The following is a 72,089-nucleotide window of genomic DNA, read 5'->3' on the forward strand; positions in this document are numbered from 1 at the left end:
AGTCGTCCACACTATCAAAGTCCTTGTGGTACTCTTTTAGTTGAACTCTGCTAATGGCATGTATAGGACTACCCTTTTGTTGTTAGTCAAGTACTTTGGTGTTGTATATATTTGGATAGCCATGCGAAAATGGCTTATATATGTTTGAGTATAATGTTATAATCATTTGGTATGGATATGGTTATTGAGAGGTGTGGATATGCTTGACAAGGATTGGCCATGGGAATGGTTAATCACTATCATAAATTGTGCTATTTATGCAAAAAGGGCTAGTTGAATCATGGAAACCATGAAATAGGTAAAGTCTACCTTAAAGGCAGATGCTGACAGCAGCAGTGATGTAGATTTGGAAAATCACTAAAAATAGTAGGAATGGAATTAAATAGTTAATAAATTATGTAAATGAACCTTGATGAATCTATTTTCATAGGAAAGTAACGAAACAATCATACGGACAGTATGTTAAGAGATATTCAGGTTCTCGTGAGACAGGGTCAGAACGGTTTCTGGATTTCCTGTTCCGACTTTGGAAATTCATTATAAATTAACCAGAGACAATTAGGAGTCAAGCCATATATTTATAGATTCCTCCCTGAGTCTAGTTTCTATAGAAACAAACGGCATCAGTATTGAAGCCCTGTACAGGGAAATATCTAAGTTGTAATGCGCAAAGGTCAGTGTAGTCGATCCCTGTAACATGGGAGACTTTGACTAATAAACTGTACTATTTGGCTCAAACAAAAATTCTAGAAAAGAATATGTAGATGGGCATATGAGTCTAGTTTCAGAGAAAATTTACGGAACTGGATTCCGAGTTTCTGAACTCAAGATATGATTTTTAAAACGACTAGTACGCAGATTGGCAGTGTCTGGGAAATTTTTTTATAAGTGGTTTAAAGTCTGTTAACACCTCGTGTTCGACTCCGGTGACGGTCTCGGGTTCGGGGTGTTACATTATAGACATAATCTATTATTTTACAATGCACAAAATAAGCTAATTTAAATAGTCAAAGTACTTCCAGCAATTACATAGCATTCAAATACCTAAATCATAATCAAACATAATTCATCTCATATACCGAGCATACATTAAGACATCCTTTAGTACAATTTCATGCCTTTAACTGGATATTAAACATACCATTTTCATTTTCTAAGCACAAAATCAAACTTTACATATTCACACCTAATTCATGTGCAATTTACCATAATTTCATTAACCATTTTTAGACGCAAAATACAATTTATATTATATCCAAATCGTATGCTCAATAACCAATCCAAGCTACCTATACCAAGCCATTTAACTTCATCTATTCGATCAACAATACGACCTCCAAAAAAATCAAACCAATTTCACAACTCAAATCAAAGCTAATTATACCATTTCATAGCCTAACACAAACATCAAAATGTCACTTTATAAGTATCCATATAAATGACTAAACATACCTAAAGATTTACCAGATAAAATCGTACCTATATAACTGATGCTCAATCAATATATATATGTATTCATCATTTACCTCATTACTCAAACCAAAACATATAACCATGAAACATACTTCCCAAAATGAACTTTTACCATAATCGAATATATACAAACATTAGCATCAATATCAAGCCATTTTCGCTTGGCTACAAGTATATAGATCAAAATGAACCATATTGAAACTAGCTTATACATGCCATAAGTCAAAAGTATAAACTTTTAAAGTACCGAAATAGCGATCGATAGTGTGACGATGTTCCTGGATGATCCCCGAACTTGAGCTAGCTTTGAAAATCTAAAAAATAATGAAAATACACACAAAGTAAGCTTTGAAAGCTTAATAAGTCATAAGTAAATAAACTTATAACACATGAAGTAAATATAACCAACTCATCAATGAAAAATCATGGCTAATCACATGTATAAATATCAGATTCTTCATCTAACTAACTTGTTAATGATTTATAAACATCACTTACCTTAACCTTTCAATTTTCACATGACGTCATACATACTTGAATTTATTACTCATTCTCATATTCATCGACTTCTCAACATTGCCTGTAGAACCGTTTGGAATTGATAAGGATACTCAGATAGTACATAAAGCTCGTACAATGCCATATCCTAGATATGGTCTTACATGTTATAATATATCGATGCCACTACACGAAATCATATACGATGGTCCCAGACATGGTCTTACACGAAATCACACCTTAGAATCCTAATGTATCCTATACTATTCCTATGGTTCGTAAGGGGCTTTCGGACGTCGTAATTCTGTTGATCTTTCACGTATTCAAATATTCAGCAACCAGAGAAATTCAATAACAAATAAACATTTATAAATCAATTTAAAGGTATTTATTTGCATATGAACTTACCTCGTATATACGATGAACAGATCAGATCGACTAGTCGTCAACTTTCGATTTCCCCCGATCTAAATCTGATTTCTTTCTTTCTTGATCTATATGAATTCAAATTTAACTCATTTAATCACTATTCATTCAATTTCTTTCAAAAATACCTATTTGGACATTTTTTCACTTTATCCCCTAAAGTTTCACATTTATTCAATTTAGTCCCTATTTCACAAAATCACAAATTTCACAAATTTTCAGTACACCCATGCTTAGCCAAATTTATTAGAGGTCCCTAGCAGCCTAAAACTTTCATTTATTTAACATTTCAAGCACACAATTTACACATTTCTCAATTTAATCCTTAATAAGCATTTTTGTCAAAAATCACTTTATTAAATATGAAATGTAACATCAAATATTCCTATTTCACCATTAAACAACAAAGAAACATAAGCTAATCAATGGCAACTATCAAAATGTTTAACAATTTTGAAATCGAAGACACAAGCTAGCTAGTACTAGTTGCAACGATCACAAAAACATAGAAATCATTAAAAATCGAACTGAAAGCATACCTTAATCAAGAACAAAAATGGTCGAACCCTAAATGAGCAACAATGGCCTTTCTTCTTTTGATATTCAGTGAGAATGATGAGAAAATAAGCTTACAAATTATTATTTTTTATTTATTATCCATTAATACATAGTTTACCATTTTACCCTTGGTTTTTAAACCATTTAATCATCAAGTATAAGGCCATTAATGTCCATTAATCTTATCAGTGGCATAATAACATCATAAGGACCTTTGGTTTAATAAACCATAGTAAATGGACACTCTTAACTTATAGCATGCTACTTTTGCATTTTATGCGATTTAGTCCTTTTCTCAAATTAAGCATCCAAACAATAAAATTATTTCACGACACTTTCACACATATATAATCACATGCTGTAAACAAAAAAAATAATATTAAAATAATTTTGTAACCTCATACTTGTGGTTCCGAAACCACTGTTCTGATTTAGCTAAAATCGGGCTGTTACCCTAAAAGTTGGCATGTTACAAATATCTTTTTTATAATGTCCTCATGTGGCTTTTGCAAGTAAAGAAAAATAGAAGCAAATATTAACTCATTTGTTTTCTAATGTTTAACAAATACTAAGCGGTATTACGTGGTTGGATCGTAATACAAAAAGATAACTTATATTAGTAGAGAAACCTAAACATGTCATCAGTCTAATCAGAAATGAGCAAACCGATTGAAAGAATAATATGACGTCTATCAAGTCCATTTGGGGAGATGCTTTATCTTGGAGATTGGAACGAATAACTCTCTGAAGATAGAGACATAAATGTGACTGACTGGACTGACTGTACATCGGACGAGCATTGATCGAGTACCTTTCGTAATAGTTTTTCATTAGAGAGAGCTTAGTTACGATACTATAGTGGAATGCATTCATGACTAAATGAGTTTGTAATTAATAAGAGAAAATTTGGAACTTAATTATAAATCATTTGAGCTCTAATCACATATGTCCAATCGATCCCTCCGCTGGATCGTTGAAACCATAAATGAATTGCATGTTGAATCAAATGAACAAAAATGGATAGAAATGATATAGTTAGAGAAATGGGTAACATTCAGAAACAAATTTGATTTTCTCACTAAGTATGGAAATGACCAGGGAATTAATTTATTGGTTTTTCAAATTAATAATTAATTAATTAATTAAATTTCAAAAATGAAATTAAATTAATTGGTCCTTGTGAATCCGTTTAATGTAAAGGAATTAAATATGTTTTCTCATAGATTATTTTATGGTAAAGTTTCTATGATTTTAAAAGAATTAGAATCGAGTTGAGAAAATTATTTAATTGAAAAATTAATTAATTAAAATTAATTTATAATGTTTATTTTGGAAAATATAAAAATATGTATTAGGGTGGATTGAATTACAAAGTGTTGGGTTAAAAGTCCAGGAAGCACTTCTAATTCGACCTAAGCCTATTTTATTGAATACAAGGGGACGAAAAAACCTAGTATTTAAAATGAGGCTGCCGCCCCTTTCTCCTAATTCAACTAAGGGATTGTTTTTCTATTAAATAAACATTAAATGCATTCTACTAATTCAATTAGGTTTTAACTTCCTCTCCCTATAAATTGATGGCATCTATAGGGCGAAAAAGACAAGTTATATACACCTTTGAGATATTATTGTTCTACTCGAAAGTAGCGAGCACTTATTTTTAAGAATAACAATTCTATCGGTTTCTATAAGATAGAAAGTTTTAGAAGTAAATGAAATATTTTTTGGTTTTGTGTTTGATTCGAAAGTGTTTGAGCTCACACTCGAAGCAGTTTGTGGTACGAGAATAATATAGAAGGCCTATAACACCCAACGCTCGACCTGATTGTCAAATCTAGATATGGAGCGTCACAAGTCAAAACCATTGAACTAACGAAACCATTTGAAAACCAATCATATTAAATCAGCGGATACTCCGCGTACTGAAGCTATGTCCTAAATTTTCAAAACAGGAAATAAGTTAAAAATAATTTAAAATAGTGTTACACAACTTACAGTTAGGGCGAGAGTAAACATCATTTGACGGAAGCTTTATAAACTTTCAGAAGTTCAACTAAAATTGCAAATGATTTATCACTCAAGCAGTAGCTTGAAATTCATTTTCAAAATTTTGGTGTCACATTAAATAATTTGGTATAAAGCCTAGCAAGGCTGTACATAAAATTCTAGAGATACAAAATAAATTTTTAAATACAAGCCATTAAGTTCCAACTGACGGCATCTAACAACATCCTAATACCCCAATGATTTAATGTTTCATCAGTACAAGAGATGGCTAACAAATAGGCTGCAAATTTGGCTGAATCCTGCTTGATACATCCCACCTAATAGCCTTCATAAGAACTTAGTGAGTTCCAAGGAAAACACAGCATCACGATAGGGTTAAACAAACATAGTTAGACTAGGACTTAGACTGACAAAGTGGTATGCCACTTCTAGCAGATAGAATTCTCCTTGTTTCTGAAGTACCCGTTGGTGGAGAGTTCTGCAAATAGACACAACCACATAGATGACATTATTCGCTAATGGTTACTTGCATATAATAGACCCAAAGCACAACTCTACCACGTCTGCGGACTACCCTTTTTTAACCATTTTACGTAAGGAAATCCATGATGGAGTATGTGGAGCACTTAGTAACAGACATATATGGCAAGGTACATCATGAGGGCTGGATATTTCTGGTTGACGTTGGAATGAGATTGTTTAAATTGTGTTCAGAAATGTCATAAATGCCAGATTTATGTAGACAATATTAACACCCCTCTTACCAGTCTTCATGTCTTAGTGCATCCTTCGTTGTTCTCAATGTGGGACATGGATGTCATTGGCCCTATCACACCGAAAGCATTAGATGTGCATCGTTTCATCTTCGTAGTGATTGATTATTTCACCAAGTAGGTCGAAGCCACTTCATATGCCAATGTAACTCAATCAGTGATCTGCAAATTTCTGAAAAAAAGAGGTTATTTTTCGGTACTGTTTACTAGAAAGAATCATCTCACACAATGCTAAGAACTTGAACAATGCCTTGATAGAAGAGGTTTGCACACAATTTAAGATCAAGCATCACAATTCTGCGCCATATCATCCAAAACCAAATGGGATAGTCGAGGCCACAAACAAGAATATTAAGAAGATCATTTCCAAGATAACAAAAACATATAGGGATTGGCATGAGAAACTCCTTTTTGCTCTCCACGCACTGTACATCAGTGAGGACTTCGATTGGAGCTACTCCATTTTCATTAGTGTATGGCATGAAGGTTGTTTTACCTATCGAGGTGCAAATCCCATCTCTACGAGTGTTAAAGGAGGTGCGACTGGAGGAGGCTGAATGCGTGCGAGAGAGATATGAGTAGTTGAATTTAATTGAGGAAAAGAGATTAGCAGCTTTATGCTATGACCAGTTGTATCAACACAGAATGATGAAGGCATATAACAAGAAGGTGTGACCAAGGTAGTTCAGAGAAGGGGATTTGGTACTAAAGAAGATTCTGCCATATGTTCATGATCATCGGGGAAAATGGATGCCAAAATGAGAGGGACCGTATATGGTGAAGAAAGCTTTCTCTGGTGGAGCATTGGTTTTCGCTAAAATGGATGGCGACAAGATGTTGAACCCTGTAAATTCTGATGCAGTGAAAAATACTTTGCTTAAAAGCTATGCTTAATTGTTCTTAAAGAGTTATTCATATTAAGTAATATTGGCTTTTTCTATTTTGGTTTTCTTTGTGCATCACGTTTGAGGTTACGTTTTGTTTTGGAACCTTGCATTCTCCTTAAGGTTAATTACTTAATAAGTTGGCTATGTTCAAAGTGACGAATGGCATTTTTGAAATATCCTTCGCTTGAAGAAATTTTCATCCTCTATTAACCACTTTGGGCAATCTTGTTTGTTCAAAATTGACCCTTGTCAAAGGATCACCTTCCACGTTGGAGGACAATTTGTGAGGTTTTAGGTATGGATTGATGATTTTGCAACATTGTGAGGCAAACATGAGATTATGCGCAATTCAAATTGAAAAGATGGGCGAATTCCCAAGAATGAATTTTTTGATGAGATTAACCATATTTTGAAATGATAAATGGCATCCTTTTGTTCTCCCCATCACTTGGAGAAAATTATATCCCTGGCTACCCCATTTTGAGCCTGATGTATTTTTTTTGAGCCCTAATTAAAGTCATCCATCGAACATCATGGATTGACAAGAAAGATCATGAAGAATGAAAGAAAAACTCTAAATTCTTGATCGCATTCCAAAAATAGAAAAAAGAAGAAATAGGGAAAGCGAATAAGAAATAAAAAAAGAAAGGATATAGGAATGAGTAAGAATGAAGACAAGTGATAGGGAGATGGAAGAAGTAGCAATCAAAAATTCAAAATAACTCCTTATGGTTTTTATACTCTTTCACATGATATATATTAGCCTAGAAAACCTTTCTCTGATTGAACCTTAACCCTTAAACCATGTTACAACCCTTAAAAGACCATGTTTGTTCAAATCAAGAAGTTAATCCTTGAGAAATTGTGACGTCTTCAAGAGCATAAAAGAGGGAGATGAACTCTAGGGTGAAAACTCAAAAATGAGTAGTCTAGAGAGATTTCTAAAAAAAAGATGTGAGATGCCTTGGAGGATAATGAAGATTTTCAGAAGAAACTGATCCCTTGGTACAAGCCTTGAAGTCATCTATTTGAGCCTATTTTAGCCCTTACTTTGGCAACCAAACTCAAGCTGACACTAAAACATTTGAACAAGTCCATCTCTGATTACTCATGGCCGGTTTAAATTAGGGAATTAATCTACTTGGCGAATGTAACAGTCTATAGAAAGAACATTTTGCCTAAAAAAGAAGAATAAAAAACAACGAAACCAAAAAAAAGAAACCAAAAAAAGGAAAAAAATAGAGAGAGAGAGAGAGCAAGAGAAAATAACTATATTGAAGAATATCTATTTTAAGACACAATTTTGCAAAAGAGCATGGTACAGGGTTCACAGTCGAAACAGTCCAAAGTCAAGAAAAGGAAATTCGACTTCACGAGAATTAACGAGTTGACTCTTGATGTAAGAAATTTATGTTTCAAGGGTGGATTTATGAAATTCGTAGTACCAAGTTTGTTAAGTGAATTATCATTTGAGAAATTAATTTACGAGTCATAAAATCATTTAAAAATTTGTTAAGGTGATATCTTATGGAATTTGATTTTCATGATCTGTTGTGTGTGGATAAGGATTTGATCTTTTTCAACCTAAAAACATGATTCTCAAAATGATGACCTTTTATGAAAAATTCAAGAAAGGACAAAAGGAAAGCATTCATTGCATTTAGAGGCCTAGGTGTGGCGGTCCATTTACATTTCATTGCATTTAGAGGCCCAGATGTGGAGGTCCATTTACCTTTCATTGCATTTAGAGGCCCAGGTGGAGAGGTCCATTTACTTTTCATTGCATTGTATATGAAGGCACAAGTGTGAGGTCTATTTAAATTTCTTCTGTATTCTTATTTCAAAGATTTGGTTGTGATATCTAAATGTATCTTGTTTCACTCTACATGTTTTGATGGTTTGGTATCTACTTTTCTAGTTTTAGATAACCTAACATGTTTTTATCTGTTTCGGTTTTGGTAATTGCAAAATCTGTTATTCCTTTTACTGCGATGTTGAGTAAGATTTGATAGTGGTTAGGTCTCTACGTCTTTGTACGTTCCTTGTTATGAAAGCCACGAACAAAGAGGGGTAGCTGTAGACACCCTTTTTTGTCCGAGTCCAATTGGAGGTCCATTTGTTCCTTTTAAGTTTTTGTTCTCTCTTGGGCCCATTCGAAGCCCACTCGATTTTGTTCAATTGGAGGCTTTTGTTTTTCTTTTCTTTGACAGGGCCCAAATTATTATTATCATTACTACTACTACTACTACTACTACTACTACTACTACTACTACTACTACTACTACTACTACTACTACTACTACTACTAAATATTATTATTATCTTTTTTTACAAATAAACAAGACTGAAAAACAATATATATACATGAAATGAAATGAAAGAAAGAACAGGAGGCTTTTCATATTTTGTTCCTTAAAAAAAAGAGTAAACAACAACAACAACAACAACAAGCATTCTATTTCTTTTTTTCCTTTTTTTTGCCATATACATATCTTGAGGGATCGGGTTTGAGCTCCGATGAAGGGTACGTCATTGGAACGTTGGTCCTTCGCCCCTAAAAGCCCTAAAAATCCCGTTTTTTCCCTTCCCTTTACTAAAATAAAGGCTTTTTTAAAAAAAGGCTTGATCTTGGGAAAAGTTTTGATTTTTTAAAAAAAGAGAAAGTTTAGATTTTTAAAATAAAATTATGTTTTTTAGTCATTTTAAAGGAAAATTTTATATTTTTTTAAAAAAGAGAAAGTTTAGATTTTTAAAATAAAATTATGTTTTTTAGTCATTTTAAAGGAAAATTTTATATTTTTTAAAACAAAGTTTTGACCTTTTTCAACTATTTCGAAATAAAGCTTTGATTTTTTAAAAGAATAGTGATTTTTTTTAAAAAAAAAGAAAGTTTACATTTTTAAAAAAGAAAAAATTAGTCATTTTAAAGGAAAATTTAAATTTTTAAAACAAAGTTTTGATCTTTTTCAACTATTTCGAAATAAAGATTTGATTTTTAAGAAAAATAGTGATTTTTTAAAAGAAAATTTTGATTTTTCAAAACAAAATATTTTTAGCCACCATATGCGGCAGCTCCACCACCAGAGGCTGGAAAACCGTTGGGCTCTCCGATGGTGGAGCCATGACCAACATAGAAGGAGGAAGAGAAAGAAGAAGAGTTTTTTTTAAATGAGATTAAAATGAAAGAATGAATAGATTTCTCCTATTTATAGGTACCAAAATGGATAATTTATTCACACCCCCTTACTTTTTAAATTTACAAAAAGTAACCCATTTCTTGCAGCGCCGCCCTCGCTCTCTGGCGTACTTACACCCATTTCTTGTAGCGCCGCCCTCACTCTCTGGCGTACTTACACCCGTAACCCTTTTGTTTATTCAAACCTTCGGTTTAATCTGAAATTTCAAAATTAAAAGTAAATTAATTGCTACATCAATCCTCTGTCTTCCACATTTTTAATCTTTTAGTCCTAAAATCAAGCTATGTCATTTTGTTTCCATCATTAATAAATTATTTACACTTATATCTTCCCTTTCATTTGCATTTATACCTTATATATTTAATTTCAATTATGCACTTTATTTTAATGTTTTATATTTATTCACACTTGTATAATTTTTATTTATTCTTATTTCGTCTTTATTTATTTTCATGTCCATTTATATTTGTGTTTTTTTACACATTCCCGTTGCATACGTTTTAATATTATTTGTTTATGTTACTTTGATTCTTTTATTGTATTATGAATAAGGTGTATTATTGTTATTATTTTCATCATCATGTCAATGTCTTATTTATTTCATTTACTTAAGTTTTCTTTTTATTATTTCCCTTTTTGAAAGAGTTTTAACTTTTCATTAACTTTAGCCAATTTAATTAATTTCCTATTTTATTACTATTCATTTTAAAAAAGGGAACTTTAGGTCATTTTTCCATCCTATAATTGCTGACATGAAGTTAGTTAAGTATGTGATACATTTTAATGAAACCATAAGGTTTTTACATTTGGATTTAGGTTAGTCTTTAAGATCTTATCTACCATTTACCCTAGAAAAATTATAAATAATATGTAGGATATTTTTTTAGGGTTTTAAACTAATTTTAAATATCATATAGGATTCCTCTTTAGAATATTAAATTAATATGTAATTATTCTTTAGGACGTTATTCTAGATTAAAACTAAAGATTTTTGTAGGTGAATTGTAAATCATGAGCAAGTCTTTCTAAGTATTTTATTTTAGAAACTTTTTAAGAAAGCTAATAAATATTATTTAAGATATATTATTTTAGTATTTTGACAAATTTAAACCTTAGATCAAGAATTTTAAAGTAAGATAAATCATAAACCCGACATAGGATACTTTCGTAAGATCTTGATAGGGTCCATGTTATTAATTAAATCTTTTAAATGATAATAAAAGATTGAATAAGTTGTAGATGTATTTTAATATTTCTCTTAATTCATTGGTAATTTTTAGGTTTTTTTTAGAATTCTAAAATAGAATTAATTTTAGGAATTGAAGGTATTTTACTAGAATTATTTAGATATCCTTTAGGGTTCCTGTTAAAAGTAAAAACCTCTAATTTAAGTTCCAAATTAGATAAGTTTGGTGAACACATCTTAATCGAGTTACAAGTATACAGGAGGCATTTTCTTTAGAGTTTTTATTTAAGATTTCCATAGATTTTAGCCTAGATTAAGACATTAATATTGTAACAAGCCATTTTCAGTGAAATCAGAATAGTGTTTTCGGGACCACAAATCGCGTAAAGTGAAAAAGTTGAGTTCTAATAGCTAAAGGTATTAAATAGCTATAGAACTTCAAAGTGGAAGTCCTTATATGGTAATTAGACCATTAGAGTTGATAGTTGATTTTAATGGCTTGGCAATTGTGTAATTAGTTATGATTTAAAGTTTAATTAAGTAATTAGTAAATAATGTTAATATTAAATAAAAAAAGTTAAAGTTATCATCTTTAGCCTTTGTTCAACCGAAACTTTAAAAGAGAAAAAGAACCATGGAAGCTTAACATTCGGTCATCCTTGTTTGCTCAATTAGGTATGCATTTTTGTTCCATTTTTGATGATTTCTATGTTTTCAGGATTGTTGTAGCTTAATCTAGCTAGCCGAGGACTAATTTGTGAAAATGTTCAACTATTAGGGATTTTCAATTGATGCATGTACATGAGTTTTGAAGTTTGATGATAGAAAATGGATGGTTGTTGTTAGATAAACAACTTTTGTAAAGGGGTTTTTGGTGCAATTGTCAAATAGGGACTAAATTAAAAAATAGAAAATTATACATGGTGAAATTGTGAAATAAATGAAATATAGGGCATGATAGGGACCTAGTTGATATTTGGCCATAGTGGGTTGTGGTGAAATTGCATAAATTTCCATTTTTATGAGCAATGGGATAAATTTCAAGGAATTAAAATTATAAGGGCAAAATAGTAATTTTTCCAAAATATAATTTTGGGCTAAATTGAATGAGTTATATATTAAATTAAGTTAAATTTATCCGTATAGATCAAGTCAAACCTTGTACAGAGTTAGATCGAGGCAAAGAGAAAGTCTCAGATTAATCGCCTCAGTATCTACGTATACTCGTCGGGGTAAGTTTGTGTGATTAAATTGTGATTATATGTTTTATTTTGAAATATGCATGAATTTTAAATTTGCTACATGTATACACGGTTGCATATCCAACTACATACGACTACTGAGCCCAGTTTTAACATTAGGAATTCGTAGGATACGAATGACATGTCACTAGGGTTTACATGATTCGGGTATTAGAGTTGAACATCCTACTGATGGTTGAGGTCCTGCATGTGTTGCGAATACTACACAGCTCGTGTGACCAGTATCGTGTAACTATATTTCGACCCATAGCTCGTGAAAGCATACCGATCAACATCTCGAGTGAGCATACCAATTTACAATTCGTATGAGCATACATGTACAGGATTTGACAGATTACAGTTATATGAGTTAGCACACTATGTGTGAGCTATCCCAAGTATCCAACGGTATGCTAAATGGTTAAATGGGAAATATTATGATACGAATTGGTAAGAGTTTGATACAAACTATTACAACCATACATATGAATTACATGGAAATGTTGTTACATGTTATATGGAAAATGGAATTTTATGATACATGTATGTAAAATTAATCATTTGATGTGGTCATCCATGATTATTGGTTTATATATGTATTTACATGGCTAACATGGTTGATGTATATGTGCTTAGGCATTTGGCCAAGTTATGTTGGGATATGATATGCTTACTTACCTATTATGTGTCTAAATGGTAAGTTTTATTCTATATTATACAGACTTAGTAAGCTTAAATGCTTACTCTGTGTTACTTTCCGTGTTTTATAGTGAATCAAAAGCTCGTTCGTGTTGGAAGCTTGTCGGAGCTGTATCACACTATCCATCGGCTCTTTTGGTACATTCAGTTGTTTAATTTTGGTTATAATGGCATGTATAGGTATTTTAGCTAATGTTGGACATGTGTTTTGTTGTGAATATGACCATTTGATTTGACTTGTGTTTTGACATATTTTGGTATGTATATAAGTAGCATTGACATGGTTGATATGTGGCTTGTTTTGTGTTTGAATAGTGAAAGGTAAAATGATAGTTAAATGTGTTTTGTGATATAATGCAATTATGGTGAATTGGTATTTTAGTATGTATAACTTATATGGTGATTTGGTGCTAGTAGTTGAACGACATGTTTAGTACCATTTGGTATGTTTTGGGTAAGTAAATTCAATGGTATGTTTTAATATAAACTTGGTTAGAAGTTAATGGATCACTTTGGCCAAACTGAATACATGGTTAGGCATGTTTATACATTGGCATTTGAGGTGCCTAAGGGAATATTGGTTGTATGTGATTATACCATATGAATGAAGCTAGAATATGCATGATTTTGGTGTTTTCTTATGGCTTGAATATATGTACATTTGTGGTTGTAGGTATATGCCTTGATGGGTGAGAAAAATGGCTTGTAAAATGGCCTATTTTCGTCCACATGAGCAGAGACACGGGTGTGTGTCTCAGCCGTGTGTGACACACGGGCATGTGTCCCCTGTAGCTTTCAAAAGGTTGCAAGTCGGGTTGTTACATGGCCTGGCACACGGGCGCGTGACGTTATTTCGAAGGGTACACAGCCTGGTACACGGGCGTGTGGGTTGGCAGTGTGACCCAAGTCAGTGAGTTACACTAGCACGGACACGGGCTTGGACATGACCGTGTGTCCCTACTTTGAATGCCCACACGGCTGTGTGACCCTTGTAGTGTTGAAAATTTTTATTATTTTGTGAAAAATTCTCTGAGTTTTCAATTTAGTCTCGACTTGTTTCTAATGCATATTTACGGCCTTGAGGGCTCGTATAAGGGACAATATGTATGATTTGACTTGGTTTTAATATGTTCATTGATATGGTATGAAATGTTTGAAATTTCTGTCTATTTGATTTGTAAACTCCAATAATGCTCTGTAACCCTGTTTCGATGATGAATACGAGTTAGGGGTGTTACATTTATTGGTATCAGAGCAACGATTTAGTTGATTCTCAGACTGAACATAGTGTGTACAAGTCTAGCTATGCATGCCATTATATAACTTGTGTTAGTGTGATATCTCCTAACCGTTTTAAAACATGTTTTCATATAGCAATAACATCCAACCGAGCTGACTCCGATAAAGTAGAGAGTAATGCTCAGGCCTCCGTTCACGGAGTAGCATCGACCAGTACAAGGCCCGTATCTAAGGGCCGGGGAGAAGAGGCTAAGGAAGCCTTCTTCCAGATTATGAATGAATGGTTTACCGAGTTTGTACGGATGAACCTGACTGCTTAACAACCTCCACCCCCTCCTGCTCCCCAATTGGTTCCCATTATTCCTCAAGGTTTGGAACCTATACGAGTTAGTAAGCCTTATGTTGATAAGATTTGAAAGTGTGGGGCTGAAGAATTCAGAGCTATTATTGAAGATGATACTGAGAGAGAGTAGAATTCTGGTTAGAGAACACCATCAGGGTTTTTGATAAACTATCCTTTTCACCAGTTGAATGTGTTAAGTGTGCATTTTTTTGTTGAAAGATTCAGCTTATCAGTGGTGGAATACGTTGATTTCTGTTGTACCGAGAGAACGGATTACTTAGGAATTCTTCCAAACTGAGTTGCGAAAGAAATACATTAGTCAGAGATTTTTGGATCAGAAATGTAAAGAATTTCTCAAGCTCAAACAGGGCCGTATGTCTGTAACAGAGTACGAGCAAAAATTTGTCAAACTGAGTAAATATGTCTGGGAATGTATACCGACTGAGATTGCTATGTGTAAAAGATTTGAAGAAGGGTTAAATAAAGACATAAAACTATTAGTTGGAATTCTTGAATATAAAGAATTTGTTGTATTGGTCGGCCGAGCACATAAAGCCGAGGAGCTGAGTAAAGAGAAAAGACAGGATGATTTTTAAGCTAGAGACTTGAAAAAGTGATCGAATGGGAAGCCATATCAGTCGGCATTAAAGAGATCAAAAGAATATCACAATCGTTTTATAGCTTCAGTGGGGTACGGTTGTAGAGATAGAGGCAACCGGCGTTTGAGTCCAAAACCTCAGGCTACACCTATAGCAAGTGTGGGTAGTGTTAGAGATGTTTGGCCCGAGTGCAAGCACTGTAAAAGACCACATTATGGTGAGTGTCGATCAAAGAACAAAGCGTGTTTCAGGTTTGGTTCTTTAGACAACTATATTAGAGATTGCCTAGATAAATCCGAGAACGAGAAAGTTTAGACTACGAGGCCGAAAAACATTGTTGTGAAAGGTAGACCACCTCGTAATCCTAGAAATATGAGTGGTAACCGTGGTGTAATGAAAGACTCTGCTGTGAAATCCAAGGCATGAGCACCGACTAGGGCTTATGCTATTCGCGCACGAGAGGATGCTTTTGTTCTAGATGTTATTACTGGTACTTTCTCTATTTTTGATACTGATGTAAATGCTTTGATTGGTCCATGACCAACTTATTCGTATGTTTGCACGAATTTAGTATCTAGTAAGAATTTACCTGTTGAGTCCATTGAATTCGTGGTTAAAGTATCAAACCCCTAGGTTAGTATGTGCTAGTTGATAAAGTCTGCAAGAATTGTCTTTTGATGACTCGGGGTTACAGTTTTTCAGTTGATTTGATGTTGTTGCCATTTGATGAATTTGACATGATTTTAGGCATGGACTGGATAACTCTACAAGACGCTGTTGTAAATTGTAGATGAAAACATTTTGTATTGAAATGTCAGAACGGTGAGACACTTCATATTGAATCAGATAGTCTGAGTGGGATGCCTGTTGTTATATCAGCTATGTCAGCGCAGAAATATGTGAGAAAATATTGTAATGCTTACCTTGCTTATGTAGTGGATACTAAAGTGTCTGAATCGAAGCTTGAATTAGTGCCAATGGTTTGCAAGTATCCTGATGTGTTTCCAGAGGAATTACCCGGATTACCATCGATCAGAGAGGTTGAATTTGCTATTGAACTTGTACCGGAAACATCATTGATATGGACAGCACGTTACAGAAAAGAGTTGAAAGCACAGCTGCAGGAGTTGACAGATAGGGGTTTTGGTCGACCCAATTTCTCACCTTGGGGTGTACCGGTTCTGTTCGTTAAGAAAAAGGATGGATCGATGAGATTGTGTATTGATTACCATCTGTTCAACAAGGTTACAATCAAGAATAAATATCCACTGCCTCGAATTGATGATCTGTTCGATCAGTTGAAAGGTACCATAGTATTCTCAAAGATTGATCTTCGTTTTGGTTACTATCAGCTACGAGTTAAAGACTTAGATGTGTCAAAAACTGCATTCAGAACTAGGTACGGACATTATGAATTTCTTGTGATGCCGTTTGGTTTAACTAATGCACTTGCAGTATTCATGGATTTGATGAATAGAATATTCACACCATATTTAGACAGGTTTTTTGTGGTATTTATTGACAACATTCTATTATATTCGCGAGATAAATCTGAGCATGCTGAACATTTGCGAATTGTGTTGCAAACCCTGTGTGATAAACAACTTTTTGCTAAATTTAGCAAATGTGAGTTTTGGCTCTGAGAAGTCAATTTTCTAGGACTTATAGTATCGACTGAAGGTATCAGAGTTGATTCGAGTAAAATTTTAGCAGTTGTTGACTGGAAACCACCAAGAAACGTATCTGAAGTTAGAAGTTTTCTGGGATTATCTGGTTATTACCAAAGGTTTGTCAAAGGGTTCTCAATGATAGCTACATCGATGACGCGACTCTTACAGAAGGATGTGAAATTTGAATGGTCTGAAAAATGTCAGCAAAGCTTCAATCAGTTGAAAGCACTATTAACCGAGGCACCAGTTCTGGTTTAGCCTGAATTGGGTAAAGAATTTGTAATTTTTAGTAATGAATCTTTAAATGGTTTAGGCTGTGTTTTGATGTAAGAAGGCAAAGTAATAGCTTATACTTCCAGACAGTTAAAGCCACACGAAAAGAATTATTCGACTCATGACCTAGAGTTAGAAGCTATTATGTTTGCGTTAAAAATTTAGCGACATCATTTTTTCGGTGAAAAAAGTCATATTTTTACTGATCATAAATGCTTGAAGTACTTAATTTCGCAGAAAGACTTAAATTTGAGACAATGCAGATGGCTCAAACTGTTAAAAGATTATGAGTTGATCATTGATTATCATCCAGGAAAAGCAAACATAGTTGCTGATGCTTTAAGTAGAAAATCTTTATTTGCTCTGTGAACAATGAACACGCTACTGACATTATCTAACAATGGTTCAATCTTAGCTGAGTTGAAAGCTAAACTGATGTTTTTACAACACATCTACAAAGCTAAAAAATGTGATGATGAGTTGTTAGCTAAACGGGCACAATGTGAGTTGACTTCTAATTTAGAATTTTAGATAGGACCCAATGATTGTTTATTGTTCAGAGGTAGAGTTTGTCTACCGAAGAATCTAGAGCTCATTCAGAGAGTCTTGTACGAAGCTCATAGTGGTAGCTTGTCTATTCATCTGGGAAATAATAAGATGTACAGTGATTTGAAACATATGTACTGGTGGCCAAGAATGAAATGGGAGATTTCTGACTTTGTATCGAGATGTTTAGTATGTCAGCAAGTCATATTTGAACATTAGGTACCTTCTAAATTGTTACAGCTAGTGATGATACCGGAGTGGAAATGAGATCGAGTTACTATGGACTTCGTATCAGGTTTACCCTTATCTCTGAGAAAGAAAAATGCCAATTGGGTTATCATTGACCGTTTAACGAAGTTTGCACATTTTATTCCATTATGTACAGATTTCTCCCTTAACAGATTAGCTGAATTATATGTTTCTGAGATTATCAGACTACAAGGGGTTCCAGTTTCTATCATTTCGGATAGAGATCCGCGGTTTACATCCCAATTCTGAAGAAATTTACAGGAATCTCTTGGTACACGGTTGCATTTTAGCACTGCATTTCACCCTCAGAATGATGGTTAGCCTGAGCGAGTAATTCAAATTCTCAAAGATATATTTCGTTGCTATGTTTTAGAGTTTGAAGGCAACTGGGAGAAATATTTACCGTTGGTTGGATTCGCGTGCAACAACAGTTTTCAATCGAGCATAAAAATGGCACCATATGAAGCTTTATATGGTCATAAATGTCGAACTCTGTTATATTGGACTAAGCTCAGTGAGAAAAAGATACACGGGGTCTATTTGATTCGTGAGACTGAAGAAAAAGTAAATGTAATTCGAGATAGTTTGTAAGCACCTTTTGATCGTCAAAAATCATTTGCTAATCTTAAACATAAAGACATAGAATTTCAAGTCGGCGATAGAGTATTCTTGAAAGTATCGCCCTGGAAGAAAGTTTTCGGTTTGGTCACAAAGGAAAGCTAAGTCCGTGATTGATCGGGCCGTATGAGATTACTGAAAGAATCAGACTTGTTGCGATCGATTAGCTTTACCGTCAGAATTAGAAAAGATTCATAATTTCTTGCACGTGTCTATGGTACGACGATATTGATTGACCCTTTACATGTTATCTCCCCGGCCGATTTTTAGATTCAACCAGATATGTCTTACAGTGAGGAATCGATCAGAATTCTGGCACAATAGGTGAAAGAATTAAGAAACAATAACATAGTATTAGTAAAAGTTCTCTGGAAATGACACGGAATAGAAGAAGCCACTTGGGAACCCGAGGAAGCTATGAGAAAGCAATATTCGTACCTCTTTCTGGTAAGATTTTTGATGACGAAAATCCCTTTCGAGGGGAGAGTTGTAATGACCCGTTTTTAGTGAAATCAGAACAGTGGTTTTGGGACCACGAATATGAAGTCAAAAAAATTATTTTATGATTATTTTGTTGCCTATAGTATGATAGTAATACCTTAAAAAATTTTTAGTAAGAAATTTTACCGTTTACATGCTCAATTTGTTAAAAAGGACTAAATCGCGTAAAGTGCAAAAGTTGAGTTCTAACAGCTAAAGGTATTAAATAACTATAGAACTTTAAAGTGGAAGTCCTTATATCCATTAGAGTTTATAGTGGATTTTAATTGGCTTGGCAATTGTGTAATTAGTAATGACTTTAAAGGTTAATTAAGTAATTAGTAAATAATGTTAATATTAAATAAAAAAAAGGTTAAAGTTATCATCTTTAACATTTGTTCAACCGAAACTTTAAAAGAGAAAAATAACCATGGAAGATTAACATTCGGTCATCCTTTTTTGCTCAATTAGGTATGTATTTTTATTTCGTTTTTGATGATTTCTATGTTTTCGGGATCGTTGTAGCTTAATTTAGATAGTCGGGGACTAATTTGTGAAATTGTTAAACTATTAGGGTTTTTCCATTGATGCATGTACATGAGTTTTGAAGTTTGATGATAGAAAATGGATGGTTTTTGTTAGATAAACAACTTTTGTAAATGGATTTTTGATGAAATGGTCAAATAGGGACTAAATTGAAAAATAGAAAATTATACATGGTGAAATTGTGAAATAAATGAAATATAGGGCATGCTAGGGGCCAAGTTAATATTTAGCGATAGTGGGTTGTGGTGAAATTGCATAAATTTCCATTTTTATGAGCTAAGGACTAAATTGCAAGGAATTAAAAGTATTGAGGCAAAATGGTAATTTTGTCAAAATATGATTTTGGGCTAAATTGAATGAGTTGTATATTAAATTGTGTTAAGTTTATCCGTATAGATCAAGTCAGACCTCGTTCAGAGTTAGATCGGGGCAAAGAGAGTCTCGGATTAGTCGCCTCAATATCTACGTATACTTGTCGAGGTAAGTTCATGTGATTAAATTGTGATTATATGTTTTATTTTGAAATATGCATGAATTGTAAATTTGCTACATGTATACACAGTTTCATATCCAACTACGTAGGACTACCGAGCCCCGTTTGAACCTTAGGAATTCGTAGGATACAAATAACATGTAATTAGGGTTTACATGATTCGGGTACTAGTCCTGAACGTCCTACTGATGACTGAGGTCCTGCATGTGTTGCGGATACTACACAGCTTGTGTTAGGGTCTTCAGTGTTAAAAATTTTCATTGTTTTCTAAAAAATTCTGAGTTTCTGATTTAGTCCCGATTTGTTTCTAATGCATATTTCGGGCCTCGATGGCTCGTATAAGGGACAATATGTATGATTTGACTTGGTTTTAATATGTTTATTCCTATGATATGAAATGTTTGAAATTTCTGTTTGTTTGAATTGTAAACTCTGATAATGCTTTGTAACCCTGTTCCAGCGGCGGATACGGGTTAGGGGTGCTACAAATATACGTTAATGGAAAAAGCCTAGCTCTTAAGTCCCCGTAGGACGACCCCGGATAGGCGTTGTGGGGGTGTTATAACCTTCCCCACATGTAACCATACTCCTGAACCCAAAATATGGGGATGAGATCGAGTTTAGACTTTTAAAAATTTTCTGTAGTATTAATTCTAGACTTTTAGACGATAGGTGGCTAACCAACCTAGCGCTAATTGGTTAGTGACGACTCTACATTAATTTAGGCCCTCCGTGTTTAGCTTTGCTTACTAGGCCCTCGTACTCTTATGTAGGTGACGTTATGACTGTGGGTTTCCAAATATGGACACGGAAATGAAAATGAAAATGAAAACTTGCAATTTTATATTAGATTACTTAAAAAATGATGGAAGAATGAGTTTATGTTTTTGGACTATTTTGAAGCCCGAGAATGAAAATAAATCATTTGGTCATAGTGAATATGTTGATTTGTGACATATTGAATGAAATTTATCGAAATTTTATCGGGGGTAAATTCGTTAAAATTTTATCGAGGTAAAATTGTGAAAAATTTACTAGGGTAAAATTAGGGTTAGAAATTTATTTAATATGTAGATATAAAAGTTTATTTTCGGAAATAGAAAAATTGAATCGTGTTGGATCATATTAAAGAGTACTTGGTAAAAATGTCCAAGAAGTACTTGTAATTGGACCTGATGTGAAAGAGGCCCAAAACCCCTCATGTAAGGAGGTGGGACCGCAAAACCCTAGTATCATTGACTAAGGTTGCCACCCCTATATCCTAGACTAACTAGAATATTATTTTTCTAGTGGAAATAAACTGTCACAACTCTACAAGAGTTCTACCTTCTCTTCCTATAAATAGATGGCACCAGTAGAGCTATTTAGACAACTTTGAGAGATTGTTATTCTGTCGAAAAATAGTAAGAGTTTATTCTCAACTATTACATATATTTTTCCTGAATAATAATTCTATCGATTTCTATTAAGAAGAGAGGATTTTTGTTTTCACCCCAAAAGAAGAGAGAACGTTTTTCTAGTTGAATTTCAATTCAATTGTTTGAACCCACACTCGAAGCAATTCGTGGTATGAGAATAACGGAGAAGATCATTTGGTTGAAAGTCGGGAACAACAAGTGTCCACTAATTCGAAAACATAGGTACAAATTTGGTTAAGGTTTATTGCTATAGATATCATAAATTGGACCGGTTTTCAAGATTTTCTATTTTTGACTGTGCATGAAAATCGTTTTCAAATCGAGATCTTTTCAACTATTAGTATCAAGAGCTAGGTTGTGCTATGTTTATGTTGTAAACCGAGACCGAATCTTTCTCTTCATCTTGTATGATTAATATTTGATAAAATGTGGCATTCTTGTACTTATTTGCTTGTTTAGGGGAATGTATGTGAATGAATGCAATATTATATATATTTGTTATATAATTATTATTTTTGTCAAGGCTGTGGTTCTGAGGAAATATACTATGGACTCTCATGTCCACATAGGATTATTTTTTTATCTTTAGAATTCTTGTGAGATGGAAATGGACATAGGACATAAATGTAATTTTTCCAAAAATGAGTCAATGACGAGGAGAAGATGGAGCGATGGCGGTCGAACACATAAGAAATATCTTGTGATGAAAACCATCGAAACCTTGGCTGGGAATTTTATTTTATTACCATCTCTTTATATGTTTGTTTAATAATTATTTATGTTATAATTGTGATATATATATGTATGAGATGATCCACACTTGATTTATTAAAGATAAGATGTGTGTTAATGAGAAAATACATGTGTTGTATTATTTCATTCACTTCTTTAGGTTATTCGATTACTATGAGAATAGTGGTAAAGAGAAGTTTCATGTCCAGAATTGGATCTAGAACGGAAAGGCTTGGTTTTCAAGTGGTCAAATATGGCTCACCTCTCTTTCCTGGTAACCTACCTGGTGCATGGTTCACATTCACTTCTTTGGTTTTCCCTTCGAAGAAAAATTATGGAGAATCAAAATTGTTTGATTGACTCTTGTGAATAATTGATTGTGATATTATAAAATTTCCATAGCATGTAATGCATACATGAGATAAGCATATCATAGAGTTTAGGAAAAAATGTCACATGTACTTGTCATGCATATATTGATCATACATGATTGAAACCAAAAATTAAAAACCTTGCATGTTTTTAAAATATTGAGTGAGAGAAGGTCCCTAAATAAGACCTACGACCTCTATCAATGGTCTCTTTTGATGGCATGGAAAGTGCACTAACCCATGGTAGGATTGCTATGTAGATTTCACTGAGGAGACTTCCTAAATGTAAGAAGAATTATCTTGTGATCAAATGATAATTGGATCCGCCCTTGTGGTAGACATTATCATGCAATAAGTCAAGAAATTCTACCTTAAAAAGAGGACAACTAGTCAAAGCATGCTGCTCAGTGAGATTGTCCCACGATGACTCATTTGTGGTGCATGATGCGATAGGTGTTGAGTTGATGGTTATACACTGTCGATGCAAACATAGTAGACAGATATGAGCCTGTCGGATATCAATCCCATGAGGATGGTTGTCTTTTGTCTATCAATGTCAGTGCAATAAATAAATAGAAACGAGATAAATTGTAAGAGTATTTGTCAAAGCAATAAATTGAAAACAGTAAGATAAAATATGATATGATAAACTGGGATCCCCAATGTGAATATTCAACAGAATACTAAGTGCTCACAAGGTATAAAAGGATATGTGATTGTCTATGCATTAAATTGCAATGAATATCTTACCAAGCTTAACTTCTATATTTAATCTAAGACTTAAACATGCACATGAACCACACCTTTCGATGATGGCAATGTAACACTATTAAGAACAAGTGAATTAAATTCATCTAATCCTCAAGCAACATCCATTTTCATGCTTGTTAGCTTGAATTGATGCTGCATTTTCTAGTGTCAGTGACCACAATAACACTTTCATACTAAAAACAATCAAACCCAAAGATTAAACAGTAGAAGCAAGATTGAATAAAATAACATTTATCCTAGGAATCATGTGTATTTCTGTACAAACATGAAATAGAAAGTAATCACCATCACTTAGAAAAGAAATATAAAAGAAACAAGTGGAGAATACTATTCCTAGACAATATCGACTTGAATCTCTGCATACCCTCTTATGTCACACTCAGGGCTCCTCGTCATGAGCTGATCTGCGTCCCTTTCAAGTCAGTTCACCTGTAGGAGACTTAAGTAGCCATAGTCGAAAAGCTTCAAAAGATAGGTTTATGAAGATAATACCCTCCAAAAAGCCTCTCCTTTTTTTCCTTTTCACGTGAATATTAATACTTATCCAAATAGCATAGGTGTCTTTTCATTAGAACCATGTTGTCTATGTACGTACAAGTTGGTTGTACTAGATTGGACAGCTCACACATTTTTGTTCTTATTCGGACAACTGTCAGGTGCAACGACAATTTTGGGCGCAATTTGGAAATACTCATGCAGCGACATCAGTACCAAAACATGACAAAATTAAGGATAAATAGGCTAAGATCCATTGAGTTATAAAATACAGTTTACTAAACTGAAAATACTAAATTATGTGCTAAATAAACTAAATAGGGAAAAATTAACCAATAAGTAGGTAGAAAACATATGTTCTCTCTAGTACTATCACATCCCTAAACTTAAGTTTTTACTTGTCCTCATGTAAAACAAAAACTAGCAAGGCTACACAAGAATTCACTAAGGCAAATGATCATTCTATCAACTTGAATCACCTAAAATCCCAATGAATGAGTCATATTCAGATGATAGAATATTGCATCGACAATACATAAGTATGAATGAATAAGATTGCAACTTCATCAAAATTAGCATCATGCTTCAAATCCTAAATTCTATCTACCAATACAACATTTATTGTACAATACTAAGTATCTTTGAAGATCATAAATATATGTCTCTTTTTTTTCTTTTTTGTGAATAAGGGATATCATTGCATTACTGTACCCTTGTTCTTGAGAAGTAATGATGGAGTACAACAAACCCCCAGGGAGTACATAATTGGGCCAACACACTTCATGCAGCGACAACCTTTGGCCAGATTCATTTTTCTAATGCTTGTATTGGACTGTTCCCTCTTTCAGATTGCACAATACACCAACTTTGGAGTGTCTCTTATTCATAACTATATATATAAGCAGCTGTAAAAGGCAAATTTATTTATGATTCAAGGAATGCTACTAGTCATCCATTACTAATGCAACCTAAATCATTCATCAAAGAATTGAAGATACAACATTGAGTCAAATTTATCCAACTCATTAATTGATAATTCACATGATTCAAGAATTAAACATCGAATGTAACAAAAATTTTCAAACACATTTGCATTAACCACAAATAAACCTTGCATGCTTCATTAAACTCAAATTTTTTTTGAAATGTGGGTGTATTTCCATACCTGATATGCATTCCTCCAAACTTAAAGTTTGCATTGTCCTCAATGCACTAAAATTAAAATGCAATGACAATAGAAATGCAACGACAATGTGCACTAACAAAATAAAAATTACAATTACGTGCAATGCATGAACACTACAACTAAAAAAAAACTAAAATTAAATTAACTTGGGTTTCCTCAGCCATAGATGTGGTTGCACAATGTTTCTTCTTCCTCCTCTTTTTCTCCTCCTTGCGCATTTTGTATTTGGAGCTCTTTCTCTTCTTTTCTTTGGGCTTCGTACGGTCCTCGGATCACTCCTCAAATTCTGGCTCTGCCCTGACGTCATCGGTTGCTTCCTCTACAGCTTTTTCCAATCTAGCTCCATCTCACTCCAAATTATCAATAGTTGCACCCACAAACTCGGGTGCAATGACAATGTTCTGAACAGGTTCTTTTTGTTGACAATAAAGCCCAAGTGCGTCAAAAATGGTATCTAATTATTCTACAAAAAAGAAGTAAAACAAACTTGAACAAAAACAAAAAATAAAATAAAATAAAAACACATAATGATAAATTCAATAAAAATTAAAATTTCTCGACCAATTTAATGGTCTCTGCCCGCTTTTGATTATTATTCCCAAAATAGTGTTCCAACCGCTGTCCATTCACTTCAAACTGGTGTCCATAATGTAAATATCTAATTGTGACTGCACTATGAGGAAATACTTTGACAACTTCGAAAGGTCCAAACCAACGTGAGCGCAATTTACTCGGGTGTAATTTCAGTCTAGAATTGAATAATAAAACTTGTTGACCTACGATAAGTTGTTGCTGCAAAATAGTTCTATCATGCCATCATTTGCTCTTTTCCTTGTAAATTGTAGCATTTTCATAGGCAATTCACCTAATCTTCTCTAGTTCAGTCAACAACCTTTTTTATCCAGCAGCTTCATAGTCCATGTTCACTTGCTTAAATGCCCACATTACTTTGTGCTGCAGTTCAACTAATAAGTGATATGCTTTCCCAAAAACCAATTGATAAAGCGGCATTCCTAATGGAGTTTTGTATGTTTTCTACAATGCCCATAAAATGTCATTCAGCTGGAAGACCAATCTTTCCTCGAAGGGTTCACAACCTTCTCAAGAATGTTTTTAATTTGTCAATTTAATACTTTGGTTTGTCTATTAGTTTGCGGATGATAAGTAGTAGTCATTCTATGATTAAAACCATATCTCTTCAGTGTGGCTGCCACTTGGTTGCAATGAAAGTGTGTACCCTGATCACTAATCAATGCCTTTGGTGTGCCAAAGCAGGTGAGTATATGCTTGTGAAAAAAATTAAGCATTGTCTTTGCATCATCCTTTGGGACTGCAACAGCTTCAACCCATTTCAAGATTTAGTCAATAGCTACTAATATATAAAAACTTCAAAATGAACTTGGAAATGGTCCCATAAAATCTATACCACAAACATCGAACAATTAAACCTCCATAATTGGTTACTGCAACATTTTATTGCGTCAGGATATAGAGCTACTGCACTGACACCTATTGCGTTGATTCACAAAATTGAAGGCGTCTATGAATAATGAAGGCTAGTAGAATCTTGATTGGAGAACCTTAGCAGCAGTTCGCATGCCACCGAAATGACCTCCATAAGGATCATCATGACAGTGCTTCAGGATTGAAAGCATGTCATTTTCTGAAAAACAACACCGAATGTTGTCATTGCCTACCATGAATAATAACGCCCCATTCCGATGATAATTCACTAATTCACAAAGAAATCTTTATTTTTTATGGCCTGTGACACCCAATGGGATTTTCCACACACTAGATAATTAACCAAATCCGTATACCAAGGGGTTGCATCTACAGCAAATAACTTCACATCTGGGAATGCGTCGACAATTTGAAGTATGTTTCTATCTTCACTGCCAACTTCCAATTGAGACAGATGGTCTGCAACTTGATTCTTTGAACCTTTGCAGTCTTTTATCTCGATATCAAATTCTTGCAACATTCAAGAAATCTCTAATAAATCTTTGGTAAAACCCCGCATGCCCAAGAAAACTACGAATACATTTCACATTTGTTGATGGAGGTATTTTCTCAATGATTTCTGCTTTAGCTTTGTCTACTTCAATGCCTTGACTAGAGATGCGATGGCCTAACACAATTCCTTCAGTTGCCATGAAATGGAATTTTTTCCAATTTAGAAGAAGATGTGTGTCTTCACATTGCTTTAATACTTTATCCAAATTTTTAGCGCAATGATCAAAATCATTCCCATAGACTGAGAAATCATCCATAAAAATCTCTAAAGAATCTTCAATCATATTTGAGAATATTGCCATCATGCACCTTTGAAATGTGGCTAGTGCATTGCAAAGACCAAAAGGCATACGACAAAAAGCAAAAGTACCAAAAGGATAGGTGAAAGTTGTTTTCTCCTGATCCTCCGGTGTAATAGCAGTTTGATTCTACCCAGAATAGCTATCTAAAAAGTAGTAATAAGCTCTTCCAGCAAGCCTGTCAAACATTTGGTCAATGAAAATAAGTTGGAAGTGGTCCTTCCTTGTGTCAGCATTAAGTTTGCGACAATCAATATAGACACGTCATCTTGTAGGAATGCATGTAGGAATTAATTTGTCTTTGTCATTGCTAACCACAGTGATGCCACTCCTTTTAGGAACGCATTGCACTGGACTCACCCAATTGCTATCAGAAATAGGGTAAATAATTCCAGCATCAAGCCATTTTATAATTTCTTTCTTAACAACTTCCTTCATCTTCTCATTTAATCTTTTTTGTTTCTCAATTGATTGCTTGCCTTCATTTTTCAACTTGATCTTGTGCATGCAAAAAGATGGACTAATGCCTCAAATATTGTTCCAAGAAATAACTCGTTTATATTGCTTAAGAATATGGACCAATTTCTCTTCTTGAGTTACATCTAGTGTTGTGGAGACAATAACTGGGAGATTATTGTTAGCACCAAGAAAGACGTATTTAAGATGAGTAGGAGCTTCGTCAATAGATGGCTTTAAAATTGGAGTTGTTCTATTGGCTAGTCTAAAGATTCAATCTACCATCCATGCCTGAGCTCAATATTATTAACACCAACCATGCTGTCACAATCATCTAAGAATTCGTTATCAGATGTCACTACAAACTCCTCAGAAAATATTGTGCTTTGCTCATTGAATTCTTCCTTAATTAGATCATCTAGCACATCAACAGTATGTCATTCTTTTTTATCCTTGCATTGAATAGATTCGAAAACACTGAAGTTAACATGCTCAGCATTAAGTCGCATGGTCAATTCATAAGAGTTCGTTTGGTGGCTAAAAATGGTCGTCCCGAGATTATGGAAACATCATTGTCTGCTTCGTAGTCAATTATGATAAAATTAGTCGGGAAAATAAATTTACCCACATAAGCTAAGATGTCTTTGATTTTCCCTTCATGTTGAGCCAAGGATCGATCTACTATTTACAATGTCACTGCAGTAGGTTTTACGTTACTAATTCCCAACTTTTTAAAAGTAGATAGTGGCATTAGGTTGATGCTAGCTCCCAAGTCGCATAAAGCTTTGCCCAAATAATGGTTGCCAATTAAACATGGGACAGTAAAACTCCTAGGATCTTTCATTTTGGAGGGTAACTTATTTGTCAAAACAAAACTACAGCCTTCTGTGAGTGTAATAGTTTCAATATCATCGAGCTTCTTCTTCTTGGACAAAGCTCCTTCATAAATTTCTTATAATTTGGAATTTGCACAACAACGTCTACTAAAGGAATATTGACCAAAAGTTTCTTTAATGTGTTCAAGAATTGTTGGTACTTCTTATCCTGCTCAATCTCGCTAAATATTTATGGAAAAGGTAAATGTGGAGATACATCTAATTGTGCCGACAATTTTGAGGGTCAAACATTCGGCATAGGAGTCACAAATTGTAGAACTTCTTTGTCTGGTACATCGATAAGCTCTTCAGATTCAACCTTCTCACTAGGGATCACTTTACCAGTATCTTGAGGTGCTACAGTAGAGTCTGTAGTCGGCTTGCCAGTTTATTTACTACTCCTAAGAGTGATAGCCTTACAGTATGCTCGATGGTCGAATATTCAGATTCAAAGCAAGTTGTCCTAATTGTGCCTCCAATGCCCAAATAGAAGATGAATTCCCTTGCACAATAGCTTCTGTTCGAGTAACATGCTCCGGCATTGAAACCTCAAGAGCTACTAACGGGTCAGAAGGAGAAGCTTGCGTGTACTGTTGTTTTTGATGTCCTTTAACATGTTGATTCGGCATTGAAGAGTGTTGTGGCTGCATCTGATTCTGGTGTGGATGCATCTGGCTTTGTTGTGGATGCATCTGAGTGTGTTGATTATAGTTCTACTGTTGTTGATTTTAATTCTCTTATCTTGGATTATAATTTCCTTAAGTAGATATATTCCCATATTAGAATGTTGCAGCATTTTTTCTAGCAGTTTGAGTTTCCCAATATTGTTGATTGCGTGTAGAATTATTATAAGAGTTGTCATAAAAAGTGTTGTGGATGTTACTGACATAAAAGACATTTTTGCATGTTATGGACAATCTTCATAGCTATGGTTGTCACTGCAAATCTCACAACAAAAAGTAGGAACATCAACTTGTTGAGCAACTTGTATAGGTGCAACGTCACTAGTCCCTTGCATATATTGCATCTAATTTAATAACTCCTAGAGTAGCTTTTGCTTGTGCAGCTCTAGAGATAGGATATTGATAATCATTCTGAGCAATTCTTACAAGAATTGCAACAACATCATTATAAGTACAATCCAGCAAAGGACCATTGGCTGATGCTTCAACAAGATTCCTCGTGTGTGAATTCAGCCCATTATAGAAAATTTCAATTTGTGTTTCCTGTCGAATGTCGTGCATGGGGCAACATCAAAGAAAAGATTTCTAACTTTCCCATGTAGTGTGAAGATTCTCATCATCTAGCTGATGATAAGCTGTAATATCATTTCGGAGACGAGCATTCATTGTCTGTGGGTTAAAGTGCAAAACAAAATGTGTTGCTAGTGCATTCCGAGAAGTAATTGATCCTGCAGGTAGCCCAAGGAACCAAGTGTGAGCTCTTCCCTGCAAGGAATAAGGAAATAATTGCATCTTCAAAGCGTCATCAGGAACGCCTTGTTGACTAAAGGAAGCACAAATCAATAAAAATGATTTAAGATGTTCTCATGTACCTTCATGTGGCAATCCAACATATTGCCCTTTAGAATTCAACATTTGAAACATTACTGGCTTGAGTTCAAAATTCTCGGCTTAGATTGCTTGTAACACCCCGAACCCGAGACCGTCGCCGGAGTCGAACACGAGGTGTTAACAGACTTCAAACCACTTATTTGACATTTCCCAGACAAGCTGCCAATCTGCGTACTAGTCGCTTTAAAAATCATATCTTGAGTTCTGAAACTCGAAATCCAGTTCTGTAAATTTTCCCTGGAACTAGACTCATATACCTATATGGTAGAATTTTGTAGAATTTTTGGTCGGGCCAATTAGTACAGTTTATTAGTCAAAGTCTCCCATGTTACAGGGATCGACTACACTGACCTTTGTGCATTACGACTTGGATATCTCCCTGCACAGAGCTTCAATACTGATGTCGTTTGTTTCTATAGAAATTAGACTAAGAGAGGAATCTGTACGTATATGGCATGACTCCTAATTATCTCTGGTTAATTTATAATGAATTTCCAAAGTCGGAACAGGGAATCCAGAAACCGTTCTGGCCCTGTCTCACGAGAACCTGAATATCTCTTAACATACTGTCCATATGATCGTTTTGTTACTTTATATGAAAATAGACTCATCGAGCTTCGATTACATAATTTATTCATCAATTAATTCCACTTCTACTATTTTTAGTGATTTTTCAATCTCACATCACTGTTGCTTCCGGCATCTGTTACGAAAGCAACTATGCCCATTTCGTGATTTCTCCTTGATCTAACTAGTAATTCATCATACATATCACAAATTATGATCATGACTAGCCATGCCAAAGGCTAATCATTGTCAAACATCTCCCTACTACACTATTGCCATATCATGAATTTTAACACCAAAAATAATCAACCATGACATATGGCATAAAAAAAGGGGTCGAATTACCAAGGCTTACGACCTAACGTTATAAACCAAACCCAACCGACATTTATGCCATTTTCGCATGGCTAAAAGTTTACATCCCAAAGTTCAAACACAACATAATAGCCTATACATGCCGAAATGTTCTCCTAAGCCGACTAAGAAGAAAGTACCAAAACTTGCTAGCCGGTGTGATGACTCCGATGACGGCCCGATCACGCAAAAAGAGACAAGTCCAAGAAACCTAAAATAGGTGACAAGGAAACACCGAGTGAGTATATAACTCAGTAAGTCATAAGCAATGCACTACCATCCATTAATAACATTATCACAAGAGGAAGCAAAATGGAACGAGGCTAGTTACTCCATCCATACCGAACCATACCATAGTTCCTCAAACCTATCGGTTCAATCTCATACCAAGTCATGCATTCACATTCCATATACTAATCAATAGAATATTCGAGGCATTTTCATACATCATTTTATTTTCGTTACAATCATACAACTAAATGACCTTTCACCTATTCCACGATAAATCTTATGTACGTGACTTCAATTATAATTGTCACATAGGTTCAAACTTACCAAGCTCAACTTCAAATATAAACATAACGCCTATTAGTCACGAACTCAAGGTACTTACCCGATCCGTTGTCCGTGATCGACTCAATAATGTCGCACACTTAGTGTTCATAATGATTCAAAAGTATACATTAAGTCCGCACACTCAGTGCTATATAATCAACTCGCACACTTAGTGCTATATAATCAAACTCGCACACTTAGTGCTACATAATCAAGCTCGCACACTTAGTGCTACATAATCAAACTCGCACACTTAGTGCTGTACAATTTAAACCCGCACACTTAGCGCCAATCTCATGATCATAAATGTTTATACCCGCACTCTTAGTGCCGAGATCAACAACTCAATACATCTCACCTCTTTTCTCTCCATCCAACACTTTCATCACCACATACATACATGTATATATATATATTTATCATTCCATTCAGCATCATTACATAGACGTTATGATCATTTAAATTAATACAAACTATATGCTTAATGACTTACTTTATGTTGGGTAAAGTAATTCCAAGTCGGCTACTCGATGACCTTCGATTTCCCCTTGTTGGACGCCTCTCCTTTAGGATCTTGAGCTTAAACAAATAAATTAACTCATTCAATCGCTTTGCTACATATATTGGTATTCACATTTTAATGATTTTATGACATATGGGACGGCATGGTAAAATTTTTATCTTGCTACCTTATATTCTTAGCTATTCGGCTAATAACCTTATGCAATTACCATATTTTCAATAATCCAATCACACATGCATATGCATACTTGGACATTCGGCAATCACCTTTGCTAGTTTTTCCCATTTTTTTGTCGGTTATATATACATAGTCCTAAGGTAATATCACGAATGGGCTTACATATATATGTATATATATAGCCGAATATGCAAGGCTTAAACTCAACATCACATAAGCTCTTAAGTGATGGCCGAATATGTATATCTATATATATACATCAACTATACTATTACCTTTAATTTATCTAATCACACAATTTCATCTCATAAACACTTGACCCATTTCTCACAAAAATGAAACAACAACTAAAATGAACATCCCATTTTTACCCCATATGGCCGATTGCTTCATTTGTTACCCAACTAACAATTCAAAAATTTCAACCTCATTACAACCTCTACCTATCCAATATAACATGAACACAATCCTCCACCCCTAAATTAGATTCGGCAATCACTTAACCCATTTTAACCTCAACTTTCAAGTTAAAAGCAATTAACCACTCACCATATCCTACATTACTATCCATTTTAATGACATTAACACATTTACTAAGAGTTTCAAGCTTCTTGGCCGAATTTCAACCTCAAAATCCTAAGTCTAATCTATAGGATGAGTAGAATTTGAACTAACCATCTCAAACATGCATAGACTTTCAAGAATCATTCAATACATACCTCATTCTAGCCATCTTCCAAGCCAAAATCCAATAACCAAATCTCCCTTCCTTCTCCTCACTCACGGCAATAGCCAAAGAAAAAAAAGATGAACACTCCCTCTTCCCTCCTTATTTTATTCATCTCTTCCTTTTTAATTCCTTTCTTTAATTTATTTTAATTTACTTACCAATATTAAATAATAAACAACATAAACTTGGAGGAATGGAACCATGCTTGGCCGGCCACTTATCAAGAATTGGGCACTTTGACATGCAAACCCAAACTTTCCTATTTTAATACTATTTGGTCCTTACTTATTTACCTATCATAATTTTCTAAGTCTCTCAACTAGATCCTTTCAAGCAAAATTCACATTCCTAATACAAAATTAAAACATCAAATTTTTATACAAGTACTATCACACATATAAGATATGCAAATAAAATTTTAACTAAATTTTATGACTCGGTTTTGTGGTCCCGAAACCACTTCCCGACTAGGGTCGATTTTGGGCTGTCACAACTCTCCCCCACTCAAGAAATTTTCGTCCCCGAAAATCTTACCGGTAAATAGGTTTGGGTATCGTTCTTTCATCGAGCTCTCGGTTTCCCAAGTAGCTTCCTCGATCCCGTGTTTGAGCCATAACACCTTTACTAACGGAACCCTTTTGTTTCGCAACCCCTTCACTTCACGAGCTAGGATACGCATCGGCTCTTCTTCATAACTCATATCGGCTTGAATTTCAACCTCCGACGGACTAATTATGTGCGAAGGATCAGATCTATAGCGTCGAAGCATCGAAACATGAAAGACGTCGTGAATCTTTTCAAGTTCAGGGGGTAAAATCAATCGATACGCAACTGGACCGACTCGTTCGGATATTTCGTATGGCCCAATGAATCTCGGACTCAACTTGCCCTTTCGGCCAAATCTGAGTACCTTTTTCCAAGGCGAAACTTTAAGAAACACTTTATCTCCCACCTGATATTCAATGTCTTTTCGTTTCAAATCCGCATACGATTTCTGACGATCCGTGGCTGCCTTTAGACTTTCACGGATTACCCTTACTTTCTGTTCGGCATCTTTAATCAAATCGACTCCAAAAATTTTACTTTCACCGAGCTCGGTCCAAAACAATGGTGTACGGCATTTACGACCGTACAAAGCCTCGTAAGGTGCCATCTTAATACTTGATTGAAAACTATTGTTGTAAGCGAATTCAATCAAAGGTAAATACCGTTCCCATGAACCACTAAACTCGAGGATGCAACATCTCAACATATCCTCAAGTATCTGAATTATCCGCTCGGATTGACCATCGGTTTGTGGATGAAAAGCGGTGCTAAAATGCAGCTTGGTACCCAAAGCTTCTTGCAATTTCTTCCAAAATCGCGAGGTGAATCTCGGATCTCTATCCGACACGATAGAAATAGGTACTCCATGTAATCTCACAATCTGAGAAACATACAATTCGGCTAGTTTATCCAATGAAAAATCCGTACGCATGGGATAAAGTGAGCCGACTTAGTCAGTCTATCAACAACAACCCAAATCGCATCCTTCTTACTTGCTGACAATGGCAGTCCGGACACAAAGTCCATTGTGACTCGATCCCATTTCCACTCGGGTATCATGATCGGCTGAAGTAATCCTGAAGGCACTTGATGTTCCGCTTTCACTTGTTGGCATATTAAACATCTCGAAACAAAGTCGGAGATGTCCCGTTTCATACCATGCCACCAAAACGACGTTTCAAATCGTTGTACATTTTCGTACTCCCCGGGTGAATTGACATTCGACTACAATGAGCTTCGTTCAGAATCATCGAAATGAGTTCTGAATTTCTTGGAACACACAACCGACTTCCAAACCTCAAACAATCGTCATCATCAATTTGAAATTCGGATTCCATATTCGGAATACATTCAGCCCGTTTTGCAACCAATTCATCGTCGACTTTCTGAGCTTCACGAATTTGATGAATCAATGATGGTTTGGCCTTTAATTCAGCTACTAACACATTGTCGGGTAGAACAGACAAGTGCACATTCATCGCTCGTAAAGCAAACAGCGATTTTCGGCTTAAGGCGTCCGCAACCACATTAGCCTTTCCCGGGTGGTAATCAATGACAAGCTCGTAATCTTTCAACAACTCAAGCCAACGTCTTTGTCGCAGATTTAAGTCTCTTTGAGTCATCAAATATTTGAGACTTTTGTGATCCGAAAATACATGGCACTTTTCGCCAAACAAATAATGTCGCCATATTTTCAAAGCAAATACGATGGCGGCTAGTTCGAGATCATGGGTTGGATAATTTCTCTCGTGTGGCTTCAATTGTCTCGACGCATAGGCCACAACTCGACCTTCTTGCATCAATACGCAACCCAACCCGAGTAGGGATGCGTCACTATAAATGACAAACTCTTTGCCTGATTCGGGTTGCACTAAAATTGGAGCTTCAGTCAAATGAGTTTTCAGTTGATCGAAGCTTTTCTGACATTTCTCCGTCCATTCGAACTTAGCATCCTTTTGAAGTAGCTTCGTCATTGGTGTGGCTATCATCGAGAAACCTTTTACAAATCGTCGGTAATAACCGGCGAGCCCCAGGAAGCTCCGAACTTCGGTAATATTTCTTGGAGGCTTCCAGTTAAGTATGGCTGAAATTTTGCTCGGGTCAACTCGAATACCCGATACGGATGCCACATGACCCAAGAAGCTAACCTCTCTTAACCAGAACTCACACTTACTGAACTTAGCATATAACTTCTTATCCCGCAAAATTTGCAACACTAATCTCAGGTGCTCAGCATGTTCGGTCTCATCTCCTGAATAGACTAAGATGTCATCAATGAACACAACTACGAACCGGTCTAAATACTGTCTGAAGATCCGGTTCATCAAATCCATAAATACCGCAGGGGCATTAGTGAGCCCAAACGGCATCACTAAGAACTCGTAGTGACCGTAGCTCGTTCTGAAAGCAGTTTTGGGTACGTCCGAATCTCGAATCCGCAACTGATAATAACCCGATCTCAAATCTATCTTTGAAAACACTGAGGCTCCCTTTAGTTGATCAAACAAATCATCAATACGCGGTAATGGATATTTATTCTTTATCGTCACTTTATTCAGTTGACGATAGTCAATGCACAACCTCATGGTTCCGTCCTTCTTTTTCACGAACAATACTGGTGCACCCCAAGGTGAGAAACTTGGTCGAGCGAAACCTCTATCCGTCAACTCTTGCAATTGAGCTTTCAATTCCTTTAACTCGGTTAGTGCCATACGATACGGAGCTATCGAAATTGGCGTAGTTCCAGGTACAAGCTCAATACCAAACTCTATCTCCCGAACAGGTGGCAAACCCGGTAACTCTTCAAGAAAAACATTCGGGTATTCACAAACCACCGGCACAGATTCGGGTTTCTTTTCTAATTGTTTGTCATCAAGTACATACGCAAGGCATGCTTCGCACCCTTTTCTTACGTATTTTTGGGCCAACATTGCTGATATTACAGCTGGCAACCCCCTTAAGTCCGTAGACTCAACTCGGATTATCTCGTTATTTGCGCACCTCAAATCAATAGTCTTGCTTTTGCAATTCACAACCGCATCATGCGCGGTCAACCAATCAAAACCAAGAATAACATCAAATTCGTCAAACGGCAAAAGCATCAAATCGGCCGGAAAACAGGATTCTCGGATTATTAGAGGGCATCTCTTACACACTTTATCAACAAGTACGTATTGACCCAAAGGGTTTGACACTCGAATTACGAACTCAGTAGACTCAACAGGTAGAGTCTTACTGGATGCTAAGGTTTCGCATACATATGAATGAGTAGAGACAGGGTCAATCAATGCAATCACATTAGTATCAAAGAGGGTGAAGGTACCAGTGATGACGTCAGGGGAGGATGCCTCCTCTCGTGCGCGAATGGCATATGCTCTAGCAGGAGTACGGTTCTCGGCTCGAACAGCCGTATCAGAGGCCCCTCTCTGACTACCACCCCTACCTCCTAAAATTCTCGGTGGTCTACCTCTAGTTGTCACTCCACTAGGTCTTGCACCTTGAATCTTATTCTTCTCATCAAGCTCCGTGCAATCTCTAATGAAGTGGTCCTTCGAACCGCATCCGTAACAGGCCCTGTTAGTAGACTTACCCCAACATTCACCTAGGTGTCGTCTTCCGCATTGGGGACATTCAGGTTTCTCTTGACGATTATTGCCCACACTAGCTACCGAAGTAGCTCGGGAGTCCGTCGATGGTCGTGCTCTGATGGAAATTCCCGCAGTCGTCCTCGACTTATTAGTGTCCTCCCTGAACTTCTTTACAGCTGAGAACGGAGCTTTACCCGTCGATCTTTTACGATAGTCTCTAGCTTCAAATTCAGCCTTCTTCTTCTCCTTTCCAAGTTCTTCCGCCTTGCAGGCTCGTTCGACTAGTGTTACGAATTCTTTTATCTCCAAAATACCCACTAGTAGCCTTAAATCTTCATTCAATCCTTCTTCGAATCTTTTGCACAAAGCAACCTCATCAGCTACACACTCCCGGGCATACCTACTGAGTCTTACGAATTCATGTTCGTATTCAGATACTGTCATACGGCCTTGCTTGAGTTCCAAGAACTCCTTGCGCTTTTGATCAATGAACCGTTGACTAATATATTTCTTTCGGAATTCCGTTTGAAAGAAGTCCCAAGTAACTCGTTCGTTTGGGACTATGGAAATCAGGGTCCTCCACCAATAGTAGGCTGAGTCCCGCAACAAGGATATAGCACACTTTAGACATTCATCGGGTGTGCATGACAGTTCATCAAACACCCGAATGGTGTTATCAAGCCAGAACTCGGCCCTTTCAGCATCATCAGTAACTATGGCCCTGAACTCCTCAGCCCCGCGCTTCCTAATCAAGTCTAAAGGTGGCTTACTCAGCCTCACAAGATCAGTGACTGATGGCATTACGGGCTCTTGGGGTGGATTATTCAGATTCGGGAATTGTTGGACGGCCGGATTGGTTCGGGCATATTGCGCGACCCACTCATTCATCATGGTAAAGAAGGCTTGTTTAGCCCCCTCACCTTGATTATTCGCAGATGACTGAGGTTCAACAGGAGGCGTCCCTTGTGCAGGAGCAGCCGCTACACTTTCAACGTCATCCGCCAAGGTTCTCTCTACACCGGGATCCATTTACTAATCAAAACAAAAATTTTAACCGTCAGAAGTCATCACACATTTAAATATTAACATTAAGGCATGTATAGCTAGACTCATACGTGCTATGGTAGTCCTAGAACCGACTAAACCTGGCTCTGATACCAATAAAATGTAACACCCCGAACCCGAGACCGTCCCCGGAGTCGAACACGAGGTGTTAACAGACTTCAAACCACTTATTTGACATTTCCCAGACAAGCTGCCAATCTGTGTACTAGTCGCTTTAAAAATCATATCTTGAGTTCTGAAACTCGAAATCCAGTTCCGTAAATTTTCCCTGGAACTAGACTCATATACCTATATGGTAGAATTTTTGTAGAATTTTTGGTCGGGCCAATTAGTACAGTTTATTAGTCAAAGTCTCCCATGTTACAGGGATCGACTACACTGACCTTTGTGCATTACGACTTGGATATCTCCCTGCACAGAGCTTCAATACTGATGTCGTTTGTTTCTATAGAAACTAGACTAAGAGAGGAATCTGTACGTATATGGCATGACTCCTAATTATCTCTGGTTAATTTATAATGAATTTCCAAAGTCGGAATAGGGAATCCAGAAACCGTTCTGGCCCTGTCTCACGAGAACCTGAATATCTCTTAACATACTGTCCATATGATCGTTTCGTTACTTCTATATGAAAATAGACTCATCAAGATTCGATTACATAATTTATTCATCAATTAATTCCACTTCTACTATTTTTAGTGATTTTTCAATCTCACGTCACTGCTGCTGCCGGCATCTGTTACGAAAGCAACTATGCCCATTTCGTGATTTCTCCTTGATCTAACTAGTAATTCATGATACATATCACAAATTATGATCATGACTAGCCATGCCAAAGGCTAATCATTGTCAAACATCTCCCTACTACACTATTGCCATATCATGAATTTTAACACCAAAAATAATCAACCATGACATATGGCATAAAAAAAAAGGGGTCGAATTACCAAGGCTTACGACCTAACGTTATAAACCAAACCCAACCGACATTTATGCCATTTTCGCATGGCTAAAAGTTTACATCCCAAAGTTCAAACACAACATAATAGCCTATACATGCCGAAATGTTCTCCTAAGCCGACTAAGAAGAAAGTACCAAAACTTGCTAGCCGGTGTGATGACTCCGATGACGGCCCGATCATGCAAAAAGAGACAAGTCCAAGAAACCTAAAATAGGTGACAAGGAAACACCGAGTGAGTATATAACTCAGTAAGTCATAAGCAATGCACTACCATCCATTAATAACATTATCACAAGAGGAAGCAAAATGGAACGAGGCTAGTTACTCCATCCATACCGAACCATAACATAGTTCCTCAAACCTATCGGTTCAATCTCATACCAAGTCATGCATTCACATTCCATATACTAATCAATAGAATATTCGAGGCATTTTCATACATCATTTTATTTTCGTTACAATCATACAACTAAACGACCTTTCACCTATTCCACGATAAATCTTATGTACGTGACTTCAATTATAATTGTCACATAGGTTCAAACTTACCAAGCTCAACTTCAAATATAAACATAACGCCTATTAGTCACGAACTCAAGGTACTTACCCGATCCGCTGTCCGTGATCGACTCAATAATGTCGCACACTTAGTGTTCATAATGATTCAAAAGTATACATTAAGTCCGCACACTCAGTGCTATATAATCAACTCGCACACTTAGTGCTATATAATCAAACTCGCACACTTAGTGCTACATAATCAAGCTCGCACACTTAGTGCTACATAATCAAACTCGCACACTTAGTGCTGTACAATTTAAACCCGCACACTTAGCGCCAATCTCATGATCATAAATGTTTATACCCGCACTCTTAGTGCCGAGATCAACAACTCAATACATCTCACCTCTTTTCTCTCCATCCAACACTTTCATCACCACATACATACATGTATATATATATTTATCATTCCATTCAGCATCATTACATAGACGTTATGATCATTTAAATTAATACAAACTATATGCTTAATGACTTACTTTATGTTGGGTAAAGTAATTCCAAGTCGGCTACTCGATGACCTTCGATTTCCCCTTGTTGGACGCCTCTCCTTTAGGATCTTGAGCTTAAACAAATAAATTAACTCATTCAATCGCTTTGCTACATATATTGGTATTCACATTTTAATGATGTTATGACATATGGGACGGCATGGTAAAATTTTTATCTTGCTACCTTATATTCTTAGCTATTCGGCTAATAACCTTATGCAATTACCATATTTTCAATAATCCAATCACACATGCATATGCATACTTGGACATTCGGCAATCACCTTTGCTAATTTTTCCCATTTTTTTGTCGGTTATATATACATAGCCACGAATGGGCTTACATATATATGTATATATATAGCCGAATATGCAAGGCTTAAACTCAACATCACATAAGCTCTTAAGTGATGGCCGAATATGTATATCTATATATATACATCAACTATACTATTACCTTTAATTTATCTAATCACACAATTTCATCTCATAAACACTTGACCCATTTCTCACAAAAATGAAACAACAACTAAAATGAACATCCCATTTTTACCCCATATGGCCGATTGCTTCATTTGTTACCCAACTAACAATTCAACAATTTCAACCTCATTACAACCTCTACCTATCCAATATAACATGAACACAATCCTCCACCCCTAAATTAGATTCGGCAATCACTTAACCCATTTTAACCTCAACTTTCAAGTTAAAAGCAATTAACCACTCACCATATCCTACATTACTATCCATTTTAATGACATTAACACATCTACTAAGAGTTTCAAGCTTCTTGGCCGAATTTCAACCTCAAAATCCTAAGTCTAATCTATAGGATGAGTAGAATTTGAACTAACCATCTCAAACATGCATAGACTTTCAAGAATCATTCAATACATACCTCATTCTAGCCATCTTCCAAGCCAAAATCCAATAACCAAATCTCCCTTCCTTCTCCTCACTCACGGCAATAGCCAAAGAAAAAAAAAGATGAACACTCCCTCTTCCCTCCTTATTTTATTCATCTCTTCCTTTTTAATTCCTTTCTTTAATTTATTTTAATTTACTTACCAATATTAAATAATAAACAACATAAACTTGGAGGAATGGAACCATGCTTGGCCGGCCACTTATCAAGAATTGGGCACTTTGACATGCAAACCCAAACTTTCCTATTTTAATACTATTTGGTCCTTACTTATTTACCTATCATAATTTTCTAAGTCTCTCAACTAGATCCTTTCAAGCAAAATTCACATTCCTAATACAAAATTAAAACATCAAATTTTTATACAAGTACTATCACACATATAAGATATGCAAATAAAATTTTAACTAAATTTTATGACTCGATTTTGTGGTCCCGAAACCACTTCCCGACTAGGGTCGATTTTGGGCTGTCACATTGCTAGCCTAACAACTCCCGATTGTAAGTCATCCAAAACAAGTACTATAAAGTCACGTATAGTCCTGTTTTGTATTTGAGCGTCTTGTGGCAACAGTGGGTCATTAGCATTTTGGTGCTATACCTGTGGTATGGCTTCATTGTTTCTTTGTAAAGCCATATTCTTTTGTTTTTGAAGTCTCCTCCGAAAGGTTCTTTCAATTTCTGAATCCAAATTGGCAATAAACTCTTAATTGCTTCGGGTCATCAAACACCTAAAATAAAATGTGAAAATAGCAACAAAAAGAAAACAAGTTAGTGGCAACTAAATATTATATAATAAAAACAAAATGAAAAAACAAAAATAAATATCAAACAAACACCATCCCCGGCAACAGCACCAAAACTTGATCGGCTGTTTAATGTCATAGCAATAATGTACAAGTGTACACTATCAATGCAAGTATAGTAGACAAATATGAGTCTGTCGGATATCAATCCCACGAGGATGGTTGTCTTTTGTCTATCAATGTCAGTGCAATAAATAGATAGAAACGAGATAAATTGTGAGAGTATTTGTCAAAGAAATAACTTGAAAACAATAAGATAAAATATGATAATGATAAACTGGGATCCCCAACGTGAATATTCAACATAATACTAAGCACTCACAAGGTATAAAAGGATAGGTGATTGTTGATGCATTAAATTACAGTGAATATCTTACCAAGCTTAACTTCTATATTTAATCTAAGACTTAAACATGCACATTAACCACACCATCCGATAATGGCAATGGAACACTATTAAGAACAAGCGGATTAAATTCCTCTAATCCTCAAGCAACTTCCATTGTCATACTTGTTTACTAAACTAAAAAATTAAGGATAAATAAGCTAAGATCCATTGAGTTAGAAAATGCAGTTTATTGAACTGAAAATGCTAAAATATGTGCTATAGATAACTAAATGGGGACAAATTAACCAATAAGTAGGGAGAAAACATATGTTCTTTCTAGTACTATCAGTAACTCCCCACAGAGCTCTACTTAAGTTAGAATGGCAGCCAAACACTACACAATTATTAGTATGTGTGAATGCCTAAGGAATTAGGTTTATGTACTAATTTGATGGAAATCCATGATCTTACTAGTTGATCATGATCACCCCACGATGGCTTGATTCAATGGGTGTGGGATTTATCGTTGCAATGGCTTACAAATGTTTTCAAGTTTTAATGTTACAAAATATTTTCTCAATAAAAAGATATTAATATATCAATTTTTTTTATTTTCTGTTCGAAAATGGCACCAACCCCTTTATTGAACATACTCACTGAAAATAAACTGAACAGAAATAACTACAAGGAATGGAAAAGGAACCTGAAAATTATCCTGAGCTGTGAGAAATTGAAAATAGTTTTTGATACTAAGTGCCCTCCGTCCACTCAAGCTAAGGAAATGATGGGAAGAGTCTGATGAGATAGCTCATTGCTATATGCTGGCAAGCGTGACTAGTACTCTATATAAGGAACTGGAGAGTTGTAAGTCAAGTAAAGTGATTCTAGATAAGCTAAAAGACATGTTCGAAGGCCAAGATGACTTGGCTCAACAATCTTCCATAACTAGCTTGACAAATCCCTAGTAAAAGCCTGACACTCCAGCCAAAGACCATATGAGCACTCTAATGGGCTACTTTGTTAAGGCCACAGACAATGAGGCAAATCTGGACCAGAACACTCAAATTGATATGGTGTTTAAAAGATTATCAAAGGATTTTTTTTGTTTTTGGGCTACATCACCTTGGCAACAAAAACATGACGCTTACACAATTCATGAATAAGTTACAATTCTATGAATAGGTGTTGAATGGTGGTCAGCTAGTCTGAAAAGTAAAAGCAAATGTACTCGATGCTTCTTCCTCAAAAGGGAAGGGAAAACGCACTAAGAAAGGTAAAGCTAAGATCTCTAGGCCACAAAAACTGGAAAAGAAGATAACCAAAAAGCCTAAGGACTTATCTAAGTCTAAATGCTTATTTTGTAGCAAGAAATGGCACTTTAAGGTAAACTATACAGAGTGTAAGGAATATCTAGCTAGAAAAGGAAAATGTATGAAACTCTTGATTATAGAAGCTTGTTTAGGGGAAGATTCAATAAACCACTAGGTCATTGATTCGGGAGCCACTAATCATGTTTGTGTTTCTCTACAGGGGTTCAAAGAGATGAAAGATCGTAGAGATAAGAGCTTATCGTTACGGAGCAGGAACATGACAAGTGTAGTAGTTGAAGCAGTGGGAGATGTACATCTTTCTTTTGATAATTTTAGGAAGATTGTTTTAAAATATGTTTTCTATGTACCAAGTTTCAAAAGAAACTTAATTTCCGTTGCTTGTTTATATAAAGACGACTTGATCGTGACTTTTAAGAATATAATTGCAATATTTAGAAATCACAATCTTACCTGTAACAGATGGATGTCAAATAATCTTTATTTTATCAAACCAAAGATCTACACATTGATTAAAACTGAAGTAATGAATGAAAGACTTAAAACTTCTCACTCTAATGAGGCATACCTTTGGCTTTTGAGACTTTGTCATATTAACCGAGAAAGAATCACTAGACTTGTGAAAGACAACATCTTAAGTTTGCTTAAAGAAGTTGGTCTTCCATAATGTGAATCTTGCTTGGAAGGTAAGATGACTGTAACGCCACGAAATTTGGGCCTAGAAGTATTGGGCCTTGAGCAAGGGAACGGTTAGAAAACTGTGCATAAAAGTATGTCTACTTTAGTGGTTAAGGGTCCTAAAAGGAGTTGGAAAAATCCTGGGTTCAAACCTGGGCTTTAGCAAAAATTTTGGTTTTAAGTGGATAAAACCCTGGATGTAGGCCTTTAAAATTATTGTGTAAAAAAAATGTCATAAGGAAGCATGTGGTCTAGTGGTTGTGGCAACATTAAGGTTACAAGGGAGCTTGGGTTCAAGTCTTGGCCTTGGAAAAATTTTTAGTTTTTCCCTAAAATGAATCTGGATGCTGGTTTATAGGCTTTATCAATAATAGTGTTTGTTTTATGACACAAAAAGGGCTTGTGGTCTAGTGGCAAGGTGGCCTGTGGTGTAACTGGGAGGTCTGAGGTTCAAGTTCTAGGTTGTGCAATGAATTGTTATTTTGTTGCCTGAGTTGTAAAGGTGGCAGAGTTGGAGTGGAATACTACCAAAGGAAGTTTGAACTGGTCATAGAGGGAGTTGAGGAGAAGTCGGTGGAGTGATAAGGGGAGAGACTTGTGGAGAAAATTGAGGAGGGGAGAAGTTGTGCCGACTTGGGACTCTAGCACTCAAGGAATTTGGGCTAAGGGGAATACAAGTGCCGAATTGGTCATTCTAGGTATTCATTATTGGAGTGTTTCTCTCTTGCACAGATGAAAATTTTGTTCAAATTTTGCTTTTGGTTTTGGTACCGATTTTGGCAAATTTCAAGCTATTTCTGCTCATCTTCTCTATTCTTTTTTCTTCCTTTTTGCTTTTCACCGAATCTCTCCATTGTCTTTGTAACACCCTTTACCCGAGACCGTTGTTGGAGTCGAGCTCGAGGCATTACTTTACTTAACCTAAAAATTCGGGGCATAAAATTTTACTTTTGAAATTAATTTCACTATTCACAACAAAGCTGTCCACCTGCACAGCAGTTACTAATTTAGTTATAACTCGAGCTACAAAGTTCGAAATTTAAATCCATAAATTTTCCCTAAAACTTGACTCATATTTCTTCTTACCTTAAAGTTTTAAGAATTTTTGGTTTAGTCAATTAGTACAATTTATTAGTTAAAATCTCCCCTGTTTCACCACTCGACTATGTTGACCTCTTGTCACTAAAAATAAGCTTTCTCATTGTAGGATTTTCATATGGTGTTCTCACTACAACTCATAACCATTTTTTTACAATTTTTAATGATTTTCTAAACTCAGAACAGAGGACTCCAGAAATAGGTTTGACCGTGTCTCACTAAAATTCACATATCTTAAAAAATAAAATTCATTTTGCTACACCATTATTTTTCTATGAAAGTAGATTCAATAAGCTTTAATTTTATATATCATTAACCTTCTAATTCATTTTATACCATCCTAGGTGATTTTTCAAATTCACGTCACTGTTCTTTCTTAAAATTTGTTTCTTTGCAAATTTTACTCTTTCATGATTTCTATGCATGATTTATCACCTAAACATTTGTAACAACAAACACCTTCATACTTAGCCATTTTGACAACCATTCATCATCAAATACTTACATATCATTCTTTAGAAAAATCATAAATACAAACATTCAAAATAACTAAGTCCCTATACATGCCATAACCCAAACATGGTTCATCATAAAATACCGAGTTGTTATCGTTGATAGTGTGGACAATCTCTGACGTCTTTAAGTTCCCGAAACTAGCTTTACAATACTATAAGAGAAAGAAAAATAAAAGAAGTAACCATAAGCTTAGTAAGTTTACTAGCAAATAAATAAAAACATTTAACACAAATAATTAAACTCAAATGTCAAGATCTCTAGTTTACTCTTTATTTAATCTCATTCTCGTTCTCTTGCTAGTTTACTTAGTTAACTCATGATCGTAACTTATTCTTCTCTTGCTGGAACATTGAGTATCAATTGATAATATAGTAAGTTCTTAACTCTTATAACTCATCTGAGCTTGCCATTTATGCTTTTAAATGAACTTTCATCAACATGATTCGTTTACTAGCCCGTTGAGCCACGTTGGAATAATAAGGATACTTGGGTCTTTTCTGGCAATAACATGCCAAAGCCATGTCCCAGACATGGTCTTACGGGGGACCTCTCATCTCGGTGCCAATGCCATGTCCCAGACATGGTCTTAAATGGGACCTCTTTACCCAAATGTCATGACATTTGTATCCGATACATTCCTCATGTTTCAACGGGGCTTTTTAACACCGATTCTCTGTCATCTCATACTTGAGTCAACATTAAATAAATTCATAAAATAAATGCATAATTGCTGGAAAATAACAATATTAATAAATGTTATTGAAATATTGTATTTATTTACCGTAAACTTACCCCGGTACAAAATATAGCCAAATTCACCAACTTAGCCTTCAACTTTATTCTTTCCTTTGTCTAACCTCGAGTTTTGTTCTTATTGATCTAAAATAGAAAATTTCACTCATTTAATACTAACATTTATCAAAACAGCCCTCGACTCTAGCTTTGGAAAAATTATGATTTTGCCCCTAAACTTCTACATAATAACGCTTTTGCCCCAAAGTTTGGAAATTAAACTTCATCTCATATTCGTATGTTATATAACATGCTGAACATTTTTATCTTCTACGACAACATCAAATTTTCGCTCTAACACTTACTTATATACATTAGGGATTTTTACCGATTATGTCAACTTACTCGTTTTCGCTTAAAATCGGCTAGCAAAAGTTGTTTAACATAATTTCTAGCTTCATATTCTATCATAAAACATCAAAATAAACACTTTTCACCTATGGGTATTTTTCCAAATATAAACCCTAGATTCAATTACTGCTAGAATAAGCTAAATTAAGCTATCGAGATCTCAAAAACATAAAGAGCATTAAAAACGAGGCTTGGGATCACTTACTATGGAGCTTGGAAGCTTGAAAACCCTAACTATGGCTTCTCCCCTTGCTAAATTCGGCCTAATGAAGAAGATGATCAAAAATTGGCTTTTAATTTTATTTTTAATTCATTTTAATAACTAAATGACTAAAATGTCCTTAATGAAAAACTTTGGAAACATGCCTAACCATGTCCATTTTTGACCACCAACTTAACCAATGGTCTAATTACCATATAAAGACCTCCAATTTAAAATTTCATAACAATTGGACACCTCTAACATATAGAACTCAACTTTTGTACTTTTTACAATTTAGTCCTTTTGACTAAATTGAGTGCCCAAACATCAAAAATTTTTGAACGAAATTTTCACGAAATCTTTCCGTGAAATTGTAAGCCATAGAAATATAATAAAAATAAATTTTTACTCATCGAATTTGTAGTCCCGAAACCACTGTTCCGATAACCTTAAACTTGGGCCATTACAACTCTCCCCCCTTTAAGGATTTTCGTCCTCAAAAATCTTACCAGTAAAGAGATTCGGGTATTGTTTCCTCATTGTCTCTTTCGGTTCCCATGTCGTTTCCTCAATCCCGTGCTTTTGCCATAATACTTTTACCAATTTTTTTCTTTTTGTTTCTAAGCTCCTTTGTTTCCCGTGCTAATATCTTAACCGGTTCTTCACTATAAGTCATATCCGGTTGAATCTCCACTTCTATCAGAGTAATAACATGTGAAGGATCTGATTGATACCGTCGTAGCATAGATACATGAAAAACATTATGATTCTATCGAGTTCCGGTGGTAATGTCAATCGATAAGCAACTGGTCCAATTCTTTCTATGATTTCATATGGCCCGATAAATCTTGGACTCAATTTACCTTTTCGACCGAACCGGAGAACTTTCTTCCAAGGAGACACTTTTAAGAATACTTTATCACCCACCTGAAATTCAATCCCTTTTCGTTTAAGATCAGAATATGACTTCTGACGATCAGAAGTTGCTTTTAGACTATCTCGAATCAGCCTTACTTTTTCTTCTGTTTCCCGGATCAAATCAACCACATGTATCTTCTTTTCACTGAGCTCTGTCCAATATAACGGTGTTCTACATTTTCTACCATACAAAGCTTCATATGAAGCCATTTTAATACTGGACTGATAACTGTTATTATAAGCAAATTCAATCAAAGGTAGATACCTTTCCAAATTACCTTCAAACTCTAATATACAACATCGGAGCATATCTTCCAATACCTGAATTACACGCTCAGATTGGCCATCTGTCTGAGGATGAAATGCAGTGCTGAAACGCAACTGAGTACCCAAAGCTTCTTGCAATTTGTCCCAGAAACGAGACGTAAATCGGGGATCTCTATCTGATATAATAGAGACTGGCACTCCAAGTAGTCTGACAATCTCAAATATGTACAATTCAGCCAATTTATCTAAAGAATAATCCATACATACTGGAATAAAGTGCAAGGACTTCAGCAATCGGTCGACAATTACCCAAATGGCATCTTTCATCTTCGGAGACATCGGTAACCCAGATACAAAATCCATAGTGATTCTTTCCCATTTCCATTCCAGTATAGTGATTGGCTGAAGTAATTCCGAAGGCACTTGATGTTCAGCTTTAACCTGTTGACATACCAAACACCTTGACACAAACTCAGAGATATCACGTTTCATACCCGGCCACCAATACATCTTTTTCAGATCATTATACATTTTATTACTCCCCGGATGTACAGACATAGTACCGCTGTGGGCCTCCTGTAAAATCTTCTGTATGAGCTCTGTATCCTTCAGCACACATACTCTACCTCTGAATAATAAGCAATCGTCATTCCCAATCTGGAGTTCTGAATCATTATCGGATTCACAATGTACCCGTTTAGCCTGTAACTTCTCATCATTTTTCTGAGCCTCACATATTTGTTGACGAAACATCGATCTAGCCTTCATTTCAGTTATGATTGAACCATCATTAGTCAGTGACAACCCGGCATTCATAGCTCGTAAAGAAAACAAAGATTTTCGGCTCAAAGCATCAGCTACAACATTAGCCTTACCCGGATGATAATCAATAACTAATTCATAATCTTTTACCAATTCTAGCCATATGTGATGTCTCAAATTCAAATCTTTCTGTGTCATCAAATACTTCAAGCTTTTATGATTAGTATAAATATGACACTTTTCACCATACAAATAATGCCGCCATATTTTCAATGCAAATACAATAGCAGGTAATTCAAGATCATGTACCGAGTAGTTTCTTTCATGTTGCTTAAGTTGTCTTGAAGCATAGTCTATTACTTTATCTTCTTGCATCAAGACACAACCGAAACCATTTAATGATGCATTACTATAAATAATAAATTCCTTACTCGATTCAGGTTGTACCAACACAGGTGCTTCCATCAACAATTTCTTCAATCAGCCAAAACTTTGCTGACATTTATCTGTCCATTCAAATTTAACATCTTTCTGTAATAAACGGGTCATCGAAGAAGCTATCATAGAAAACCCCTGTACAAATCTCCGATAATAGCCAGTTAAACCTAAGAAACTTCTAACTTCAGATAAATTCTTCGGTGGACTCCAATTGAAAATAGCTGAGATTTTACTCGGATCTACCCTGATGCCTTCTACAGATACAATATGTCCGAGAAAACCCACCTCTCGAAGCCAAAATTCAAATTTACTAAATTTAGCATAAAGCTTCTTTTCACACAGAATTTGCAACAATATTCTCAAATGTTCTGCGTGTTCATTTTCTTCTCGAGAATAGACTAAAATATCCTCAATGAAAACTACTACAAACCTGTCTAAATACGATCTAAATATCCGGTTCATCAAATCCATAAATATTGCAGGTGCATTAGTCAGCCCAAACGGCATAACCAAAATCTCATAATGCCCATACCTGGCTCTGAAAGCTGTCTTTGGCACATCTGGCTCTTTTACCCGTAACTGGTAATAACCCGATCGGAGATCAATCTTCGAGAATATTGTGGCACCTTTCAACTGATCAAATAAGTCATCAATTCGAGGAAACGGGTACTTATTCTTTATAGTTACCTTATTGAGCTGCCGATAGTCGATACACAATCTCAAAAACTCGTCTTTCTTTTTCACAAACAAAATTGGAGCACCCTAGGGTGAATGACTCGGACGAACAAAACCTCTATCAACAAGTTCCTGTAATTGCGTCTTTAGCTCTTTTAATTCTGTAGAAGTCGTACGATACGGAGCTATGGAAATTGGGATAGTTCCCGGATTCAGATCTATAGAGAATTCCACTTCTCTTTCTGGTGGCAACCCTAGTAATTCCTCTGGAAACACATCAGAAAATTCACATACAATTGGCACTGCATGTATCTTTGACTCAGATACCTTAGTATCCAACACATATGCCAAATAAACATCATACCCTTTTCTGACACACCTCTGAGCTGTCATCACTGAAATCAAATCAAATAATTCCTTTGTCTGATCAGATTTAACCCGAAGTAATTCTCCATTCTGGCACTTCAGCAAAATATATTTCTGTTTACAGTTTACTACTACATCATGCTGAGTTAACCAATCCATGCCTAATATCACATCAAACTCATCGAAAGGCAATAACATCAAGTCTACTGGAAAACAAATACATTTTACCATCAGTGGCCAATTTTTACAAACTTTATCCACCACCACAAACTGGCCCAGGGGGTTTGAGACTTTAACCATAAGGTTCAACAGACAAATTTTTAACAAATACTAATTTTGTGCATATGTATGAATGTGTAGAGCCAGGATCAATTAATGCAATGACATTAGTATTATAGAGAGAAAATGTACCGGTAATTACATCAGAGGAGGAAGCATCTTCACGAGCACGAATAGCACATGTTCTTGCGAGTGCTCTAACATCTTATCTAACTACTGAGTCTCTGGACATACCCATGTTATTCGCTCCAACTCTTGGGTTTCTCTGTGGTCTATCTCTGGAAGAAACATTTCCTGATCTCGCACTGGGTATAACTTCACTCTTAGCTATTTCAGGAATTTCCCAAATAAAGTGATCTGGTGCACCACATCGAAAACAAACATTTTCACTTGCTCTGCACTCTCCGGGATGGCATCTACCACATTGAGGACATTCTGGCCCAAAAGGTCGAGTACTGCCCGTACTTACAACTGTAGTAGTTTGAGCTCTAGAACCCTCAAATCTTCTGCTTCTGCTTTGGCTAGAATATCTAGCTGGAAAATTTGATCCACTAGAGAGCTCTCTAGGCCTCTTAGACGTAGACTGAAATGATTTACTCATTTGCCTCTTTTTTATATCTTGCACTTCAACTTTAGCTTTGGCCTTCTCTTTTTCTTTTAACAAATCTTCTACTTTACAGGTTCTTTTCACCAGAACAACAAACTCTCTGATTTCTAATACACCCACTAATAGTCTAATGTCATCATTAAGCCCATCTTCAAATCTCTTGCACATTTTAGTTTCGGTGGACACAAATTCCCGAGCATATTTACTAAGTCTGACAAATTGGCGTTCATATTCGGTCACGGTCATCTTACCTTGTTTTAGCTCAAGAAACTCCTTCCTTTTCTGATCTATAAATCTCTGGCTGATATACTTCTTACGGAACTCTTCCTGAAAGAAATCCCAGGTAACCCTCTCACTCGGTACCACTGACACGAGAGTCTCCACCAGTGATAGGCTGAATCTCAGAGAAATGAAACAATACACTTCATACATTCTTCAGGTGTACAAGATAATTCTTCAAAAACTTGGATAGTATTTTCGAGCCAAAATTTAGCTTTCTCGGTATCATCATTTTTGGTAGCCCGAAACTCTTCAGCCCCTTGCTTCCGGATCTTATCAACTTGAGGTCTCTCTCAGATAACTATACCTGCAGCTGGGGAATCTACATGGGAAACCTGAGAATCATGAGGGGTTGGAGGTATCACAGCCGGATTTGTACGAACGAACTCGGCAAACCAATCATTCATATCTAGGAAGAAGGGTTCTCTAGCTCCTCCTCCCTGACTAATTGATATGGGCCTTTCACTAACATTAACATCTGGTGGCACTGTCCCTTCTGCGGGAGCGGGTGCATTACTCTCTACTTCATCATTTCCAACTCGTTCGGGATCCATAACTATAAAAGAAAACATTTTAAAATCGTCAGGAGTCGTCACACTATCAAAATATAAGTATGGCATGTATAGATAGACTCTTATTCATACTAAGTATTCCGAGAACCGACTAAACCTGCTCTGATACCAACAAAATGTAACACCCCTTACCCGAGATCATTTTTGGAGTCGAGCTCGAGGCATTACTTTACTTAACTTAAAAATTTGGGGCATAAAATTTTACTTTTGAAATTAATTTTACTATTCACAACAAAGCTGTCCACCTGCGCAGCAGTTACTAATTTAGTTATAAATCGAGCTACGAAATTCAAAATTTAAATCTGTAAATTTTCCCTGAAACTAGACTCATATTTATTCTTACCATAAATTTTTTAGAATTCTTAACTAAACCAATTAGTATAGTTTATTAGTTAAAGTCTCCCATGTTTCACCACTCGACTATCCTAACCTCTTGCCACAAAAAATAAGATTTCTCATTGTAGAATTTTCATATGGTGTTCTCACTTGTTCCTAAAGAAAATAGACTCAATAAGGAAGCTAGAAATATAAACTAAAACTCATAACCATTTTTTTACTATTTTTAATGATTTTCTAAAATTAGAACAGAGGACTCTAAAAATAGTTCTGACCCTGTCTCACTAAAATTCACATATCTTAAAATATAAAATTCATTTTGCAACACCATTATTTTTCTATGAAAGTAGACTCAATGATACTTAATTCTATATATCATTCACCTTATAATTCATTTTATACCATCCTAGGTGATTTTTCAAAGTCACGTCACTGTTCCTTCTTGAAATCTGTTTCTTTGTAAATTTTACTCTTTCATGATTTCTATGCATGATTTATCACCTAAACATTTGTAACAACAAACACCTTCATACTTAGTTATTTTAACAACCATTCAGCATCAAATACTTACATATCATTCTTTAGAAAAATCATAAATACAAACATTCAAAATAACTAAGTCCCTATACATGCCATAACCCAAACATGGTTCATCATAAAATACCGAGTTATTGTCGTTGATAGTGTGGACGATCTCCAACGTCTTTAAGTTCTCGAAAGTAGCTTTACATTACTATAAGAGAAAGAAAAATAAAAGAAGTAACATAAGCTTAGTAAGTTTACTAGCAAATAAATAAAAACATTTAACACAAATAATTAAACTCCAATGTCAAGATCTCTAGTTTACTCTTTATTTAATCTCATTCTCGTTCTCTTGCTGGTTTACTTAGTTAACTCATGATCGTAACTTATTCTTCTCTTGCTAAACATTGAGTATCAATTGATAATATAGTAAGTTATTAAATCTTATAACTCATCTGATCTTGCCATTTATGTTTTAAATGAACTTTCATTAACATGATTCGTTTACTAGCCCGTTGAGCCACGTTGGAATAATAAGGATACTTGGGTCTTTTCTAACAAGAACATGCCAAATTCATGTCCCAGACATGGTCTTACATGGGATGTTCTCATATCGGTGCCCATGCCATGTCCCAGACATGGTCTTACGGGGGACCTATCATCTCGGTGCCAACGCCATGTCCCAGACATGGTCTTACATGGGACCTCTCATCTCGGTGCCAACGCCATGTCCCAGACATGGTCTTACATGGGACTTCTTTACCCAAATGTCATGACATTTGTATCTGATACATTCCTCATGTTTCAACGGGGCTTTTTAACACCGATTCTCTGTCATCTCATACTTGAGTCAACATTAAATAAATTCATAAAATAAATGCATAATTACTCGAAAATAACAATATTAATAATAATTATTGAAATATTGTATTTATTTACCGTAAACTTACCTCGATACAAAATATAGCTAAATTCACCAACTTAGCCTTCAACTTTATTCTTTCCTCTGTCTAACCTCGAGTTTCATTCTTCTTGATCTAAAATAGAAAATTTAACTCATTTAATACTGACATTTATCAAAACAGCCCTCGACTCTAACTTTGGCAAAATTATGATTTTCCCCCTAAACTTTTACATAATTATGCTTTTGCCCCAAAGTTCGGAAATTAAACTTCATCTCATATTATTATGTTATATAACATGCTGAACATTTTTCTCTTCTATGACAACATCAAATTCTCGCTCTAACACTTACTTATGTACATTAGGGATTTTTACCGATTATGTCAACTTACTCGTTTTCGCTTAAAATCGGCTAGCTAAAGTTGTTTAACATAATTTCTAGCTTCATATTCTATCATAAAACATCAAAATAAACACTTTTCCCCATATGGGTATTTTTTCAAATATAAAGCCTAGGTTAAATTATTGCTAGAATAAGCTAAATTAAGCTACCGAGATCTCAAAAACATAAAGAGCATTAAAAACGAGGCTTAGGATTACTTACTATGGAGCTTGGAAGATTGAAAACCCTAACTATGACTTCTCCCCTTGATAAATTCGGCCTAATGAAGAAGATTATCAAAAATTGGCTTCTAATTTTGTTTTTAATTCATTTTAATAACTAGATGACTAAAATGCCCTTAATGAAAAACTTTGGAAACATGCCTAACCATGTCCATTTTTGTCCACCAACTTAACCAATGGTCTAATTACCATATAAAGACCTCCAATTTAAAATTTCATAACAATTGGACACCTCTAACATATAGAACTCAACTTTTACACTTTTTACAATTTAGTCTTTTTGACTAAATTGAGTGTCCAAACGTCAGAATTTTTGAACGAAATTTTCACGAAATTTTCTCTGTGAAATTGTCGACCATAGAAATATAATAAAAATAAAATTTTCCTCATCAGATTTGTGGGCCCAAAACCACTATTCCGATAACCTTAAATTTGGGCCATTACAGTCTTTCTTCTTGCTGGCCAAACCTTTTTCTCCTTCTCTACTCTTCTCTGCCGAAATTTTCTTTCCTTTTTTCCTCTCCACTTTGCTGCTTATTTTCTCATTCTTATTTTCCGAAACCCCAATATCTACTCTTTCTTCTTAGGCCGGATCCTTGTGGCTGAATTCCAAATCTTGTTTTCCTCATCTTTCTTTTCTTTTTCTCCTCACCCACTCATTTTCTTAATCAACTTCTCCCCCTCTTATTTCCTCTGATCACTGTTTTCCCCATTCTTTTTGGGGCCAATCATCAGGCTACTTCTCGCCGTTGTACTCTCGCATGTTGGGAATCTTGAAAGGGATGAGGGTTGGCCAACAATTGAGTAAGCGAACCATTCTTCTTTGCTCGATCATAGTTGGGTTCGGCGTCCGTGGATTTAACGCGTCTTCACAATCAGGTGTGTAACCACACCCTCTCTCAACTGTATATCGGCAAAAGTCAAATAATCGGAAAAGACGACATTATGACCATAAGGGAGTGCGAACGCTCATATGGTAAACCGAGACCACGTAACACGGTGTTGGATTGTAGAGGGCCCCATGAGTGTTTCCATGGGCTTAGGCCGTAATGGGCCTAAATTACCAAAATACCCTCGATGGGTAAATTACCGAAATACCTTCATTGGGTAAATTATCGAAATACCCTCGATGGGTAAATTACTGAAATACCTTCGATGGGTAAATTACCGAAATACCCTCAATGGGTAAATTACTGAAATACCCTCGACGGGTAAATTATCGAAATACCCACGATGGGTAAATTCTTGAAATACCCTCGATGGGTAAATTATCGAAATACCCTCGACGGGTAAAATTACCAAAATACCCTGAAGAGTAAAATTATCGAAATACCCCCGAGGGGTAAAATTATTGAAATACCCTCGAAGTGTAAAATGATAGAAATACCCTTAAAGGGTAAAATGACCGAAATATCCTCGAAAGGTAAAATGATCGAAATACCCTCGAAGGGTAAAATGTCGATATACCCCCGAAGGGTAAAATGACCAAAATACCCCCATAGGGTAAAATGACTGTTATACCCCTAGGAATTGAAATGTGTGTATGACCGACTTTTTCTATGATATATATATAACTGTTACTGAGTATGACATCGCATACACGTACGATTTATGACATGACATACTACATGGGTTGGGTTTCTGTTATGGAGGAAGTATTGTTACTGGTGGCTCTGCCACAATTACTGTTACTGGTGGCTTTGCCACATATACTATATTGGCAGCTCTGCTGCGATATTATTACTGGCAGCTATGTTGCAATATTGGTGTATGGGCTGGGTGGGTCAACTTTGTCCCCACATGGTGTGTAGGGTTGGTACGGGTGGTGTGTTTGGCTGGATTGGGGTTGGTTTGCATACTTGCACCATACTGATACTGTAATGGGCTTAGGCCCACACTATTTCTATATTGGGCTAAGGTTGGAAAGGGCTCGGGCCTAGATTATTACTGCATGATAGGGGATTACACATTGAGTTCTAGTAACTCACCTTTTTCTTTTGACTGTGCAAGTAATCCCTAGTTTTAGGCGATTCGATGCTACGAGAGGCTTGGAGGTGGCCACATAATTGCTGTTGTTTAAATTTGCTTCTATTTTTATTAAATTTTATGGTGGGTTTTAATTTTTGTAATACGGCCTCTAAAATTTCTGGATTCTAAATTCGGGATTTTATTAATTGTGATTCTTATCTGCTAGATGTAGAACCCGATTTTCCTAATCAATAACTATTTTCAAACGCTACATTTCTACTACTCATTTTTTTTAAAATATCACGTTTTCGTAAATCATTTGTTTTAAATTAAACTTCCGCAACAATAAGGTTTTGAAGGTAACAACTTTTCTTTAATAAACCTAGATCGAAAATAAATACGTCTGATCATTCAATGAAGAGCATCTATCAATGGACAATGAAAAGAAAAGGTGGTTGAAGAAAGATAAGGTAAGAAAGGTGAATACAAAAATCATTTTGCGAATAGCATTGGGTAAGGGAATCATGATTAAGATGAGCACAACGGGAAGTTCTGAAAGGATGAAGCCACTGATGAAACAATGTTAAGGGGAATTGAGCATGATATAGAAAATAGAAGGAAGAGCTATGTTTCGTTAATGGTAAACTATTCCTAGTGACAAACAGCTGAAGAGTTAAGAAAAAAGAGCTGATGGTGTTGGCCTATCCGCCTATTTTTGGAAATCAACGATTAAGGTTTAAATGACTATTACTCACCAAGTTCTCATGAACTTACATGATTGTGTTCTTTGTTTTAGGTTGAATGTGAGGCTACGCCTGTGGGAAACAATGCCAGGACTATGCCCAAGGAGTGGTGTATCGAATTATTATGCATCCAAATCAAGCTTTGATGGCATGACCGAGTCCAATTTACACTTAGAAACCCTTGAGTCAGGAAAACTAAGTTAGACCAAGACATCATTTTAGTAATATTTGCAATCAAATTTCCTAAGTATTATAATTTAAATTCTTCAATGTTCATACTTATGTATTGTTTTAAGAAGTCTTGTAATTAAGTAGTTCTAATCAATTGTAATTCATGTAAGTAGAGTTAAGTTTCATCTGTTTTAGAGTGGTAACACCCAAGATTTGGATCTAGTTCATCAGATCAGGATTGGGGTGTTACAGCTTTTGTGTGAAATGCATGTTCATATTACATATAAAGTGTTGAATCATCAGTACGCCCTGTGGCATAACGAAAAATTTATTTCGATGACCATCAACCATGGATCCATGTACGATGAATGAATCATGTTGAAATAAGGGTCGAAAATATACCTTTTTGAAACTGAAAAAGTGACGAACAATGTTGTTGATAGGATCCCTTCCGACAATGTCGATCCCAAGCTACAACAATAATGTCTCGGCCTCTATATAATCCACCCTATTAAAGAACAAACAACTAAATTATCTTGAACTTTTCAGAGAGAATTTTCAAAAACGGATATTGGACCGTTTTTCTTCTTTTGTGTTTTCTTCGTAACCCTAACACACTAAGGGATTCTTTTCGTTTTTATTTTCTTTGATGTCATATATTAAAAAATAAAAATAGGATTTTCCCTTATTATTAGAGAAACAAATGGAAAGTCAGGAAAAAGATTATATTCTTTCTAAAAGAATACCACTTTCCATGTCCTTTTATATTTTGACCGAAATTATTATTAAAAATGTTTATATTAATAATTTTAGTAAAATATATATATTTAATATTTTGTGTGAATCAAATTCATATATTTATTTTTTATATGTTCTCTATTTGTGTACAACAAGTTCATACATATAATTTGTTTAATATTTAACCACCAAATTAAATTAATTCAACAATTAATTTAATTCACGTGACAACTAAATACAATACCAAATGTATTTGGATTCTGTTCGCTTCAACTATAGGGTGTGACCTTGTAGGCTTTTGTAACGTTGGTAGCAATACAAGAATGTTTCTAACATTACAAGCAATGAGTGACATCTAGTAAGGCATCATTGTTACCCGAGTTACAAGAAGTCGTGATTTGACATGACCTTTGTGATAATCTTTTCATGTATTATATCATTTTATCCTTAATATCTAAGTTGGACACAAGTCATGGAATGGTCACACTTGTGTAGTCCAATCTCATATTTCTTGATTTTTTTAGTAGACTACAATAAACAAAAAAGTGTGATATCTCATATCAACTTATTCGAGCATGGCCATGCATTTCTAGTCTCACTCCATCAAGAGGCCTAAGATATTGCTCCCATTATGTAGGAGGGATAAATCCTATCTTGATCAACCATATCCAACTACATGGATTGTGGTATATCCAACATCAGTCTTTATAGTACAACCTGTTATGGAAGACGTTTGATTATATCAAAATATAAGATTCACGATGTTGGGACAATGATGATCTCAAGTATGATGATCATATATAATTTATCACTATGAGTAATATTTGTGACTGAACGCCTCCACACGTACTAACGTCCAGAATGCGAATACTACTATAAAAATATAGAAAAAAAAGGCGGTATCCGTAAGTATATGGGTCAAGTTTTAATATAGTTTTACAACGAAGTAGGTGAGTACTCCGAGGATCGTACCCAAATGAGGTAAGTGCTAGATCAATTTTATCCTAAACACTAAAACCTCTAATTAGTACATTCAATTTAGTTATAGTATGAAGAATATAAAATAAAGGATTTTTGGGGTTTTATAATAAAATAAATAAAGACAAAAGAACATAAAAAGATAAAATTCAAGAGATTAAAAAGGAAGAATAAATAAAATTTGATTAGAGGTGATTAGCTCACTTCGGTAATATCCATCAACTTTCATTTCAAGTTTCCTCGTCAATTAACTAGTCGCTACCCTGGCAGGGTCTTTCGATCTTCCACTAACATAACGAGTCAGCAAGAACTACTTATCTTCCAATTTCACAATCTAGACTGGTTTGGGGTTAAGGTGTTCACGGATAGGCAATACCAATTTTGGGTTAAGCCCCACCTTGATGACTTCCTAAAGTTGTCAAGCCTAAGGTTTGTTTCATGTTATCCCTTTCCCAAATAGTTGATCCATTTAGTAACCCTACAAAATAGTTAACAGATCCTACCTCTACTCACTAATGCCCCATAGAAGGATTAGTTCCTTATAGCATTCATAAACAATATAGAATCAATGTAAAAAGAAAGAATGTTAATTAAATCGACAAGATAGAGTAAATGAAAGAGCCTGATTATATTGAGATTAAGTGCCAACCCACAGAGTTGAATGATTCTGCAATTCAAATCTCTAGAAATCGATAAGAACAACTAAATAAAACTAAAACCTAAGAATGAAAGAAAATACTAAACTAAATTTTACATAGAGAATCTAAGCTAAAGGAATGATGTCTATAACAAGTGACAAATGAGCCTATTTATAGCTTTAAGGTGGTCGTCGTCCTTAACCCTAGGTTAGCTGACGTTCCCGAGCTTTAAAGTTTGATTGTGTAGACCAAAGTGCCCTTGCTTCGTGTTTAGTTTTTGTCACAGAGTCGATGTCACAACTTACCAGGACCTGTGTCGTGACATAGCAACTAGTATGCTTCTCTACAACCATCTTCAGGGGTATGTCACGACACCCTCAATCTATGTTGCAACATTGAAGGTAGACTTGAGTTTTCTTCATTTTGTTCCCTATTTTGCAACATCGAGTCATCTATGTTACGACATAGCGACCAATATTTATTTAACGCGTCTTTTAATGGTCTCCTGCACACTCAGGAAGAACGTTACCTCACCTTTAGTCCTCATTCAGCCCCTAAAGACAATAAAAGACTCAATTTACACATTTTATTAAATATAAATAAAACTATGAAAAATTAACTTGAATATAACGAAAATGTTTGTATTCAAGCTCCTTAAATTCGAAAACTACTTTAATATGCTACACCGAATTACGGCAAATCAAACTCCCCCATAGTTAAGTCATTGCTTGTCCTTAAGCAACATAAACAAAGACAATAAAATGACGACCCTTGAGCAAATATGATACAAGTATTGACTTCAAAGCATATAACTTAAGCATTTCATACTTACAAACAATCTTAACATGATGAATAGTTGGCTTACCACTTTTGACCACAAACACCTAAGTTTAGTATGTTACAAAGTATACAAGATTAAGGATCTCACCTATAGAATCCATCAATAAATCATACAAGTACTTTGATTATCTGAGCAAAATACAAATAGTCATTTACGCATATGTTCAATGTGATGTCCATTCATGTATAAAGATATTTTAGGTCACATAGGACTTTTTGGCTTGTAATGTTCTGAGGCTTAGGACCAGTATGACATTCAAAAATAGCAAGCATCAAGAATGGTTACAAATACGAAAATAGTTTGGCACATCGTATTGGTCCCTATTCTTCCCCCCTTAGTGACCTTTACCCGCTCACCGCCTTATTTCTCCTTCTCTCACCTTCCTTGTCTCTCAATATATAGGAAGTCATAGCATGACATAGTAACTATGGCTAGCCTTACGAGTTTTTATACACTAATGAAGAGTTTTTATTTCTTTTGTGACTTTGTGACTTTTCTCTTTTTCAATATATCTTATTCATGAATGTGTTTTTACTAGTTTAGTACCTTTTCTACTCTTACTAATTTGTTTTTTGGATTTTTCATTTTGTTCTACTCATTAGGCTAACCTATAATTCACCTATCACACTAATCTTTCCTATTTCACTCTATTTTTACAAACTCAGCCATGATGTATCTACTTAACCCTTAATACATATGGCCAGACATCTATAACTATGTAGTATAGGACTAAAGAAAAAGGGAAAATACGAATTGGCGTTTTCTGGCTCAGGGCTTGTAATATGGTTTATCAAGAAGTGTCAACAAACTCAAAAATTGGTATTAAAGGTGAAATATAAATAGGACAACTTTTTGGCTCTAGATGTGTTCCAAACAATGCCTTAAGTCATTCCTAAATATCTCAACATACACAAACTTAATCAACCAAGCAAATCGAAATTCAACCATTTATCATTCGTACTATAATGCTCATTTCCTTGTATTTTCTATATCACTTGGTATAATTGATTCCTTAATGCCTATTTATAGCGTAACATATGGAACTTAATAGTCTAATACTCAAGAATTTTAAATCTCCTATCATCATGCCAAATTTATTCATAAACACAAGCAACATATGTACATGCTCCTAACCAATCACTTGTATTTCTATAAGCTCAAGCACACCAAAATAAAAGAAAAAATTTAAAATATAAAAACAACCTATTATGCCCCTACACTTTTGTTGACACATTGTCCTTAATGTGTAGCCCATTAAAATATCAGGAACGAAGTTACCTAATTGATCATGGTCACTCCAACGGCTAATGGTGGGTGATTCTTCCTTTCATCATGTGAAGCTTAAATTTTTTGTGTCTCCTCCATGTTTGGGTGTTTTTTTAATTAAAATTTAAACAAAATTCAAAATAAGAATTATGTATGTATCCCTAATCCTAAAATTAGATTTACATTACCCTATAATTTAATACAATCTCTATAATAAAAAATACTAATAAAGAAATAAGCATTCAATTTTGCTAAATTTGTCTACTCCTAATCCTACTAGATTACTCTTGAATATTAGTCCCCATCTTCCTAAAATCCTCTTTTTCGCTTTCCCTCTTTTTGTCTCGTCTGTGACAGAACAAATTGCTTGAATAAATCATCACTGAGTAATTTCCTTGGGGGATTCATTGTTTTATCCATCCGTTCAATGGGTACTCCTACCCTTTTACATATTTTTGTAATTAGATGTGAGAAAAATATTCCCTTTCCTAAATTCCTCGCACAATCAACGATGTTTTTATATATCCATGTTCCAATACATATTTGCTTCTTTTGGAGGATCCCATAAGTTATGATTGTTTGAATTGGAAAAATCTCAGAAATCTCTATTATAGTTTATATTCTTGAACATACAAATTTCATCCACATCTTGGCTTTTGGTGTCAATAGCTCCTAATTGAATGTTTTAAGAATTGTTGTCCCTGTTCGATACGTCCACGTCTCTTTCCCTTCTATTAGGAATCTCAATATTTCATCTGTATCAATGTTTCTGAATTCCTTTAAATCTATTTTATAGAGATAATCACGATAATAATATGGTACATCATAAATTTGGAAAATACTCATCTCAGTTACCGAAACATTAACCCCTCTGACCTTCACAAAAGAGCGCATCTCTTAGAACGATCTGGCTGATTCCCTTTGTTTTAATGCTAGATAATATTCTTACACCACAGGAATTATTAGGGGACCTTCAACTGGTAGACAAAATTTCATCCATTTCTTTTCAGTTGTGTTTTCCCAGATTCCTTTGCAATTCCTCATTAAAGAATCAAATCCTTGTTCTTAAATAAAAGTATACGACTGTAATTGTTGTAGATACTTATCCATGTTGCCTTCTTGAAACTCAATAGCTAGACTTGAAGCACTTATGCTGAAAATGGCCATTTGATAATCTGTTCTTATTATGCTTGCAATTTAACCTTTGTTGTTGATAAAAGAGGATTGCCCGCAGTTTAATCCTTGTTAATGATAACATAAGGTGGCCATGTGACCTATTTATAGATTAGAAAGAAAGAAAAAATTCTTCAAGAGTTATAATCTAGTTCTACTAAATAAGAAGTTAAAGAACTACAAAATAGAGTTAGGTTAGTTTAGAAAATAGAGTTACGGAGTGGTATCATGATATCCTTGGGTGATGACGCGACGTCAAGGGCAGATTCCTGAATCATAATTTTGTTCTTCATCGCGACATTCTGGAGTGGCGTCGTGACATGACGGCCAAATTCTTTCATTTTTCATGAAATCAAAACCTGGTTACCTTTTTCCTTATCATTCTTCATGTTTGTTGGTTTTCTCTTGATTTCTTTGAAAACCCATAGATAGCTACACTACAAGGTTTGTTCTTCCACTACAGTATTAATAGTCCCTCAAAAATAATTTTTTACTCATTGGCCATTAACAATGAAGGGCTGACCCCCTTTTCTGGTAAACTCTATTGCCCCATGAGGAGTTATCTATTATATTATAGATGGACTTTTCCATCTTGATTTAACTTTTCAAGGAATAATTTTAACCTTGAGTTGAATAGTAGTACCTTCTATCTCGGTAAAAATTCTCGCTTTCTAATCTTTGTGTCATGCCGAAGCCTGCTCCTTTCCTTGTACATTTTAGAATTTTCGTAGGCCATAAATTGAAATTCTTCCAATTCTTGGAGTTGGAATAGTCTTTCTTTTTTAGTTAATTCTGGATCCAGATTTAACTCTTTGATCACCCAATATGCCTTCCCCTCCAATTCGATTGGTAAGTGACAGTTCTTACCATAAACTAGCTTATATGGGGAGATGCATAATGGAGTTATATATGTTATTCTGTAAGCCCACAATGCATCGTTTAGCTTGGCTACCCAATCTTTCTGGCTTGGGTTTTCTGATTTCTCCAAAATCTACTTTATTTCTTGATTGGATTATTTTGCTTGCCCATTAGCCTATGTATGATATGTCGTTTTCATCCTATTTCTTATGTTGTACTTAGCCAATGCTGCTTTGAACTACTTGCTACAAAAATGAGATCCTTCATCACTGACCAACGCTCATGGTGTACCAAACTTGGAAAATATGTTTTTCTTGAAGAATCTCATTACAAATTTTGAATCATTAGTAGGCAGTGTGACAGCTTCGACCAATTTTGAGACATAACCTATAGCCAGGAGGATATATTGATTCCTGAAAGAACTTGAAAAAGGTCCCATGAAATCAATCCGCAAACATCAAACACTTCAACCTCGATTATCCCCGTTTGCAGCATTTCGTCCCTTTTAGATATATTTCCAATTCCCCAGCACCTATCACATCCTTGGACAAATCCATAGGCTTCTTTATTCATTGTTGGAAAATAAAACCATAATTGTAGTATTTTTTTAGCTGCCCCTTTTTTCCACCAAAATGCCCTCCACAAGGCGATGTGTGACAACCTCGTAAAATATCTTGTATCTCTTCCTCTACTGAACATCGTTGGACTAATTGATCTGCACATTGTTGAAACATATATGGTTCCTCCCAAACATAATTTTTTGATTCATGAGCTATCCATTTTTTCTGTTGCTAAGATGTTTGTGCTGGGAAGACCCCCTTGCAATGTAATTAACAAAATATGGATACCATGGTGTTTGCCTACCTAGTCTTGATTGATCCATGTCTACTCTGAATAATTGTTCATCTGTAAAGGTCCCCTTCGTGTCTTTAATTTCCTCCTCTTGTAAATGGTTTTCAATTTTGAAAAGGTGATCTGCAATTTGATTTTTAGTCCCCTTCCTGTCTATTATCCATAAATCAAATTCTTGAAGTAATAAAACCCATCTCATCATTCTGGCTTTTTTTTCTTTTTTCTTCATGAAGTATTTTAGTTCAGAGTGATCAGTATACACATATACTCAATTCACCATTAAGTAGGGTCAAAATTTTTCACACACAAACACTATTTCCAAAATTTCTTTCTCAATTGTAGTGTATTTGTACTGTGTTGAACTAATTGTTTTGCTAGCATAATGAATAGCCCCAAATAGATAATTTCGCTTTTGTCCTAACACTACACCTACTGCATAATCACTAGCATCAAACATAATAATAAAAGTTTCTAACTAATTTGGGGTAATGATTTTATGAAAAATACGATTCTTTTATGACCTCAAAAGCTCTGACGCAACTTTGGTCAAATATGAAAGGTGTCTCCTTTTAGAGAAGTTGATTCAAAGGTTTAGAAATATGAGCAAAATCTTTTATAAACCTCTAATAAAATCCTGCATGGCCTAAAAATTTTCAAACACCTTTACCATTTGTAAGATTTGGAAGATGCTTGATAACTTCTATTTTGGCTTTATCTACTTCCAAACCTTTTTCCTGATATCTGATGCCCTAAGACTAGTCCTTCTTTCACCATGAAATGGCATTTTTCCCAATTGAGCACCAAGTTAGTTTCCTCGCATCTGTTTAACACTTTTTTAAGGTTATCTAGGCATTCTTGAAAAAAGTCCCCATATATGAAAAAATCATCCATAAAAACATTTAACCCTTCTTCAAACATATCAGCAAAGATCGTGGCCATGCATCTCATGAAGGTCACTAAAGCATTACATAGGCCAAAAGGCATTCTTTTAAAGGCATACGTACCAAAAGGGTAGATGAAAGTAGTTTTCTCTTGATCATCAAGATGAATTGGGATTTTATGATACCCTGAGTACCCATCAAGGAAGCATTAATAGTCCTTTCCTACAAATCGATCAAGCGTTTGGTCGATAAAGGGCAACAAAAAATGGTTTTTTTTCATTGCGTCATTCAATTTCCAATAATCAATGCATACTCTTCAACCTGTAATTGTTCGAATGGGAATTAACTCATTGTTATCATTCTCAACTATAACTAGACCTCCATTCTTCGAAACACACTAGGTTGGGCAAGCCCATTCACTATTAGAAATAGCATCTACATCTAGCCATTTAAGCAATTCCTTTTTTACCACCTCCTTCATGGCTAGATTAAGTCTATGCTAAACTTCTACCACGGGTCTTTTTCCTTCCTCTAGTCTGATCTTGTGTGGGCAAAACACATGATTGATTCCTTTAATATCAACAATTGCCCATCCTACGCTTTTTTGTGCATTTTTATGACATTTAATAAGGCTTCTTCATGTTTTGCGTCTAAACTTGCCACAATAATTACTGGTAAAGTATTTTGTTTACCCAGATATCCATACTTTAAATGAATGGGTAATGACTTTATTTCTAATTCTGGGGGTTTCACAATAGACAGTACCATCTTCACTGAGTTTGAGATAATTTGCCTCAGCTATTCCTTATTTTGTCTCTGCTAGTCCAATTGAGTTACCATGTGATGATTCTCCTGTTCTGCCCTAACCCCTTCCTTTTCTATTTAGTAACCCGTTGATTATTTCGCACTGAGCATCAATTGATTACATTCTTGCTCTCTATATCCTATAGATTTCAGTTCATGATTTTGTATTTCAGGATATTATTTCTAGGATGATTTATTGATGTTGTATCTTTCCAATATTTCCATCACTTCCTCTTGAGTTTTCATCCAAATACTTCCCCCCATCATGATATCAAATTTTCGTCTATTCTGACTATACAACCCATAGTAAAAATATTGTATTTGAACTACAAATGTATTACTCCACCTAATATAGACCTAAGGATTGCTTTGAACCTTTTCCACGCTTGACCCAAAGTTTCAGTGATGCCCTGCTGGAAATAAAATAACTGTGTGTAACTACTTAGTACCTTAGTCATAGGCAACACCTAACGAAGGAATAACTGCACAAAATCATTCCATGTCATGATAGTGTCTAGAGGAAGTGCTTCTAGCCACATTTTTGCCTTTCCATCTAACACAAATAGAATCAATAATAACTTTATAGTCTCATCTGGAATTCCTGCATAACTAACAGTGCTGCATATAAGGTCAAATTTCCTTAATAATGCAATGGGATCTTTATTGATGTGATTGGTGAACCTGACATTATTAGAGATCCATGTTAGTAGAGTCAGACTTAATTCAAAATGTGAACTATGAATAATAGGTCAGGAAATGCTAGACCTTAGCCAATTTACATCAAACAATGTTCCCAAGACTTGGATATTGTTAATAACCTATGTGTGAATCGTATCTATAACTCAAAAATTTCCTAATTCTTCTAATTAAGATCTAAAATAAAGATTAACCTATTGACGTTGCCTCCCCGGCAACGACACCAACAACTTGACCGTCTCCAAACGTACTAACATCTAGAGTGTGAATACTACAATAAAAATATAGAAAGACAATGCGGTATACGCAAGTATACGGGTTGAGTTATAATATAGTTTTACAACGAAGTGGGTGAGTACTTCGAGGATCGTACCCAAGGGAGGCAAGTGCTACATCAATTTTAGCCTAAACACTAAAAGATCCAATTTGTACTTTTAATTTAGATATAGTACGAAAAATATAAAATAAATGATTTTTGGGGTTTTTATAATAAAATTAATAAAGACAAAATGACATAAAAAGATAAAATTTAAGAGATTAAAAAGGAAGAATAAATCAAATCCGATTATGGGTGATTAGCTCACTTCGGTAATCTCCATCAAATGTCGTTTTGGGTTTCCTCTTCAATCAACTAGTAACTACCCTAATAGGATCTTTCAATCTTCCACTAACATAACGAGTTAATAATAACTACTTATCTTCCAACCTTACAGTCTAGACTAGTTTGGGGTTAAGCTGTTCATGGATGGGCAATACCAATTTTGGGTTAATTTACACCATGATGACTTTCAGGGGTTGTCAAGCCTAGGGTTTGTTTCACATTCTCACTTTCCCAAATAGCTGATCCATTGAGTAACCCTACAAAATAGTTAACAGATTTTACCTCGAGTCACTAATCTGCCAGAGAAGGATTAGTTCCTCATGGCGTTCATAAACAACATATAATCGATGTAAAGAGAAAGTATGCTAATTAAATGGACAAGATAGAGTGAAGGAAAGAGCCTGGTCATATTGAGATTAAGCTCCAACCAATAGAGTTGAATGATTCCACAATTCAGGTATCTTGAAATCGACAAGAACAACTAAATAAAATTAAAACCTAAGAATGAAAGAAAATACTAAACTAAATGTTATAAAGAGAATCTAAGCTATAGGAATGGTGTCTATAACAAGTGACAAATGAGCCTATTTATAGCCTTCAGGTGATCGTCGTCCTTAACCCTAGGTTAGTTGACGTTCTTGAGCTTTAAATTTTGATTGTGTGGATAAAAATGACCCTACTTTGTGTTTAATTTCCATCACAGAGTCGATGTCATGACACAGTAGGACCTGTGTCACGACATAGCAACCATTATACTCCTCTGCAGCCATCTTCATGTGTATATCGTGACACCCTCAATCTGTGTCGCGACATTGAAGGTAGACTAGAGTTTTTTTTCATTTTATTCCTTATGTTGCGATATAGCAACCAATGTTCTTTTAGTGCACTTTCTAATGGTCTTCTACACACTCATAAATTACGTTAGCTCACCCTTAGGCCTCATTCGACCCCTAAGGTCAAGAAAAGACTCAATTTGCACATTTTATTGAATATAAATAAAACTATGAAAACTTAACTAGAACATAATGAAAATTCTTGTATTCAAGCTCCTTAAATGTGAAAACTAGTTTAATCTGCTACACCAAATTCTGACAGATCAGTGACTATTACATAATAATCCAAGAAACATACTCATGATAGGTCAGTCCAATATGTTGTTCTCTAACACATACTCATGTATTGATTTTGACATCCCTATGTCAATGACAATACTTTATCATCAATCAACCACACATTAGCCCCAATGCATTATTATTGTCCAAGCCCACAATAAAACTTGACTAAAGAACTTTTAAGAATAATCATATTATTCTTAGGACTTTATTATTGATCATTTTTTATACACATAGAAAAAGAAACTGTAATAACAATGGAAATGCCTTATATTAACAAACAAGGTAAAATGAGTATGTGATTACAATCATCTCATGATTGGTCTTTGGGTATACTCTAACATGAAGTGTAGAGGAATTCACCTTGAAAGGGTAGATAGAGATAGAAATAATTGGCGTATTAAAAGAATGAGTGGTTTGAAATTAGAATTCAGGGGAGTTAGGCAGCATCATGGAATGATATCTACTGGCTCGTTAGAGTGACATTGTGACCACGATTTATCGACTCTATGAAAATGATTTATAAGTCCTTCAGGGTGACACATCGAAAAGGGTTTAGTGATTCCTCAGAATTAGAAGTCAGCTAGGAAAATAAACATAGGGTTACATTGTGTAAGACCATATTGTGTAAGACCATAGTTGGGGTATAGCGTTAGGTAAAGTCTGCTAGAAAGATAAACCAAGGAACTAACAAAGCAAGTAAAGGGAGATCATTATAAGACTCGTGCGGAGAGTAGTACAATTGGATGATTACGGCACATTTGAGAACATGAGAAAATGGGATGGCAAGAGAATCCACCAAACTATGAAGGGGAGAATAGCTGGTAGAAGTATCCGAGAATGCGAGTAAGCTTGTTAATAAGGGAACCCACCAAATTGTGACAGAAAAAGGAATTGGGTATATATGTGGTCTTATCAAGCCAAAGGAAATAGAAAGGGTACCCTATGAAAGGTAAGGGGTACCTGTCATTATTAGTTCTCTAGTGGTTAGTGAGTAATACAACATTGAGTATAATAAGAATTTGTGGGACTCCCAAAGGTGGAGACCGCTAGGAATACTTGATGAGGAATAGTCCACTAAGGTTAGCCATTAAAGTGGAGAATCTTAAGAAGACTGGACTCAAGAGAGTATGCACTCTGAGGTTTACATTGTAGGTGCGAGTCCGCCAGGAAAAAGGGGTGTTGATTCATTCAACCAACTAACTTATTGAGTCCGCGAATAAGGATGATGGAAAGTGACCTTAATTGAAAAGTGCATCAGGCCTAGGTCAAGTTAAAAACAAATTTCTGTTGAAGTAGTATGACAAATTTGTATGGATTAGGATGGATCAAAGGGATCAAGGACGAGATCTGCAGCTATGGCGAGGACTTGGATAAGACGTCAAAAGGTTGGATCAATTTGTGTTGCCATCTACAGGAAATTCGTAATGAGGCATAACCTGACGAGCTCAAAGGAAGCTTGGAATAACAACAGATAGGGTTAAAGCCCATAAGAAGCATTGTTTTGAAGATAGTTTTGGTGGGTGGTAATGCTACTAACAGTTCGTTCAGAGAGTTTCTCATCTATGCTTAAGATTTTATGCTCCCTAATTTCCCGAAAACCTTTTTTTTTCTAAAAACCAATGCGTAGGATCTCACTTAGTTCTCCTAAATTTATAATGTTTTTTGCTCCATGCAGGATAGGTGATGTCTTAGGAAATTTAGTGGAGGGAGCAAGCTAGACACTGACAATCTCAAGAGATGAGCATGCTAGTTGTTTCATGTACATAGAGGGGCACCCATAGAGGCCACACCTCGGGGTTTTAAATTGACTATATTCATATTCGAGTTTAATTTAAAATTTATAAATAGTTGTTGGAATCCAATTTTTAATAATTTAACATTTGTTTTTTTATAATTGTTAACATAGTTTAATGTGTAATTTAAGTGTTTAAGAATTTAATTCGAGCAAAATCAAAAACATCGTTAAGTTATTTGGGTCTTTGTATCATCCGGTACCCAAACCTGGCGAACGGGTCGGGTCTGGGGTGTTCCGTGTAATTAGCACTCAAGTGATTTATAATTAAGTTTCTTATTTTCACCTATTATTATAAACTCATTTAGTCATGAAGTCATTCCACTATAGTATCGTAACTATGCTCTCCCTAATGACATACAATTACGAAAGCACCTACTCAGTGGTCATCCAATGATCTTATCATAAGTGTGTTACCCTCATAGGATATCCTTGATCTCTTTGGGATAATATTCGTTCTCCCATTACGATTCTATTTTATCTTATGGTAAGTATTACATCTTCCTTCATGAAAAGTCAATCACTATCAAATAACGATAAAGTCATTCATCACAAAGATGAACGACCCGTGACCACGTTTACTTTTCATCAACTATGTAATGCCAATAATACGATATCATTTACCTATGTCTCCGGCTATGAATTCCACTATTGTGAATGACGCTATGTACTGTAGAAGTCATACACCCAATGCACCAACTTTCGGTTCATTATCTATTCGAGCACAAGCTATTACTTACATCAAAGTGTACTAGTCACGCATACATAGTCCCCCATCCACTCAGGATTTAAGTATGCCACACTATGAACATCACAAGTGAATAGATCCATATATGGGTTTAAGATCTGTTCTACTTACGTCTAGTCCAATGTATGATAACTTTTGAAAAGATTATATTTCGAACCTTTAAGCCTGATTAAATGCCTGTACTTACGTTGTGACAGCCCAAAATTGACCCTAGTCGGGAAGTGGTTTCGGGACCGCTAAACCGAGTCACCGAAATGTTTGAATGTGATATTTATTGTCTAGAATATGTAATTATGAATGTGTGAAAATTTCAAGCTTCGATTTAGTCGATTGCATGTG

The sequence above is a fragment of the Gossypium hirsutum genome, chromosome D08 (assembly GCF_007990345.1).
Source record: "Gossypium hirsutum isolate 1008001.06 chromosome D08, Gossypium_hirsutum_v2.1, whole genome shotgun sequence".
Lineage (NCBI taxonomy): Eukaryota > Viridiplantae > Streptophyta > Magnoliopsida > Malvales > Malvaceae > Gossypium > Gossypium hirsutum.